This window comes from Agrilus planipennis, unplaced genomic scaffold (assembly GCF_000699045.2).
Source record: "Agrilus planipennis isolate EAB-ADULT unplaced genomic scaffold, Apla_2.0 scaffold315, whole genome shotgun sequence".
In the NCBI taxonomy this organism is placed as follows: domain Eukaryota; kingdom Metazoa; phylum Arthropoda; class Insecta; order Coleoptera; family Buprestidae; genus Agrilus; species Agrilus planipennis.
The window spans coordinates 9,596-63,246 of NW_020440074.1; the positions used below are offsets into that span (position 1 = coordinate 9,596).

The 53,651-nt window shown below is 36.3% G+C and overlaps 1 protein-coding gene and 1 long non-coding RNA gene across 3 annotated transcripts; both read left to right on the forward strand.

Annotated features, from left to right (window-relative positions):
• The first annotated feature begins 23,485 nt into the window (after nucleotides 1–23,485).
• On the forward strand, nucleotides 23,486–35,579 carry LOC108741949 (succinate dehydrogenase [ubiquinone] flavoprotein subunit, mitochondrial-like). 2 transcript variants are annotated; one of them, XM_018476926.1, is made up of 9 exons: nucleotides 23,486–23,601; nucleotides 25,167–25,425; nucleotides 26,372–26,533; nucleotides 27,780–28,042; nucleotides 30,302–30,605; nucleotides 32,263–32,462; nucleotides 34,301–34,498; nucleotides 34,731–35,040; nucleotides 35,343–35,579. In XM_018476926.1, the coding sequence occupies exons 1-9, from the start codon at nucleotides 23,554–23,556 to the stop codon at nucleotides 35,567–35,569; spliced, it is 1,971 nt and encodes a 656-aa protein (XP_018332428.1). In that variant the 5' UTR covers nucleotides 23,486–23,553; the 3' UTR covers nucleotides 35,570–35,579. The 2 variants fall into 2 exon arrangements, with proteins under 2 accessions (XP_018332428.1, XP_018332430.1); XM_018476928.1 differs by lacking the exon at nucleotides 25,167–25,425 and having other exon boundaries at nucleotides 23,513–23,601.
• Nucleotides 35,580–48,806: 13,227 nt separating this feature from the next.
• On the forward strand, nucleotides 48,807–49,981 carry LOC108741956. Its single transcript, XR_001938597.1, has 3 exons — nucleotides 48,807–48,967; nucleotides 49,025–49,165; nucleotides 49,327–49,981. It is a non-coding gene; the product is annotated as an uncharacterized LOC108741956 (long non-coding RNA).
• Nucleotides 49,982–53,651: the final 3,670 nt, after the last annotated feature.

Genomic DNA, 53,651 nt, shown 5'->3' on the forward strand with positions numbered 1-53,651 from the left:
CTATTGGTAAAAGGCATCGATCGTAGCGACACGCCGTGACAATAATTCGAATCAATCCTATCGGGTCAAATACGCCACGTTTCCATACGAAAACATGTGTTACAAGTTAATTTTGAAGCAATGTTTTTATCTTTGAGTGAAATTTTGGAGTTCTTGAACTCATCAATAAAAAGCCGTAATTTCGTTGAAGGAGAGAAAGTTGTGAATGCTGGTCATTTAATATATTGTGGCATATTAAATAATATAAATAATCGATATGAGTTACGCTGAGAGAGTTTATATCATTATTTTCTGCCATTGGAAGGTCAGAACTTGTTAAAATATTTTCTTCATCGTTTAGGTTACCACAATTTCCATTTTGTTGGTTTATATTAGCTTCAGTACGATTTTTTTCTCTATTTAATCTTAATCTTAATCATACTTCTACTAATTCGTTTCTGGTCATCTGAAGGCTCTTTTATATTACATGAAGGCAAATTACAGGAAGGTATGGCATCTTTCTTCAAGAATTTGAAACCTTTAAAAATAGAGTCAACATGTCTCATTGTCCACAAAATTCAAAATATTGATTAATGTAATTAATATTTGAATTAATTTTAAATAATTAGTTATAGCTTAAAGTAATTATGCAAAAAAATGAATATTTACCAGGTGGAACATAGTCACTTCTTTTAAAATGTAACTAACAAACTTGCATGTGCTGAATTACTGTTTCCCCAATTTTTAAAACTTCTTGCCATTTTTTATGGCAATCGACTTTACCGAATTACCGAAATAATTTTGTATTTTTACATAGTAACTATTTGGTTTTGGAAAATAGTGGAAACGAACGCCCGGATTGTTAAACGCTTTACTTTTGCAACCATAGACACAACAAAACATTTTACTCGTAGTTTTTTTGGAGAAAATCTTGCTCCATTTGTTTCAGATTGATTTTCCATACTTTAAAATAATTTTATTTATTTTCTTCTATTATAATAAAAATAAAAAGAATTACGTATGTATCTTTTTCTACTCGCTGTGTAACAGCTAACCCGATAGGATTGGTTCGAATTATTGTCACTACACGTCGCTACGATCGATGCCTTTTACCAATATCATCTGCAAATCTAAGCATACTAATCTTTTGCCCTTGCACGTCTATCCCTACAGTTGTACTGTCTTTAATGATGTTGATCGCGTCTTCGATGTATATATTAAAAAGCAACGGTGACAGTGTGCATCCCTATCTGACTGCCTTCCTAATATTTACTTTTCTACATTATATCCCTAGCTCGATAACTGCCTGTTGCTCTTTATACAAACTCGGTATCACTCTTCCATCTTTGTAACTCATCCCTACTTTTTTATGTATATTTAACATCTTGCCCCATGCCCCGTTTAACATTGTCAAAAGCTTTTTCTCTGTCTACAAATCCCATGTACGCCCTCTTTTTGTTCCTGAGTATATTTTTTCATCAGTTTATTCGACACTTTTGTTATTCATAGATTAATACATAATGATAGTTAATTTATTCTCAATAATCACTACATAGTATAAAACAAAGTCGCTTTCCCGCTGTCTGTCCTTATGTATGCTTAAATCTTTAAAACTACTCAACGGATTTTGATGCGTTTTTTTTTTAAAAATAGTGTGATTCAAGAGGGAGGTTTATATGTATAATACATGCATAATATAGTAGGTAAACACTGATAATTTTAGAGGTTTCTAATGTGATGTCGTAAATAAACACATTTTTTGCACTTACATTGCAAACGCTGGCTGAACCATACTAGACAGATCAAAATAATGTACTACAGTATTGTACATCTTAAAAGGGTCTACAAAAAAGTCAGCGGTGGTATATGTCTATCTCTTAGGGATAACCCACAATAACCATTTTTATTCTTTACTTTTTATGAGAAATAAAGACTTATTTACGAAGCGATTGTAGGCAATACAGCATTAATTCTTATCCAATTAAGTACCTTAAATACATTGTGCATTTAATATAGATCAATATGGCCGTTACAGCATGTAATTTAAATGAATATTTTCGAAGATATTACAGATTTAAAATGACTTAGCGGTTGCTGCGGTACCGGCCGGGAGGCCGGTTTGTATTGTCTAATGACAAAAACACTGTGAATGTTGTATATAAAGACATTCTGTAGTATATTTAGTATGTTCAGGGGGTATCTCTTGAAGATTTCCCCTTTTCGATAATAATCTAAACAAAACAAAAATATATTTAGTATCAGCATTGTACCCGTGCGAAGCTGGGGCGAGTCACTAGTGTTATATATAATCCATAAATTCCTACTTATCGCCAGGACACTACTCCAGTGTTAATGCCTCACAATGCATCTATTTGTGTATATAATTGATAGCTAACGCCTACTACTGACATTGCAAACCATTTAGCGATTGTTTAAACATTTATCGTCGATTAAATTTCGAATCCTGATTGAAGAACCACAAGAAGCGAGTAAGTCGGGGTGATGTGGCAGTTCAACGTCTTCACTCACTCCGTAATGCTTTCTTGCCATTCCTTACATTTCCCCAATTAATAAATAATTCATTAGGTAGGATAACATCGTTATTATATTATTAAATTATGTGTCACAAAATTATCTTTTAAGCTGATGTAAATACATTTACTTGTGTTCATTAACATCAAATTATTAGATAAATTATGATTGAATTGTTAAATCAAATATATTCTAAGAAAAAGTACAAAACGTTATTTGCGTGACATGGTGGAGTCGCCGGGGCACTCTCATGATCCTTCAATCTAAATACCAAATCTAAATCCCTATTATTACCGATATCGCTAGAGAAACGACCTCTAAATGTTCTACTAACCACAGTAGTAGAAGTTCGCTTGTAATTACAAACACGTAATTTAGACGTACTAACATTGTAGTACCTAGTGACCTAAATGGTAATCTCTGGATACCTGTAACTATAATTGACAACTTTATGACGACTTTGTGAAGCAAACACTAATATCAACATCATTAAAAACAGGGCAACTATAGGGGTAGATGTACAGGGGTAAAAGATTAGTATGCTTAGATTTGCAAATGATTTGCCAGTATTAGCATCTAGCAAGGAGGAGTTAGACATGACTTTAAATAAAATGGAAGCGTTTTTGATAAAACAGTATTATATGAAAATAAATAAAATTAAAACAAAAATACTGATATGCAAAAGAAAAAAAAAGTACGGAAAGAGCGAATATAAAGACAGGAGGTGGAAAACTGAAAGACGTAAGTAATTTTTGGTACTTAGAGAGTCAGACAATTTAGAATGGAAAGATCACTAGAGATGTGAAACAGAGACAAGCGCAGGGTCGAGTCAAAAAGAAGTCACTTCCTTGGTCGCGGAAGATTAATTTAGAAATTCGAAAAAGATTGCTAAAGGTGTATACCAGGAGCTCGATCATGTATGAGTGCGAAATGTAGACGGTGGGCGCGGTGGAAAAAGATTAGAAGCGTTTGAAATGTGGTGTAACCGGCGAATGATGAGGATACCGTGGATAAAGAAGGTTGGAAATGAAGAGGTATTGGAAAGAATAAGAAAACAGAAGACTTTAGAAAAATCAATAAGGAATAGGCGACATAGGTTGATAGGGCTCCTTCTTATATATGAAGGGCTAGTTAGAGACATATTAGAAGCAGAGACAGGAGTTGAGAATGAATGTAAATTAGATTAAATTACTGTTCACTAATGTATAAGGAGTTATTCTAGTTTTTGAGGAATGTGAAGACTAGTTTAGGATAGGAAAACGTGGAGGCGATTGTCCAACCAGTCTTAGGACTGACGACCTTATTATGATGAGGATGATGAATAACCCTACATAAACCACAGTCTAATTAGAAAACTTTAAGATAATGCTTCTGTAACACCAGTTCATGTTATATATGAATAGACTCGTATATAAGTTAGCAAGCAGAACTAAAATCTAAGATATTCACAAATGTATCAAAAATTTATCCACAACATACCATTAAAAATTGTTGAATTAACACGGAAACTGAAATTCACCAAAAAGGTCTGATATAGTCTCATTTGATACTACTAATACATATGTTCTATAATATCCATCACTATCATTAATTAAAAATATCTTAAACGAAAGTAACTGGGACAATATATCTACCTTTAAACTCATGCATTTAATCTGTGTCTGATTAAAAATTACTGTCAGTAGATTTTTATTACCAGAAAACAGAATTGGGTCATGGGTTTACCACAAGGGTGCTAGACCATAATGATGTCATACTTACATATGCTAGCTATAGCTACCTTACGCATGATAATGGTGTCTATTGTGATTTCTTAAGAAGACAACTTTGTTACCGGAAAGTTATTTTTTGAACGGTCAGTGTCATATTTTGACATTGGACTTTAGTATTCTAAAACACTGTCATAGGATGCTATCAATCAATTATTATTGATACGCCCTCGTAAACACTAGATCCGCCTTCTGTACATGGGAATAAGAGTACTACTTTTAGGCTGTACATAGAAAATAAAGCTATGCAATCACCTATCACAAGTTACCAAACAGGTTGTTTCACAGGCAATAAGTGTAATCCTAAGGAACCTAACACGAAACTCAAATCCGTCGGAAGAAAGAAGTTTTGCGAAAACCTGCACCACGGGAAATTTTTTAGTGAAAATTTATTTTAAACTTAATGCTACTTTATACTATTATGAGTGTTTGAAGCATTCATGTAATCAAATTATCTAAATACCGGTACTCAATTTTTTTTTCTATTATTAACTATTATAGAATAGTTTATAGTATGAAGGACCATCAAACAGAGGATTTCATTTATTTGAAATTAGGAGATGAAGTAAATTTAATAATAAAAAAATGAGTATTATTAAAATCCGCACCAAATGACATTTCATTATTAGCAACTACTAATTGATCAGTCTTATGACAACCCTGAATGATGATTTATATTCTAAAGGACTATTCGACAACTGATTATATTTATTTAAAACCGCGGGATATTAAAGAGATTATTGCTATCATTAGAAAGTGAGGTACTTAGTATAAAAGCAGATTTAGTAAACGTAATTTTACCGTCATTGTAGAAGAATTGGTGATATGGATTTTTATTTCATAAATAATTCGTTTCGTAATATGTTTATTACGGGTAACAGATTAAAAGATAACGCTGACGATCACTTAGTTCACTGTTCCCGGCATTCCCGATTGCGATCCACGACTATCGGCAGTTAAACGGCGACTGCTTCCCGGTGGCGAGATGAGCACGTTGTTGAGAGGGTTAGCCAACAGGAGGGTAAAGGAAACTTGACGGGCATGCTCAAAACTTTCCACTACGATTTGTTTGTAGGCAATTTCATGGTTTGTTAGATAGGCAAACGCGTCGCTACGGCTCTTTTAATGAGATGACACGGGAAAATCTATGGTCCATGTTTGACAACCGACTTGTGTATACACAGATACATATTACACAATGCTAGGGGTCCCTACACCCCATTGTTGCCAACCCCCTTACAATGAACTACTTCTGGTTTAGTTTGGTCGCATTCATTCGATAAGAATAACCGCTTGTGACCAAACAAAGGTGTACGCTTTCCTACATTACATACTTGCTGTATGTATATAACTACGAGGGATGTTTCCAAAGTTCTGGGAATTGTGCTATACTTAAATTACGCAGAACTTATAGGTAATGTTATTGGTGCCAGACAAGTCTTGACATTTTAGAAAATACCACAAATGTCGCGGTAAACGCCATCTGTAGTACGATGCCACATTTTAGGATTACGTATGCTCCAACAAGATCCACTTGTGTGGATATCTACTTGCTGAAACGAATCCCGGCGTAGCTAACCTCAACGTGATAGGCACGTTACCATAATCGAATAAAATAATTCGAAGTATTTTAAGTCTTGACATGTTTATGCAACTGTCTAGTGCAATATTGTTCAGTCTGACGTAGGTGTTCGACTGATATAAACGCGTTTTCATATCACTGTTTATAAAACCATGGAAGAAGCAGAAAAATATCAAAGAGGAATAATTTCCTTTTTGTGGAAAGAAGGTGTGAAAACATCAGAAATTATTTAGCGTCTACAAGGAGTATTTGGTAGGTTTTCAGAATCCAAAAGGACTGATTTTATCAGTGGATTGATAGGTTTAAAATCGGTAGAACATCAGTAGAAGACGATCCGCGCAGTTGGAGCCCAAGCACGTCGGTAAATGAAAGAAACATTACTGCTACCGAAGACCTACCGTAAGAGGGCAGGCGAATGAATACTCGTCAAATTAGTGTGCACCTAGGGGTACACGACAATTTCGTGGCATCTTGCATGATTGTTTGGGCGTTAGCAAGTTTTCGGCGCGCTGGGTGCCAAGGCTTGTTAGTACCAGAACAGAAACTCAATAGGTCTGATAATTGTCGTCAACTTCAAGAGCTGTTAGTTCGTTAAGGTGATGAATTTTGGCAACGAATAATAACCACTAACGAAACGTGGATTCCTTATTTCAGTCCTGAGACCAAAAGTCAATCTAATGAATGACGCAAACCTGAAGGAAGGTCTACAGACTGCTCAAGTTGTCCTTCCCAATTTATGATCCAGGATGCTTATAACTCCATAGAACTCTTCACCGCATAAAAGTGTTGGAAACTCATATGCTCTAGAGAACCACCCTAAACAGAAAAACCTAAAGAACTTAATAAAAGTAAGGAATATAGTATCAACTTATTGTTAAAAATACATACAGGTACAAGCTAGAAAGTAATATAATCAAAGATTCCCAATATTACACAGGGATACAAAAGTAATAAGTACCTAAGGTTACGCAACAGACATTATCACAATTAATGAAGTATCTTAATAATTAAAAAGAGCTCACTGGGGATAAGGATTAAGGGAAAACAACTGCAATATTCAGGGACATTAGTTTGTCAACAGGAAACCATTCCAAAATCTAACACACAATCTGTAACAAATATCATTTAATCTTGAATATACTGATAATCTCAAGAATTAAAATTCATCAATAATTAAATAACAGATCTACTATAGTAAAAAAGAAAAAAAACAACTCGATAATACTCTAAACGGTTTCAGTAATGAAATACTGAAACCTTAATGCAAGAATGCTAAAGGAAAAGACAAAACATATCTAGACACGTAAAATAAGCTCCAAAATTAATTAAAAATACCAAAAATACAACTCTCAACAAAAGAAAAGTCTAACAAGAAATTAATTAATTACCAATGACCAAAATTGAGACACATACAAAACTACAAAATACGTCTAGGCAAGAGATCATAACGTATTGTCTCTATGACGGTTAGGCAGCAGAAGAACTCTTCACTTCGAGAGGTCTATGTACGTACATGTCAAAAGAAGATGGATCGATAATTCTGTTGATGCGAAAGCAACCAATTCACGGTCAAGAAGCATGAAATCGGACCATATATGGGCACTCACCAAGCACTACATGATCTACGAAAAAAAATCGGTTGTCTGTAAAGTCGGTTTACTGACGATAGTTGAACGTGACAACGTCATAAGAAAATACTGATGGAATGGTTTCATTTTTCAAAAGAAAATTTTAATTTTATTTGTTTGATAGATATTTTGTATGGATATAGAGAAGGAGGTAAATGGAAATGTATTATTGTATAGCAGCTGTCCACACGGACGCATCGCTCACTCAAGTAGGAGAGAGACAGATGTCGAACGCTGCCGAACGCGGAGGCCGATTGTGCCTCTTTGTCGCTCGTTCCGCGTTCTCGCTTGTACTTCAAGCATTAAATGGAACGCCTCAGAGCGAGGTAACGCCGCATGAGTCATGTTTTTTCGTGCGTGCAGCCGGCTCCATCGAATTATAAGACGTTGTCACGTCAAAAATTAAAACTACTTAAAAATCAGAACAATCAGCGCTTGCTGTGCGAATAGCATTATCCGATTCGAAATTAGAATGGAATAGATATTGGTAATTTTCAATTTCAAAAACGTTTGTACTACAGTCAGAGCCAACATCTTCCAGACATACATCAAAATATAAAAGCTATTTTTTCGTGCGTGCAGCCGGCTCCATCGAATTATAAGACGTTGTCACGTCAAAAAAATATTGGTCAACCGAAAGAAGTGTCATGCTTCTTTTGCTTCTTCTTAAAAACCGCCACTGGGTTTTTGTATATTATACCAGCATTCAGTCAAAGAACAGCATTAGATGAAACCAATGCTTTGATGTCTCTCCCTTTAATTAGCGAAATATCAGAAACGTAATTAAAGAAATGCCTACTGGCTTTCTAAAACCATTAGCATGCATTGCATTGTACATACTTTTACCATTGTTAGTAGAGATGAAAGATAATATTATTAGACAAACCTAAATGAAGTTAGAAAATCATATAAGCAGCGGGATGTTTTAGAGAATCAGATTTAATTAGAGAACGCGTTTGCCGAATACCTGTTAAATAAATAACATCACTAGTTTATTTAATCCATTTCATTAAAGTAGGAATTTACTTTGGCATACTCACTTTTTGAAGTCTAAATTTAATCTTATGGTCAATATCTAGGTAACGAAAATATGAGAGCCTGCTAAAAAGTTTTGGAAATTGATTGAAGAGAATCAAATTAATATTACGGCGTGTACGTAGTATAAGCCTTAGAATTTACATCCATTAATTTACTTCCTAACTGGGAGTTGCACCATGGGTTTCGAAACGCTCTTTAGAGTTTTTGGTATGTGTTTTACGTATACTGTAAACTCTGATGTAATAAAAAAATGAGAAAAACAACCTTTATGTGGCTCCATTTTTTGAAGTATATAAACTAAAAGAAGCTGAGACATTTTTTAGGATATAAAAATAAACCATAGCAGTGCCATGCACCACAATTGTCATCGAAAGGTCTCTCTCTACAGTGCGACACGTTAAAACGTCGGTAAGGTCCAGTATAACTGAAGACGAATTGAATCTCCGCAAGTATAGTGTGTGAGTACTTCCAAACAAATAGATTCGATATAAGTATATTAATGATTGGGTAGATTTGCGAAAGATTTAAGATGCCTGAAACTATTTACCCGAACTTTATTTTGTTTATATTAACTTCTTATTTTTGTTGAATCATCTCATCATCATCGTAAGTTCTAAGACTGGTTGGCCACACACCTCCACTCCTTCCAATCCTGAGCTAATCTTCACAGTTTCCTAAAACTAGAACATCCCACATCTTTAACTATTTGGAAACAGTAATCTAATCTAGATCTACTTCTACTCCTCTTTAACTGTGTTTTAAAGTTTTCCTGTAGATTTCTCGGAATGCTGGAGTAGTAAATATAACCCATAGATAAAATCATTCATTTCTCACCTGTTTTCATCTCGTCTATCCAATCTGTCTCACTTCAACCTCCACCTAACCATTTCCACAATTCTTAAGAGGAGGCTAAGGAAGGCTTTTCGTCTCACTCTCCCGCCTAGTCCTACCACTATTACTAGCTTTTTTTAGGTGTCGGTCTACTTTTAGTACACCTACAACAAAGGACTTTACGTCCTCGTTTCGCTGTCTGAGGATGCCAACTACAGTAGTTGACTAAGAAAAGGGGAGACAATCCTGGACCGCGGTCATCATTCTCGAATTTCAAGCATTATTCAGATTTAGTATAGTGTGTGAGTACTTCCAAACAAATAGATTCGATATAAGTATATTAATGATTGGGTAGATTTGCGAAAGATTTAAGATGCCTGAAACTATTTACCCGAACTTTATTTTGTTTATATTAACTTCTTATTTTTGTTGAATCATCTCATCATCATCGTAAGTTCTAAGACTGGTTGGCCACACACCTCCACTCCTTCCAATCCTGAGCTAATCTTCACAGTTTCCTAAAACTAGAACATCCCACATCTTTAACTATTTGCGAACAGTAATCTAATCTAGATCTACTTCTACTCCTCTTTAACTGTGGTTTAAAGTTTTCTTGTAGATTTCCCGGATTTTTTAGCAGAATGCTGGGGCAGTAAGTATAACCCATAGATAAAATCATTCATTTCTCACCTGTTTTCATCTCGTCTATCAAATCTGTCTCACTTCAACCTCCACCTACCCATTTCCACAATTCTTAAGAGGAGGCTAAGGAAGGCTTTTCGTCTCACTCTCCCGCATAGTCCTACCACTATTACTAGCTTTTTTAAGGTGTCGGTCTACTTTTAGTACACCTACAACAAAGGACTTTACGTCCTCGTTTCGCTGTCTGAGGATGCTAACGACAGTAGTTGACTCAGAAAAGGGGAGACAATCCTGGACCGCGGTCATCATTCTCGAATTTCAAGCATTATTCAGATTTAGTATAGTGTGTGAGTACTTCCAAACATATAGATTCGATATAGGTATATTAATGATTGGGTAGATTTGCGAAAGATTTAAGATGCCTGAAACTATTTACCCGAACTTTATTTTGTTTATTTAACTTCTTATTTTTGTTGAATCATTTCATCATCATCGTAAGTTCTAAGACTGGTTGGACACACACCTCCACTCCTTCCAATCCTGAGCTAATCTTCACAGTTTCCTAAAACTTGAACATCCTTAACTATCTGCGGACAGTAATCTAATCTAGATCTACTTCTACTCCTCTTTAACTGTTGTTTCTGCCTTTAGTATGTTTCTGACTAGACCTTCATACCTGAGGTGTCCAATTAACCTATCTCGCCTATTCTTTATTGACTTCCATGGAGTTCTCAGTTCTCCTATTTTTTCTAATATCTCCTCATGGAGAGTCCTTCTCTGGACTTCCACAAATAATTCAAAACCAAAATTAGCCATGTTGGCCCACCCGTTCTCGAGTTTTAGAGAGACTAACGAACAGCAATTCATTTTTATATATATAGATAAATATATAGAGCGAAATAATTGAAATATTCGTTCAACAATAATACAACAAATGTATAATAATAATAATTTCCCTACCTACTACTGGATTGGGGAGTCGTAGAAAATGGCAGAGAACCATCGCAGGAACAAACCGCCTCACCACCCTGTCTTAGTCTCATCTCGTAATTCTTCTTTATGGATACTATCCTCGATTGCTATTATTAAATTAGAGAACTTTTGGGTGCATGCCATTTTTATTTCGTATGTAACTGCTAAACAAAAGATATCTAAAATCTAGGTAACTTAGGGAAGTTGTCACCATAGAAAGATCACAGAGATTTCTATAAAACTTCTCTAAAAATTACAAAGCATTTGTATTAAAAACAGTGTTAGATCCGTGCCTGTTGTTTTATAAGTGAAATTTTGAAATAGGTACTTATTGCAGAATTAAAAATTGAATATATCCAGATCGTTTCTCACTTCTTTACATGAGCAAATACATATACTAAATCTCTGTAATTAGTACAAACCCTGTATCAGAGCGAATATCAGCAACTATGGACATTTTTGACATACACAGTATCATAACAATGCATACAACTGGAAGGCAAGGTATAATTAAATATTGACTACAAATACTGCACAAAGGTAAATATGCTCATACATTAATTAGTGGATATTTACCGTGGTGTTTGTAATTAGGTTGGCATTATTGAAAACCGCTTTTGTCCTTTCAATACAATGTACACTATGAGTGCATTAATTACACATTAATGGGGGAAATTTATAAACTTCATCTGCTTGTTTCCATTTTCTTTTCTTTAAGATAGAACCCATTATTCGAAGCCACAGTTACAACCATTTAACGAGTAAAATATTGATAAAGGTTTTACATTATTAGGTGTAATAATTGAACAAATTTAAACAAATATAATTTATAATAACGTAGTCAACACTTTATTTAACAATTACATTTTAGACAAAGAATAAAAACCATTTGTTTGCTCCAAGAATAATTTAACGATCATCATCACAAGGTCGTCTGTCCTAAGACTGGTTGAACACGCACCTCCACTCTATCCTATCCTGAGCTAATCTTCGTATTTCCACAAAAATAGAACAACAAACACATTCTTAACTATTTCGAACAGTAATCTAATCTAGGTCTGCCTCTATCCCTCCTAACTCGGGCTTCTACTTCTAATATGTCTTTGACTAGACCTTCATGCCTAAGAAGGTGTCCTACCAACCTATCTCGACTATTTCTTATTGACTTCCATAGAGTATTTTGTTCTCTTATTCCTTTTAATATCTCTTTATTTCTAACCTTCTCTATCCACGGTATCCTCATCTCATCATTCGCCAGTAACACTACATTTCGAATGCTTCTAACTTCATCTTTTCCGCCGCGCCCAGTATGTCCATGTTTCGCATCCGTACAGCGTCGGGCTCCAAACCTTTAACAACCTTTTTCGAATTTCTAAATCAGAAGTGACTCCTTTTTGTTGAAGGCGACTGGACCCTGCGCTATCCTCTGCTTTCTATTCCTACTGCTCCTTCCGTCCTGACTTATCTGACTTCCTAGATACCTAAAATCTGCCACTTCTTCTAATTTTTCGTTTCCTATCATTATATTCGCTCTTTCCCCACTTTTTCTTCTGTTGTAAACCAGTATTTTTGTTTTGATTTTATTTATTTTCATACAGTACTGTTTTGTCAGTACCACTTCCATTTTATTTAAAGCTATCTCTAATTCCTCCTTGCTAGATGCTAATACTGCTATACAATTTAACTATACTTAATAAATAATTTAATAATACAGTAAAAGACACCCCAATTATTATTAATTTCGCTATTTAAATGGTAGGTAAGTGGGTGTTAGTTTGCAGTTTCAAATGACTAATTTCGATGTACCAACTTTGTACTAACGACCTAAACAACAATTGATGGATAAGTAGTATAGCAAGAGTTACGAATTGAAGTTTGATGGCAGAACAAGCCATACAAGAAGAATAGGTTCTCTGCGTACTTTGTGAACAATAATATCTTGGCTAACTCGGGGAGTTATTACTTTAGACTATATTGAGAGGCCATAGAGATACTGAACCATTCCAACAGCTTCAATGAAAACGAGAAGTCTCTAATGGTGAACAAAACTTGGCTATTGGTCTTAACGGTGCCACTATTATGTTTCGCCTATGAACACCGTCATCATCACACTAAGTATTGATAGCCGAGCTGCAACGTCTAGAGCAGCGGTTCCCAAAAGGTGTTCCGCGGAACCCTGATGTTCTGTGGAAGGGCTAGGAAGGGGTTTCGCGTGATGCTATTATAAGTAAAAGTGTTCATGTTAAAAACGTGTGAAAAACATCTTGAATTCAAAATTCAAGTTGAAGATTTCAACAAGTACACAATAAGGTTTCAGAGATCTTAAATACCTTTAAAGTTATTGTCGGTTTACTTTTTTGTTGCGAAAAAGGGGTGGGTCTGAAGGGGTTCCTTTGCAAAAATAAAAAAGACGGAACCGCTGACCTAAGACGATCAGATCATTGCTTATCATTGAGTACCAGTTCTAATTGGGTGTGCTTACCGTGGTTTAAAGTTTTCTTGTAGATTTCTCGGATCATTTAGCAGAATGCTGGGGCAGTAAATATAATAACCCATAGATAAAATCATTTATTTCTCACCTGTTTTCATCTCGTCTATCCAATTTGTCTCACTTCAACCTCCACCAACCCATTTCCTCAATTCCTAAGAGAAGGCTAAGGAAGGCTTTTCGTCTCACTCTCCCGCCTAGTCCTACCACTATTACTAGCTTTTTTTAGGTGTCGGTCTACTTTTAGTACACCTACAAAAAAAGACTTTACGTCCTCGTTTCGCTGTCTGAGGATGCTAACGACAGTAGTTGACTCAGAAAAGGGGAGACAATCCTGGACCGCGGTCATCATTCCCGAATCTCAAGCATTATTCAGATGTTTATAACATAGCCTGTGCTCCTTCTGTATGTTGATTTGAATGCTATAAATTGATGCAATTTGCGCAAAAGGACCATTTATATCAAGTTGTAAAAAGCCACTAGATTTAAGAACAAAGGCTTTCACGGCCGGAATCCATAGTAGAATGAAGATTCGGGCTATAGGGCCGTGGTGTAAGTGAACTATTCTGTCCAGACGTTTCGTTAGCTACTGCGTTGACAACGTGAACGTAGATTCTTCATTCTACTATAACCACTAGATTGTTTCATAAATCCTTTTGAAACCTATTACTCTTTGCAATAGTTTATTCTAGATTCCTCACATAAAAATATCTGTTGGGAAAGAGGAATTTGTTTGTTACTGACAAATTCAACAATTAGGCAATTATCCTCAGCTCGAAGAGCTCATTCTATTTTTGTAAGATATCTGACATGGAGTGTTGGGTCGTTTAGTTGCAATATTTATATTTGTCACTAATACGCGAGCCACCAAAATCATAAGCACTGAAGTTGTTGGATCTACCATGGTTTTATTCGATCATACATCATCATCATAAAGAGCCTTTCACTTATCTTAAGCTTTAACCTCACTTGAAACACCTCTTCTCCTACCGCACCGTAGGCCAAGAGAATCAGGACATATCTGGTAAGCGAGAGGCTCAATTTCAATCTATCTTTCGTTGCCGATCGTCAATATTCCGCATTGGTCTACTGTTTAGCGTAGTCTACAGTTTAGCATTTTCTAATAGTTCACTCATATGTATTGATAAGCAACTTTTCTGTATGAATTAACACTCCAGCGGTCATCACGGCATTCCGGACCCTGTCTTTAAGGTTTTCTTGTGATTCCAATAGATAATTTAGACTTATTCTGGGACAGTAGTATTCCACAGATAATCTTTTAAGCTTCTTCTGTTATCTTTTCATCAGTCTCAACTACTTCTCCTAAATCACAACCCATCAATGTCCGCGATTCCTAAGGGAGAGTAAAGAGAGCTAGATAATCAAAGTCAACTAATGGGAATGAATTTATGAATCAATGACTTCGGGACATCGTGTATAATACCACACGTTATGGTTGTAGGTACACTACGACATAGAGAAAAATAGCGACAGAGAATCGATGAATAAAATAAGCTGTTCATTGCTTTTCAATTCAAAATATCCTGTTTGTATTAAATACTTATCGAAACCGATTGGGATAGTTTCCTAAAATAGAATTACCTGTTTTATAGTTTCGAAATTCAATGCCGTCCTCAAGTTTACCTACATAAACAAATACATGTATATGAAATATTGACTTTGTATCCGAATATTCCTCCACGTGCATACACACATTTCGTATACATATATGGAGGTTTAGAGCTTTGAAGATAAAATCTAAAACCATAAATTTGACCGGTTCCAAAAGCGTATATAGTAACTTGAAGCGGTTCGCAGGAAAAATGCAATAAAACTTGGACTGCGACCAATTTTCCCCCAACTAATGTATGTATTTATGGCTGGCAACTATAAAAACTGCCCATTCGTAAACTGTATCTAATCGGTTTACGGGCGAAATACACTGGAATAGCTGCTTTCAAAGCGGATATTTGTTTCCCAATATTTAACATGTATTAAATAACGACGGAATGGATTTTTTTGATTAAACAAAAAGCCTTTGTCATTATTGAATTAACGAATGAAAGACACTAAAAGGAAAGAACGAACAAACAAATCGTTATCTGTTTCGTTTGGTTTTCAAATCTACCATGAAATTATTGTACGCTGAATAATATCGTACTTACCTATCATATTCGTTGATACGTTTGCAGCAAGACAATAGTAAAATTGTTGTTATTATTATTAAATGTATGGGATTTATTTGAAGGAAGGAAGGGAGGAAGGAGGAAGGGAGGAAGGAAGGAAGGAAGGAAGGAAGGAAGGAAGGAAGGAAGGAAGGAAGGAAGGAAGGAAGGAAGGAAGGAAGGAAGAAAATAATTGTACCACCAATTTTTTTTTTTAATTTTTAGCTTTTTTAGTTACATTTACTTTCTTCTTTGAAGTATAAATATATTTGAGGAGTAAAGAAGTGGTTGAATATGTATCGAAGGTTTTAGAAGATAAGAAGCGCTATGCACCTTCCTAGAGGATGTCTTAAACTACGATTCAAATAAGACACATTGATCATGCTCCAGGGAGAAATTCTTCGAAAATTATTGACAACACCTGATGAAATGAACATAAATCTTCCTTATCTCGCCACTGCAGGCTTTTGCGCTAAGCTTTGAATCTATATACGGGGTTGACAGATGTATCAGAAAAACGATTGAACTACGACAGTGTTTCAAAATAAAAAACTGTTAAAAAACTGATACGAGGGTGGATTGATAAGTTTCCGGCCTGACCAAGAAAAACAAGGTTTTTAAAAATTTTTTTTTTTATTTCTCAACATAATCTCCTCCAAGGCTGATACATTTCTCATAGCGGTGTTCCAGTCTATTAATGCCATCTCTATAGACTGATTCGTCAAGCTCCTCAAAATAACCATTTACAGCTTCGATTACTTCTTCATTGTCCGCAAATCTCTTACCGCCAAGCCATTTTTTGAGATTAGGGAACAGAAAATAGTCACTCGGGGCTAGGTCTGGAGAGTAAGGAGGGTGCGGCATCAATTCAAACTTTAGATCGTTGATTTTAGCCGTCGCAACGATTGACGTGTGCGCTGGTGCGTTATCGTGATGAAACAAGATTTTTTTCTTCGCCAGATGAGGTCGTTTAATTTTCACCTCGTGGCTCAAACGTTGCAATAAGTCTGCGTAGTATTGACCAGTGATAGTATTACCCTTTGCAAGGTAATCAATGTATATAATACCTCTTGCATCCCAAAAAACAGTAGCCATAACCTTGTTCGCCGAAAAAATTGTTTTTGCCTTCTTTGGAGTTGGTTCCCCTGGTCCAATCCACTGTTTAGACTGTTCTTTGGTTTCAGGAGTGTAGTGGTGGACCCACGTTTCGTCAACGGTTACGAATCGACGCAAAAATTCGCTTGGATTACGCTTATACAATGACAAATTTGCGGTAGAAATGTTTTTTCGAATCAATTTTTGGTCGACTGTTAGCAAACGCGGCACCCATCTTGCACAGAGCTTTTCCATATGCAAATGTTGGTGCAAAATATGTTGCACACGTTCATATGACATCTTACAGGTCTCAGCTATCTCACGCACTTTCAATCTGCGGTCTCCCAGCACTATTTGATGAATTTTTTCGATCATATCTGGAGTTGTGACCTCAACGGGGCGTCCTGAGCGAGGCCCATCAGAGGTGCTCACACGACCCTTTTTAAACTCGGAAACCCACTGCTTAACGGTTGAATATGACGGGGAGGATGTCCCCAGTGTTGAGTCCATCTCTTTTTTAATTTCCTTCGGCGTTAACCCCTTCAAATAAAAGTATTTGATGACAGCACGATTTTCCTGCTTTTCCATTTTTACGAAAACCACAGAGGCGTCTTGTTCAGCGTGCTGTCAAACCTACACTAGCAAGGAGATCGGGCTGAAACTATAGCTACAAGCTATCCAAGGATGGTACTATAGAATGTCACCTCAAGGTAGGCCTAGTGGCGTCATCTCTTGGTTAGGCCGGAAACTTATCAATCCACCCTCGTACATACGAGTAATTGAGAAATAGTTTGTTTGAACAAAACAGCAATTTAATTGGTTCAGCATTTTTAAAATCAATATTCCCATTATGACGTTTCTTAAAAAAATAAAAACAAAACAAAATCTATAAATACACCAACAACAGTTAAGCATCAAAGAGAAAATATAGAGGAAACTTTGCATGCAGCTATTAATCTATTAGTGAAAAAATGTCTAAAATTCTATACAAATATTTATTCTTAAAATATTAAAAACTTGCATTTTATTTTAGGTAGGCAACTTGTATTTTGAGTAGGACAAGCTTCTAGTTTTTTTTTATGTGTTGGGGCATATATAATATCGATGCTGCTGGTTACCAGCGGATTGAATACGACGTTGCATTGTCGCATTTTTCTTCAGGACCGGAATCAGGTTTGCCTATATTTTCAACCACATTTTTCTCAAAAACCGTGAACTTTCGGAAGTGCAAACGTTTGTTTAACTTTCTTATTTTGTAATGTTCTATCACCTCCTGCAGTGTTGCTACTACTAATTTCAGAAACACCGTGTATATGTAATTAAAGGCAAAAGCATAGGTAGTAGTAGTAGAAAGAAGGGCAGTTGAAGATCTAAATTAGATTAGTGAAGATGTAGATAGTAGTGGGGTGTTGTAGCTTTTGGGACATACAAATCTTGGCTTAGGATAAAAAGGAGTGGTGATTCATGTCCGATTCGTTTTGAGGTCTTCCGATGATGTTGAATAATTAATAATTTTATTCTAGGGTCTATTTACTTGCCATAGTTACAACCTTTAATCAGTCCTTTGCAATACGTGAATGGACGTTTATATTTCGGGCCGCTTTTTCCGGTATTTGTATTACGAAATACTTCTGTGCTTATCTCCAACATCATCTTCAATGGCCACAGTCATGTAGTGAGTGTACTTGGATTTAGAATTATAACTGCTATAAATGTATTCAGACTAATTATAATTTAATGAGTGAACAACCATGTTTTCCTTTTTTATTTCATTTCCTTTCCCGGATGAGCGGAAAATTTACAGCGTTTAGTCCAGCGGAAATTGCAGGTCATGATTTGTAAAGCAATAAGTAAGCGTGGCGAAAAGTTCAAGTTTGTAAAAGCCACAGAATTTAACTCGATTTTTAGCAAAGATAAATTTCTTTTGCATGGTAATAGAATATAATTGCCTTAAATGTATTTCAACTAACTTTAATTTTAAAAGGGGACTTCTGGCATGCTCTTCAATGTGCATGCAACGACTTTGCCTCATTACCAATTTAAAATTTTATTCTATGGTAAATCCTATCTAAGTTGAAATCATTACTAATGTGGTTGGTATATGGTTTGAATGAAAACGCCCAATTATCTTCAGTTTCATTAAGACCTTGAAACTATTCTAAAAAAATGTTTCGTAGAAGAGTAATCTATAAGAAAATTTTGATTTTGCGAATTAACATAATGTTTACTAAACAATGGTTTGCATGGCGTGGTATAAAGGCTGATTTGCCTAACGTTTCGTCAGCGGCTGCCGTTGACACCATCAGAGGTGTAGAAGCTGGGGTCGGCGAAGTAGTTTTCTATCACGTAGTTCTCTTATCGGCTGGTTGCAGTAGAATGCTGTGAACATTACGAAGAAACCTACAAACATGGAAGAAAATTACTATTATTTATACAATGTAGAAATCTTCCCGAAGTGAGTTAGTTTTAATATGAAATATTCTCAATTTTTACCCACTACACACTACCTAAAATTAATGAGGAAAAATTGTTGCTGTTGTCACACCCCCGCCGGGAATCGAACCCGGGCTCTTTAGCTTTACGTGCCAATGCTCTGACCACTAACTTACGAGAGAGCTCATTAATTTGAAGTAGTGTGTAGTGGGTAAAAATTGAGAATATTTCATATTAAAATTAACTCACTTCGGGAAGATTTCTACATTGTATGTATATTTATATTCAGTATATAGTTACATTATTTCGACGGATCTGTGACCTAATAAGTACGGTTTGTCGTTGTTGCTGTTGTCATCTCTCGTAGCTTAGTGGTCAGAGCGTTGGCGCGTAAAGCCAAAGAGCCCGGGTTCGATTCCCGGCGGGGGTGTGACAACAGCAACAATTTTTCCTCATTAATTTGAGGTAGTGTGTAGTGGGTAAAAATTGATACTATTATTTAGTACACAACATCGGGCATGAAAGCATACATACGAGCTCTGTTCAAAAGGTATCGCTAATGTTCTGTTTCAGTTAATTTTTGACAGATGCTTTGCTTGCACCTGTTTTGGCTCGTCTTCGATTTTTGCCTATTCAAAAAAATTGATCAAAGAATTTGTATCAAATTTTGTGTGAAAAACAAAATTGAGTGTGCGAACACATTCCGAATTTTGACTGTGACATATAGTGAAGCTACCATGGACCAAAGCAACATTTATCAGTGGTACAAAATATTCTCAAAGGACCAAGAGGATGTAAACGATAAGAGTGTGGCGTACACTCTAGCACGTTAACAACAGATGAAAACATTGATGAAGTTAAGAAAATAGTATTGGCCAATCGTAGAATCACTGTTAGGGAAATTGCTGTGGACCTAAGCAAATCGATTGGCTCTCGCCAAAAACAGCAATGCATTAACATTGCTAAGAAGCTGTTGGACTCTGCCTTCGACAACCCAAATTTGCTCCAGAGGGTTATAATTGGTGACGAATTATGGGTTTATGGTTATAACGTGGAAAGCAAAGCTCAATCATCCCAGTGGAAGCTGCCGTACGAGCTAAGGCCGAAAAAAGCGGGCCAAGTTGGATCGAATGTAAAGGTTTTGCTTACAGTTTACTTCGATTGCAGGGACGTGGTGCATCGTGAGTTCTTGCCACAGGATAGATCGGTCAATAAGGAATATTACCTGCAAGTTATGCGCAATTTGTGCGAAGTCAGAAACGCCTGAATTGGTGATATAACAAAAATCGGCCTTTGCAATTGAATTTTTGGCAACACACTTATAATGCCGCAGCTACCATATTGTCCCAGATCTGGCTCGCTGTGACTTTTTGACAACTGAAAAAGCCCATGAAAGGACGACGCTACGCTACAATTGAGAAGATAAAGAAGCCATCGAAGGAGGAACGGAACAAGATCACAAAAAATGATTTTTTAAAGTGCTTCGAGGATTGAAAGAACATTGGCACAAGTGAATAATATCTGGTGGAGATTACATTGAAGGAGACAAAATAGATATTCATGCATAATGAAATAATTTTTGATAAAATAGAATTCGCCATACTTTTCGGACTCACCTCGTAGTTTCAAAAAATGCTCGTTTTTGTTCTTTAAACCAAGAGATAACACTTTAAAGGTACGGGATTGATTTGGAAGATTTTTCCACTATGGAAGAAAAAGATAGCCAGAAAGTGTGTAATTCCAATAAATCAAGGACGTATCAGACATGTCTAGGATAGTGCTCCGTAACTGCTCGTCAATATTGCCTTAACTACTCAAAAATCGATATAGTGGTGTAGTGAAGCGAGCTCTACTTGGAAGTGCTCGTCAGAAGTCATCCCCTAGAAATTCTTTTCTTATTCGAAATTGACAAGGACAGACATTTTATAAAAAAGGTATATATTTAAATTACGTACATATATAGTTATTGACTGTTTTAATGTCTATATGGAATATACTAGCTAATAGCTTCGTTTAAAGTTTTATTCAGAAATTTGCGACGACAATTTTGAAATTACAGAGAGATACTTGAATAGTACTTTTGAATGAAATTTTCCCGCAACTGAAGAACAAAAGTTTAAAGACTAAAAAAAATTTTGGAGATGAACCACTCATTGAAGTAAATAGACATGAGTACACTATATCTAAAAATTTATTCTCCTTCCTTTCTTCATCTTTTATGTATAAACCATTTGCGATAGCGGCTACTTGTTTAGAATTCAGTTTGTGACTATTAGAGTCATATTTCGTCAATTTGTCAATTAACCTTAAAACATAGATATATGTCGTTACCGGCTTTTTTATAGTTTTTTTTAGCTGAATAAATTTTCTATAGAAAGCATTCATGTATCTTTTACCGTCAAAGCGGAATAAATACTTTTGCTGGACCCATTCTTTTCCTGGATTCGTTGCAAAAATGATCTCGCTTTTATTTTGACGAAATAATATACAGCCTACATCTACTCTAAAGGCCAATTCTAAATACCGGCAATAGAATTGCACCTCCCTATATTATAGAAACAGAAAGGTGGACGGTTAGTTCGATACAATAAGGGTTTCTAGTTGGTTGCGGACTCAGTGATTCAGTTGGACAAATCCATACTTAAAAGAAAAACTTTTGCGTGTTCATTCCCACTAGCCACCAATGCTGGTGGGCGGCCACTTACTCCGAATTACGCCGGAAGGTAGGGCGGGAGGCCCTCTTCAGCCTTGTTTCAAAAATCGGGGGAATGGGTGGGTGGTGGTTCGGGTGAGAATGATGAGACGGACGAAATGAAGACAGAAGAGAATGAAAGATTATTTGTGCAATATTACTGCTCCAGCATTTGCCTGTGTGATCCAAGGAAACCACTGGGAAACTTGGACCAAGGCAGATGGACTCGGAATCGAACCGGCGTCCTCCCGAATGCTAAGCAATGATCTAAACCTCTAGGCCATAAAATCTATTATCTTATCTAGCACTTGAAATATTTCAGTTGGCACCAAATATTAGTAGAAGGCGATACAGTACCGCTAATATATATTATGTAAACATACTTATATGGACCATTCATCTTCAGTTCGACTGATTATTTATGAAGACTAACCGAGGCGTGTCAAAGAGATTAAATAAGATTGAAATCTCGATCTACGCCTGACAGCTTCGCTAAGTTACTAACCGATGACATAACCCGTTCTTATTAATAAGAAAGAACCTATGAATACTCTTAATTGCTAAAAAGAAAATGCAAATGCTGTTGAAAATAGGAATTACATCGAATAATATATAGTTGTGAGCGAATGCCGCAGGCAATCGATATAGACACCACCTTTGATGTGTCTGATAACTGGCCATGACTATCGCGAATCGTAAGTCATAACACCTTCAAAATAGCACAACAAAAAGGACAAACTTTATACACATACATTACGACCGCATAAGTAAGTGAACGGCATCCCATGAGAGAGAGTCAATACAAAGGAGTTCATACTGATGGTGTGATGATAGTTCTTTTGTTATGTTTAGTAACATAAATCTACATACAAGGATTATTAACCAATTGTCAGATAGATAACCGTATACCTAATTTAATATAATGTTAATTTTATTACGTAATTTATTGTGTTTCTGTATTAAATAAGATAACTTAGTTATATATGCACGAGACCTGTTTAAAGTGAGTTATAACATCAATGACTCCAAGATGCAAAATCAATAGTTACGGTAGCATGAGATAGCTCGTAAAAAGAATTACAGGTTTCCTCCATTTTACAACAGAACGTAAAAAGTGTAACATTGGTTTGCAGATAACAGGCAATAACAGTGGAATAAAAACATGTACCTGTATGTAAAAAACTGTCTTTGCTGAAATTCTTGTGATCCACGCATGTCGTTAAATAATTTGTCCACAATGAACAGTGAAGGTAAAAAATAAATAAATGCAAAAAGAAAAGGAACAGGGAGAGTCTGCTCTAGTAACAAAATTTCATACCAGAGAAATACATTATTAAAATTCTCCGAATAAAATTTTATGTTAAAATTCTTGTCCTTACATCTATTAGGTAGAAAAGCAAGGAAATATAAATATATATGTAGTAAAAATGAACGTAACAATAATTACTTCCTCATTACTTTATTCGGATTATTTTTACGAATTATTAAATGTGCTTGACCGAAAGAATTCTCATAACAACAGAAAACGCTTCGCAAAATATTTCATAACCGAAAGAATTCCAGTGTTTGCGTTCTTTGGAATTTGAGCTTTTAGGATCTATGGAAATAAATCCTTATTCGAAGTTCGATTGTCATTTCTTTTATTTATAAGTGACGTGTATCTTTTTACTGTTAGTTTTATTAAAAATATTGACTGAATATAGAATCATGATTCATATTTTAAAACCACTTCGACTGCGAAGTATTGCACATAAGGTAACTCACATATTGATTAATTATGCTTTTACAACTTTTAGTAAATTTTTGGTATTCTTTTATAAAACGTTATACTTTGACAGAATTGACAACACAATAGGTCTTTGGAACGTAAATGTAAGACGTATACGTAGTTGTATATTACGTAAATATTATTGTTATGTATACCTCATAAATATAGAGAATCCTTTTCATGTGAACGCTCGATAAGTAGTACAGTCTATTTCAATATGTTAGAATTGTGACCTTGAAGAAATCTGCGCGAAGATAGAAAGAATACACATTAGGCGTGAGCGAGACAGAAATAGTTGGAACAAGCTTTAACGAGCAGAGCTCTCGATGGGCGGTCTTAGGAGATCGGCTAGAACTGTACAGTACTAGACGAAATTGTTTAGCAATTTCTTAAAACAAAAGTGTATATAAATTGACAATAGAAAACAAGGCAAAAGTTTTATAGGTGTACAGAACGTTAAGTTAATTCACTTGTTATTATTTTTGGCTAAATATGCTTTTAAATAAAGCATATTCTTAAATTTTAACGAGGCAGTTTAAATAATTTTGCAAATGGTACTGTACACTTTTGTCTAGCTCTCGCTCTCGGTGATCGGTGGAGAAATGAGATCCACAGACAAATATGATTGAATTTGGAATTATGCTACGGCGCATCCTAATAAAGGGAGGGGGCATATCTCTAACTTCTTGAAACGAACAGTAATATGATTGAACTTCAGTGTCACCTACAAGAAGCTCAATTGTTAAAAACTATTTTTAATTCATTCTTGTATGGTTGCTACCGGTTTCTCTTAATCTCTGTACCGTAACTAAGTTGGTTTGTTGCTAAGGATGTCTTCGTTAATATTGTTCGCCTTTCATGACTTTCTTTATATATACATAGGTATCTTTTATGTCCACTTCTTCAAAATTATAGTTTTATGAGGTCACTTTTTGACTCATATTCAACGGGAGTGATCCCGATAAGAACCGCACATATTTCTCCTCACCCATAATTCATGTCACAACCATTTCTGCAATTGCAGGGCTAGAATTGTGTAGGGGACTAACTAACAACATGCTGAATCCAAATCGTTTCCCCGTTAAGTTTGAACCAACTGATATACTCTGACTGGGTATTGTTGGGTGACTGATCCTGAGATAGGAATTGATGACAATTGTTCAGGCTTATTTAGTCTAGTGCATTTCACAAAACTAAGCTGTATATCATTATAAATCGAAGTCTCTTCTTTCCTCACAATAGTAATTATTTTTCGCTGATTGTTGATGAATATGAAAATATTGACGCGGAAGTAGAAAAGAGCCGTAGTCAGAGAAGATGAACAATAATCAACTAAACATTATTTGTAACTCATAGATTAGGGCTACATGGGAAACCATGTAAAAGAAGCGCTATCTTGCATGATACGGAAACAAATGCAGTGCAATACCCCAGTTTTCTCAGCCCGATATCTCGATGCCTATTGGCTCCACATAAATATTGCATGCGACCTTTTTTATTCCGTAACCATTCAGAGGTTTCGTTCCATCTAAAAAAATTTCAATATTTCTAGCTTAGATCTATTCAACCACCGCTACGTAACCTACAAATTGGAGTAGATAAACAGAGTTGTCAGGTGACTGGTACAATATCGTCGGTCTATCCGTTGGTCGAACACTGTTTTGATGTGGTCATTGTGGGCGCTGGAGGTGGAGGCCTTCGAGCAGCAACGACCCTCGTAGAGGCCGGTTTTAGTACAGCAGTAATTTCCAAACTATTCCCTACCAGGTCGCATACCATTGCCGCCCAGGGTGGAGTCAATGCTGCAATAGGTATTGCATTGAGAATAAACTTTTTTAAGTTTTATTTGACAACAATCCAAAAATCACACGTTTATTTAAGGTACTGTAAGGAGTATATTTATAGATATTGTAGGATTCGTGGAATTACTGTCAGTAATTCTTTTTGTCAAAATTTTATGTTGCCGCAAACGATAACAATTCGTTCTTGACATAAGTCTTCCTTCGCACAGATTTCATGTCATTCGTCCTTCCTTACGTCAGGATATCACGACGCTAGCGACATCAAATAATATGTTTGCCTTCAAGTAGCTTCCATTTCAGAAATAACATCTCCAGAAGAAGAACAAATAGAATTTGGGTTACTTATACCCGTAGGAAAAATTTCCATTAAAGTTCAATGAGAATCAATAGACAATTTGTAAATTCTATTCAAAACCATTTGGCATAAATGGAAAAATAATTGTTTCCATTTAAAATAATTATAGTTATTAACATAAATTTATTCTGAATGTGTAGCTAAAAAAGCTTTCTCATCTCATGCCGAACAATTGAAATTGCAATAATTAGAATCGAAATTAGTGATGAGCAAAGAAAAACCGAGACCAAGACTGTTCGGGTCTTGACATTGGTGTTAATCGAAGAATATATTAATGTTGCTTCAATTAGTAAAACTCTTAAACCCCCCGGAAGTTATAATTTTTCGTTTAGTCTTACGCATTCGGTCTTTATCTAGCCTATTTGGAGTTGATTTTAGTCTTGGTTTTGTTCGTTCGGGCTTGGTATTGGTCTTGCTAGTATATAGACAGTCCTAGATTTTTGGAAAGCCAAAACCAAGAATTCAAATCCAAGGCCAATTTTATTCCAAAAAAGCTGAATGAAGTTTATTTCATTAAAAATATGTTGTGATACCGAATTTATGAATAAACTATCACCAAAATAGAAAAATTGTAAAATACTAGTAGCGTAATACTTTTAGCAAGCATGGAAGTAGATAAATGGGAATGGCACTTTTATGACACCGTTAAAGGATCTGACTGGCTTGGAGATCAGAATTCAATTCATTATATGACCCGCGAGGCGCCTGGTTGCATTAAACGACTTGAAAATTACGGAATGCCATTTTCAAGGACAAAAGATGGTAAAATTTGTTCTCACTTTTAAATTTTTGTATAGTATGTAAAGGAATAAGCTGAGAGCTTCGAAACGGTTTAATAAGTATTTACTTACGTATGTGTCTTATATATTACATTTAACGTATTTATTTTGACAATAATATAGGGGAAATCCCCCTAACGCCAGACAGCACGTAGTACCGGACAAAATGCGCCAAACTTGCAATAGGGATCATATTAGCATTTGTGCATACAAAGATGACTTAATGAACAAATCCCAAGAGGCTTGGGAGGCGTCAGTCTCGTCCAGTACGGCTTACAGGTGACACTTTGCGCAGAAATTCATTGCGTCGAGTAATATTCAGAACGTCATATTATTGTATAAAGTCTGTTCAAAAACTATCTCACGTTTTATCTTTTTTCTAAAATTATTTATCATGGTGAAAAAGCCAATTTTTGTTCTTCCATAAATCCGGGCGATTCTGGCGGATTGCTCCGCGCGAATTGCGCATCACTTGCAAGTAGGTAATATTATTTATCGATCGTTCTTCATTGTGGCAAGAACTCATGATGCACCACGCCCCTGCAATCGAAGAAAACTGTAAGCAGACCTTCTTATTCTACCTAACTTGGCGCGCTTTTTCGATCTTCGCTCATGCGGCAGCTTCGATTGGGATGATTGAGCTTCGATTTTCACGTCATAAGTATAAACCCAGGATTCGTCACCAGTTATGACCCTTTGGAGCAAATTTGTGTAGTCGCGGACAGAGTCCAACAGCTCCTTAGCAATGTTAATGCGATGCTGGTTTTGGTCGAAATTGAGTAATTATGGTACGAATTTTGCGGCAACCCGTCTCATGTCCAAATCATTGGTAAAAATCGAATGGCAGGAGCCAAACGATTTGTTTGGGTCCTCAGCAACTTCTCTAACGGTGCTTCGACGATTGGCCAATACTATTTTTTTCACTTCATCAATGTTTTCGTCTGTTGTTGACGTGCTCATCTTCTCGGCCAAATTTTAATGAAACCAAAAACTAACCTAATGATTGATTCGTTTTTAGTAGGTAAAACATGTATAGTATTTATCTTTGTTGATTTATTTCAATGTCTAATATGATTGTTTAAATGAAAAAGTTAAGTATTTCAATAAAATATAATTATTCAACTTACTGTTTATTAAAAACCTTAAGCGTCCGGTATTGGAGGGGACTTACTTACGTAGCCCTGTCTAAATACTTTCAAATCATCTATCATTGCATTTAATTTTTGTAGGTAGAATATATCAACGAGCTTTCGGAGGTCAATCTCTCAATGGAGGCAAAGGACCACAAGCTCACAGGACATGCGCAGTTGCTGACCGAACGGGTCACAGCATGCTTCATACCCTTTATGGCGTCGCTGTTAAATATAAATGTAAATTCTTCATTGAATATTTCGCGTTGGATTTAATAATGGGCAGTAATAGAGAATGTAACGGTGTCATGGCTTACTGCATGGAAGACGGCACTATTCACAGATTCAGAGCAAGAAATACGGTATTATACGAATTTCATTTATGTATCTTTAAAATTGAAATTACCGAATATATGCGGTCCAGTGGTCTAAGTCAATGATTCTGAAAAGGGAAGGGGGGTCGACACTGAATATATTTGATCTGAGTCATTAGTAGTATTTTGTTCAAAGATACACCAAGGATAAGTTAATTTTTACTCATTATCATAAAATCTTCAGTCGTAAGACTGTGGTTGGAGAAAAAACTTTTGGGTGTTTCATTCCCACCAGTCGGTAATGCTGGTGGGCGGGCAGTCCCTCCGGACTACGCCGGAAGCTAGGGCGGAAGGCCCTCTTCAGCCTGCTTTCAGGAATCGTGGGAATGGATTGGTGGTGGTTCGGGTGAGAAAGATGAGACGGACGAAATGAAGACAGGAGAGAATGAAAGATTATCTGTGGAATATTATTGCCTCAGCATTTGCCTAGGTGATCCAAGGAAACCACAGAAAAACTTGGACCAAGGCAGACGGACCCTGAATCGAGCCGGCGTCCTCCCGAATGTTAAGCAATGGTCTAAACAATGGTTGGAGACGCACCTCCACTCTTTCCTATCCTGAGTTAATCTACGCATTACTAGAACATTCTGTAGCCACACTGTCGTAGTAATGAGATGTGACTAACAAAAGTTGTGGTTCTGAGAAGAACCGTTTTCCAACGAGGTTGAACACATTGCTGTGTCTATGATGGGCAGCAGCACTGATGCAGCATCCGATGGTTGATACACTTGCGGTATTCAGGGGTTGATACTGTTGTAGTATCCAATAATAGCGAGCCTGGTGTTAGACTAATTTATTTGACTATTTACTCGCTATTTATACAAAACTATTTACATTGGTTTAAATGGCAAAGAACATTTCAGCAATTTACATTTGTGTGTGTAATTGCCTTTGACCTAGTTAGTCGCACTGTGTCGCGACCTAAGTCAACACAAACGAAGACGCTTAATTGATAGACATTAGAATTGTTTCTTGCTATACCGAGTGTTCCCACAGGACCCCCCTTCCAGTGAGGAACGATGTGGATTAAGTTGCTCGCATATAGCTTGGGAAATGTACTCGACAACCGGACCGGATTGCAGTATGTGCTGGTCGATCGTCCATTTCCTTCGTTGTAGGTATAGGTTGAGGATGCTGTTCGTCTCTCACGATATATGCTAGTTTCTTAATAGATAATGCTTTGCTTGTGCCGGGAATTGTTTCTTGCTGTACCAAATGTTCCCACAATCCCACATCCTTAACTATTTGCGAACAGTAATCTAATTTAGGTCTACCTCTGCTAATCTTTCTGCCTCTAATATGTCTCTGACCAGCTCTTTATGCCTGAGAAGGTGTCCTACCAACCTAGCTCGCCCATTTGTTATTGACTTCCATAGAGTCCCCTGTTCTCTTATTCATTCTAATACCTCTTCATTTCTCTATTCAAAAATAAATCTGCTATTAATCAAAATTGTGTTGAAATTGAACAAAAGAACTGAACACTTAAATTTTTACCAACCCCTCTTCGGAATGTCCTTCTCTCTATGCATATTTGTTCTTTTATAGGGGGATTCTTTGAAATTTTTAAGTGTAGAATGGAGTCGAGAACTAAAAGGTTTGAAGAACACTGGTCTACATTATATTATAGGACTCAAGAGGACATACCGATTGGGTTTCCAGTCCGTCTGAACCACTTATTTTTGTAGTATCGATGGATCATTCAGACAAATCTGGGATAGTAGTATTCTACAGACAATCTTCCACTTTTCTTGAGTCTTCACTTCATCCGTCTTATTCTTCTCATTCCTACTGACACCTACCGCTCAGTATCCGCCATTCCCCGATTCCTGAAGGGAGGCTAAAGGAGGCCTTCGGCCCTAGCTTCCGTCACAAATCAGAATTTGAAACGCACCAACGTTCTTCGTTAATGTAAAGTGCCATAAGTTGAAGAAAATCAACAATTGTGATTTCGATAAGCTTTTGTTCAAGACCACAGTCACAGGCCAATAAAATATCAACAAAGGTGACTGGCGGTGACAAATGCCAAGATAGCCGACAACAGCTAACAGCTAAATTGAGGAGGGAGTAAAACCGATTAAAATAAGAAAATATAACGGATTTTGATTCGGTCTTCCCGTAGCTATTCTACTTCCTGCCACCACTAGATACCATTAGTTTCGATCCTTGGTTGCTAGTAAAATAATTTTGTTTTCTTCATGTAATGCGGTGTTAAGCTTCCCCCTTATTTCATACATTTTATTGTTCAAGGTCCTAGCGACCGGAGGATGGGGCAGGGCATACTTTTCATGTACCACGGCTCATACTTCCACTGGCGATGGTAATGCAATGGTTTCACGTGCTGGATTACAAAATCAAGACATGGAATTCGTACAGTTTCATCCAACTGGTATGTATGGTTCTGGGTGCTTAGTGACCGAAGGTGCCAGAGGAGAGGGCGGCTACTTGGTTAATTCCAATGGGGAAAGATTTATGCCTAAGTATGCACCCAATGCATTGGACTTGGCATCAAGAGATGTAGTGTCAAGGGCTATGACCATCGAAATAAGGGAAGGTAAGACAGGAATAACAGATCGATTCCTATAAATTTTTACGAATATTTTGAAGAGAAACCTTAAATTTGTCAGAAATGTAAGACTTAAAATAGGATGCACTTGTAACAAATCGAATATATAAACAAGATACCTGTATTGTAAGTATCTAATCAAAATTTTCTAGTTTATTTATTTAAACGGTAATTTATTTACTAATTAAACACTTAATGTACTACTTATTTATATCACTCTGTATCACTACGTTTTCGCACTTGTATATGTCTCAATTCCGGCTGACACGCAAAGGCCTATGTATATATATGCGTATATATTAAAGCAAGTTTAAGTCATAAAACTTTACATACGTAATTTTTGATCATATCAATTAACAAAAATTCTTTCTAAAACAAGGCTTAAACTCACATAAACTAACACAAACAACTCGGTAATATCTTTTTCTAAACTAAATACATAGCTAAATTTAAATTTACCCTTAACTTTCATTATACCCTCCCCCTAATGCCTCAATATTTTCATTCCCTCTTTACTTGTATTTCTTTAAACCGCCCTCCTCTTCCTAACTATATTCCTTAAAAGGATCAGTCCATTTCCACTTTCATTCATAACACTCTTATATTACTCTAGCTCTTTACTTTCATCACAATCTCCTTCCTTTCACATATCCTGCACATCCTTTCTTTCTCTTCCAGCCAACACTTGCACTCTCTACTTACATTTCCTACTTTGAACTTTACTATTACATCTATATCTTTTCCCTTATTCAAATATTTCAGTTTCCAATCTTCCTACTAATGCTCCTATAACAAGTCTTTGATACATTCAACATATCTGTAGTTTCCAATTCTCCTCAAAACCTCCGCCCATATGATTTCTTACGCTTACCACACCTTCCTATTCTATTCCACTCATTCAGTTGCTCCTGATTTAACTTTAGCACTCTTAACGCTTCTCCCCATTCCCTATCAAAGACCTACGTATATAGTCAACGAATTTCTCCAGAATTCTTCTAGTATTTAGAAATACCAGCCTGCTTTATTAGATAATTGGGGAACGTAAGAATAGCAGAGAACTATTACAGGGTGAGTGAAGACTACAAGCCGTCTTACCACCCTGCATCTTCCTAACCTTGAATTCGACTCGCGACTTCTCACTTCTTGACTCTACTTCTTTATTATCATTATTGTATTCGCGATTTAGACGGCTGCTTACTGGCCCTTTAACACAGTAGATATGTAGCAGTTTTAAATAAACAATTTAGATGTACCAACTTTGTACTAGTGACTTGAATATGAATTTATGGACTAGGATAAAAGTCATTCATACATGTGCAGATGAGATATGAAGAATTAGCATAGGGTGACATAAACATTGAGCCAGAAGTATTAGTTTAAACATATAAATAAATAACCGCCTTCATAATCATCCGTTTAAATAAATAAATAAATTACAAATAAATTCGTTACACTACTTACTTATATTTACTACAAATTACAATATTTTATTTATTTATTTATTATTATTTATTATCAAACAAAGATAGAAATATTGGTATACACTCGTCATCTTGCTCTATTACACTATCCACAGATCAGAATTTGATGATTTATATAAAAGCTATTTTTCTTATACTTTAATGGATACATTTTGGAATTCTAGGAAGAGGTGTGGGAAAAAATAAAGACCACATTTTTTTGCAACTCCACCATCTTCCGGCTGATTTGCTCCATTCGAAACTGCCTGGTATTAGTGAATCGGCAAAAATATTTACTGGAGTTGACTGCACGAAAGAGCCTATTCCTGTTATTCCTACAGTTCATTATAACATGGGAGGTATTCCTGCCAACTGGAAAGGGGAGGTAGGTATTGGAGGTCATTCTAAATGACATGAACCTTCATTGATGTCTATATTTCTACCTCTTAAAAGCATTGATAGTCACTAATTTTAGTCTCTCTTATGATCTCCATTCCAAATTGTACAGCGAGGCACATGGTTAAAATCAATAGAATATACAGCCGAGTTAATGTTTTCTAATAAAATAATTCGAAGAGGTCTGTATTCTGTCGAAACTGTCTCATCAACGCGTCGCAGGCAGCTCCAACAGACCAACTTTTGCCTGCTGTCTTAACAGTGCGTTTTAGAAAATACTACAAATGGCGCAGTAAACGCCATCTGTAGCACGATGCTACATTTTAGGATTACGTATGCTCCAGCAAGGTCCACTTGTGTGGATATCTACTTGCTGAAAACGAATCCCGGCGTAGCCAACCTCAACGTGATAAGCACGTTACCATAATCGAATAAAATAATTCGAAGTGGTCTGGATTCTATCGAAACTGCCAGACGCGGATCACGATTTCGATCTTTTTGGATCTCATCAGCGAGTCGCAGAATACAGACCTCTTCGAATTATTTTATTCGATTAAGCTAACGTGCCTATCACGTTGAGGTTGGCTACGCCGGAATTCGTTTTCAACAAGTAGATATCCACACAAGTGGACCTTGCTGGAGCATACGTAATCCTAAAATGTAGCATCGTGCTACAGTTGGCGTTTACTGCCATTTGTAGTATTTTCTAATGTTTTCTAATATACATTATGAATGCGGTAAGGCCTGTCTCTGGCACATATGAAAGTTCATATTATATATACTATCTAGATTAAACACTAAATCCCCCTTAACCTATTAAAAACCAGAACAACCCACATTCTTAACTATTTGCGAACTAATCTAAGTCTACTTCTACTCCTCGTAACTCCCGTTTCTGCCTCTAATATTTCTCTGGCTAGACTAGACCTTCATGCCTGAAAAGGTGTCCTACCAACCTATCTCGCCTATTTCTGTTTGACTTCCATAGAGTCCTCTGTTCTCCTATTCTTTCTAATACCTCTTCATTTCTAACCTTCTCTATCCACGGTATCCTCCTCATTCTCCTGTAGCACCGCATATCGAACGCTTCTAACATTTTCTTTCCCGCCGTAGACTTTTCGCATAACTAAATGTTCTCTAAAATACCAACGTTTTGACGCGATAATACACTCTTGACGTTTAAGAGAGAATGAGTGCCAATCACGACGATTAAACTAGAAGCTCCTTATATCTGCTGTCTAGGTAAAACAGGGAATGATCTTCGCTTTTTTACTGATTTTGAGTGGCATGGTCAATTATTATAGCGTAAGATTAGGGAAGACGCCGACTCAATTCTATATCTGTCTTGGCTGGTCCAAGATTTTCTGTGCTTTGTGTTGATCATTGAGGCCAATGCTCCGGCGACAGATACTCTTTCACTTCTTTTCTGTCTTTATTTTATCAGTTTGATTCCCCCCAAACCACCACCCACCCATTCCGACAATTTTTAAAAGAAGGCTCCGTCCTGCTTAGCCACTAAGGTGTAATTCAAGAGGACTGCCCGGCCACCAGCGTTAGGGTGTCTTTATTACTTAACAGCTTCTTTAGAGACTGTAGTTGGTTTTTCAAATCATTCATCATTAATCTTCGATGCTTGAAATTTTATTAAAGAAAGCCTCAATTCAAATGGGTTATTGTGACATTAATTCTCCTAGTGTTAGTTGAAGCACGATTTTTCACATCAATTACCAAGTGACTATTTGGACTCTACATTATTCACCATTAAATGTGAACTCGCTCTGAGAATATATGCCCCCCCCCTCACAAGTCTGCCTTTTCCACATATAGGTGCTGCATAATATCGATGGCGAAGTAGAAGCAGTAAGAGGTCTCTACGCTTGTGGAGAATGTTCAGCCTGTGGAGTACATGGAGCAAACCGTTTGGGGGCAAACTCTCTGCTAGAAATTGCAATTTTCGGCGACTCTTGCGCGAAAACGATAGTTGCAAACTACAAACCCGGAGAAGGCATTCCAGATATGAAAGAAGTAAGCATGATTAATCCTTTTCAGGAAGTGAAACTTGCCTCGGCTTTTTCTAGATTTTTCCAAAATGCTCATTAGGTGCACAATGACCATCTAACTTCAAGTTTGTATATACAATTTTTTTAAATAAAAATTCCCGCCATACAGGTGAGGGTTTTGAACTGAAAAACTTAAAATTATAAAAAATCCAAAACCTTTAATTTGGATTTAGTTTTTATTTGGTTACGTTTTCTAGGATGATGGTGCCATGGCCATTGCCAACTTGGATTGGGTGCGTAAATCAAACGGATCCTGTACCGTCGCCAAAATACATTTAGATTTGCAAAAGACGATGCACGAATATGCAGCCGTGTTTAGAACTGGTGATATACTTGCAGAAGGTGTGAAGAAGATGAAGGAAATTTGGAAGAATCAAAAGGAGATGCGAATTGCGGATCGCGGGATGATATTCAATATGAATATGATGGAAGGTCTCGAAGTACTCAACTTATATACTTGTGCTATGCAGTGCATCGTAGGAGCTTTAAATCGAAAGGAATCACGAGGTTAGTTAAGCTTAGGACTAGCTGTAGAGAATTAAGAATAGAACACGCGAGATTCGGTGGCAAAAGATACCTCAGAGATTGTTACTCTCTTGGTTATTTTGTTCTGTTTTTTAAGTAGTAATCTTCTAAAAAAGGTAAAAAATTTCATTCTTGAGTTTTTGGAATTGGGATTTCTTAAACATTTTGATGTATTGAGGTATCTTTAAGCCCAGATTTCGTATCAAAAAATTTGAGAAACACTGATTTGGACGGACCTAACCTAACTTTTATGTTGTTGGTATCATCCTCTCATACGATTACAGGTTCGCATGCTCGAGAAGATTATAAAGACAGGGTGGATGAATTTGACTACTCAAAACCTGTAGAAGGACAAACGAGGAAAACATTCGAACAGCATTTTCGAAAACATACAATGTCATTAATCAATGTTGCTACCGGAGAGGTTACTTTGTCCTATAGACCTGTTATCGACGATACTTTAGACGACAATGAAGTAAAAACAATACCGCCTGTAATAAGAAAATATTGATCATTTTTAATTTACTAGCAACTTTTTTTATTTATTAATTACTTAATTTGATATTTATTTATATATTTGTTTATGTTCTTCTTNCTGCCGAACGCGGAGGCCGATTGTGCCTCTTTGTCGCTCGTTCCGCGCTCTCGCTTGCACTTCAAGCCTTAAATGGAACGCCTCAGAGCGAGGTAACGCCGCATGAGTCATGTTTTTTCGAGCATGCAGCCGGCTCCATCGAATTATAAGACGTTGTTACGTCAAAAATACAAGTTATCGACTTTCTAATTAGATCATACTCTCCTCCTTCTTAACCCGCCCTCCACTTAAAATAGCTGTTTATTTTTATTTAATTTAACTCTAAGTTGTACTTCTGAAGATGGCATAAGAAGGCGAAACAATTATAAAGTTATAGAAAGAAATATTATATTGTGGAAATTAATATCGGTTCATGTTAATTCTCCATGATATATCGGGAACAAAAGATAATATCGATTTCGTTTAGGTATCGATTGGAGCATATTAACAGTCATCATTATAAGGTCGTCAGTCCTAAGATTGGTGAAACACTCACCTACACTCCTGCCTATCCTGAGCTAATTTTTGCATTTCCCTAAAACTAGAACAACCCAAATCCTTAACTATTTGTGAAGAGTAATTTAATCTAGGTCTACCTCTACCCCTCCTAACTCCCGTTTCTGCCTCTAATATGTCTCTGACTAGACCTTCATGTCTGAGGAGGTGTCCTACTAACCTAACTCTCTTATTTCTTATTGACTTCCATAGAGTCCTCTGTTCTCCTATTATTTCTAATACCACCTTCTCTATTCACGGCATCCTCATCATTCGCCTGTAACACATTTCGAAAGTTTCTAACTTTTTCTTCTCCGCCGCGCCCACTGTCCATGTTTCGCACCCGTAAAGCGCCGCTCTCCAAACATACACCTTTAACAATATTAACAGTAATAGGATTTAATAGATGAAAAAGCAAATTAAATTATTTTGTTACTCTGTATCTGTTGAGAAGTTGGTCATGTATACTTTTAGAACTGCACATTGTTATATATAGATTTAACTGAAAGTGTCTATATTTTAGTTCAACGCATTTGTTGTTTTAATATCAATAATTATTTGAATGTTTCAAAGTAAATAAAAAATTAGGAGCGGCAATAATAAAGGTTTTTAATTTCTCCACAATTTTTATTTGAAACTTTTCTTTCCAAAAACCATACCTTGCCTTTTAGGTCTAAAAACCTGATTTTTGCCAACTTTGGACCTCCCCATTTGTTAACGCACATATCTTCGAAGTATAAAAATATACAGGAATGTTTAACTTTAACTCGGCTACAAGCAACAGCTACTGTCCGGTAACAAGTTTATGTCGGGAAAGTTCTCTACCGAACTTATTTGTAGAATAGTTATTGGTACCGGAAACACCAGTAAGCATACAGGAATACGCACATTAAAAGAAATGTTCGAAATTATAGCCGCGTCCTAGAAGACAGACTTGCAGACGTCTATAAAAATTATTTCCCACTCGGGCCTTCACCCTGCTTTCACACAGACGGTTTTCTAACGGCAACCATGCCGTTCCGTGCCGCAATTTCATTTTGTTTGTTTTGATACGTGACCAAAATAGACGAAAAAAAAAAACGGATGTTGTTACTAATGATATGGCATAATCGCTGAAAAACACAAAAAACAAGAAGATTTTGGATTCATCCACTACTTGAAAATAGACGATTGATGGGTGAATTTGTAACATTATTTCATGAGCTACGAGAAGATAGCTCCAAATTTTTTAATTATTTACAAAATGTTTANACAGTAATAGGATTTAATAGATGAAAAAGCAAATTAAATTATTTTGTTACTCTGTATCTGTTGAGAAGTTGGTCATGTATACTTTTAGAACTGCACATTGTTATATATAGATTTAAATCAGTGATAAAAAGTGAATCAATTTTTTCTCGTCTATTTGCTTGGTTTCGGCTTTGAAGCGAGGTCAAGAAAAATCGTTCTGTATTTACTAACGGAAAATAACTAAAAAAAATACCTTTCTAATGGTCCAAAATTCTTTGAAGTATTTTTTTTAATATATAGTTACTTAATAATTATTTTTTCTATTTAAGATTCCACCTAAATAAAGGCTAAATAATAAAATCGTCGTATGTACATAGGTATATGTGCTAAGCGACAAGGGGACCCAGTGTTAGAAGGTACGCAATTCAGCTAATAGCAACACGTTGTGGTTATTACTATTCTGCCGTACCAGGTCGTGTCGTGTTACAACATAAAATCACGCAGGTTGTAATAATAACTTGAATAATTAGTGATTACAATGATTTACGTAGAACGTACCAAGTAGAGTTTATTATACTATTTCTAGTCAGGGAAAGTATTTAACATTATAGAAAGGGGAATTAATAGTTTCGTTTCTTGCTTATTAAATTCGAAAAAATGTTAACGACTATTTGCCTGACTATTCTCACATCCACGATCAACTTTATTTCATGAACTTATTAACCTTGTGGCTCACAGTCGGTTTTGAAGGCTATTTGTTACATACAATGGGGATCAATTCGAATTATTTTACTTCTTACAGAAGTCAAATGGAAATAGGTTGAGGTGTGGATATACAAAATCCAATAAGAAAAACCTGACAGAAATAGAACAAAGAAATTCGAAGTGGTCACTGTTTTTGCTGGATCTCATAAGCGTGTCGCAGAGTTTCGACAGGACACAGACCTACTCTATCTGCTGCCTTAACATAGCGCGTTTTATGAAATACTGCAAGTGGCACGGTAAACGCCATCTGTAGTACAATGCTACATTTAGTGGAATTTATTATGCTAAACTAGGTCCATTTAGATAGATGGATATCTATTTGCTGAACTGAATCCACACGTAGCTCACTACTACGTAATAGACACGTTACCAGAATCAAGGAAATTATAAATGGTCAGTGTGTTCTATCGAAACTGCCAGACGCGGATCGCGATTTCGATTTTGTCGGATATCACCAGCGCGTCGCAGACAGTTTTGACAGTACACAAACTACTCTATCTGCTGCCTTAACACAGCGCGTTTTATGAAATTCTGCCAATGGCGCGTTAAACGCCATCTGTAGTACAATGCTACATTTAGTGCAATTAATTTACCATGGACCTAAATGTAGTGTTGTACTACAGATGGCGTTTACTGCGCCATTTGTAGGATCTCATTGACTGAAATAGCTTGGCATTTGGATGTTTCACGCCCTCCGATGCGCAGTGGATGCAATTGCTTTTGTGGTTGGGAAAGTCAGTTCGGTTCTGATGCTTTCATATAGATATGCTGGTAAAACGTAAACTCGCCTGTTACTGTCAGAAAATAAAAACACCAGAAACTTCAACTACATTAATACTTGCCTGCAATTAAAAAGGCCCCACTTTTACTTTTATTGAGTTTAATAAAACATCTTCCACATTCTTTAAGCAAACGTTTTGATAATTTCTGTATAAGGCAAATTTTTAAAAGAAATTTGATAAATGTAGAAATTTATACCTAATACTGGTTAAGTTTTTAAGAGAAGTTGAAAAAGGTAGGTTATACTTAATATTGTTCAGTTATTTAAATTCTGTATAACTAAGCCATTGTTATTTTTTATCCTTCTTAAAAAACTTTTTTGTTGAATCTCTGGTTTTTCTAATTCTAATTAAATTTTGAACTGACAAGATTCCATTGTTAAAGAACTGTCACGTAATAAAGCACCTTCCTCACTACTAACTAAATTTATTTAATTATTTGCTTTCTAATTAATACCACTATGTTTAATTAATATCTATTTTTCTACTGCGTCACACACTTTGTCACTTCATCGCTCTTTCTGCTTCGTTTTGTATTAATTAACTCTAGCAACCTCGCGGCAGCTATTTATACCTTGTACTAGGAAGATCCAGAATGTGACGTATAGAAAATCTAATCTTCTATATCACTATGCATGTTGGGTTGCATACATGTGACACTGTATGTTGGGTTGCCTACGTACATGTATACGTTAGTTTTAAAAAATCGGTTGTCTGTAAAGTCGGTTTACTGACGATAGTTGAACGTGACAACGTCATAACAAAATACTGATGGAATGGTTTCATTTTTCAAAAGAAAATTTTATTTTTATTTGTTTGATAGATATTTTGTATGGATATAGAGGAGGTAAATGGAAATGTATTATTGTATAGCAGCTGTCCACACGGACGCATCGCTCACTCAAGTAGGAGAGAGACAGATGTCGAACGCTGCCGAACGCGGAGGCCGATTGTGCCTCTTTGTCCCTCGTTCCGCGCTCTCGCTTGCACTTCAAGCCTTAAATGGAACGCCTCAGAGCGAGGTAACGCCGCATGAGTCATGTTTTTTCGTGCATGCAGCCGGCTCCATAGAATTATAAGACGTTGTCACGTCAAAAAACTGTCATTCATAAGCAAGGTTTTTTGGAGAAACAAATGTAATTAATTACCAGAAGAAGTGTACCCGTTTTGCCAATATCAATTAGTATATAACGAAGAAAAGTACCCAAGAACATTTGAACAGGTAATAGGTATACATGTCTATATTACTATTTGACAACTGTTTTGACCTAGTCGGCAATTTTCAAGAGTGTTTACAAACATCTATAAATCACAAAATGGAAATATTCTCTAACGTTCATTTGTGTAATCCACAACGCCCATTAGTTCTTAAAGTCAACTTTTTGGAGAAGAGACGTTCAACGCTTTTATATAAAACATCCTTTTACATGGTCCATGGTTTCTGATCGGCCAGTTCTGAGAGCTTTAGTATACGCACTATACAGTTGCATGTTGAAGGTAACAATTGAGCTAAATTTATCTTTCTTCAGTGTACTGCGCGATGCGCGTTTCTATTGCTAACTTCCGTCCGTTTATTCGAGTATTTCCTCAACTTATGCGCGTCTCCTACAGCTCGTTCCGAGTATACGCCGCTTGTATCACAAAGAGCAGTTTAACCCACTTAAAGCATAACGAGCTATTCATGACAATACCCACAAGGGTGGTAAGGACATATTAGACCAACTGGTTTTATTATTGTTTACCCTTTTGTAGTTTCTATCACCATCGCAGTACTGTACTATAGAATTAAGAAAAAAAAACCTTTGGGTGTTTTATTCTCGTCTTCTACTAATGATAAGACTTACTAAATGAAGACAGAAGAGAGTGAAAGATTGTTTGTGGAATATTACTGATGTCCCAGCATTTATGACCACAAAAAAGCTTAGACTATGGTTCGTCTAGACTAGAAATCTAACCCTGTCCCCCACCAAATTCTAACGAATGATTCAAACCTCTAGGCCTTGCCGGTCGGTGTACTACAGAATGCTATCTCCAGACACCAGAGCAAATAAACCGCTCATCCATCAAAGTAAACCACATTTATCCAACATGCGGAATTTGACTATTATCACTATGAGTCCAACCTTAGAATGTCTGGGTTATCAGAAAGATTTCCCGCGTAGTACTAACCTGGATCACTGTCGGTCGTGCTATTCCAATTCCGTGCGCTGAGTGTAAGAGACGAGGAAACTTTCGTGAGCTCCTCCCATGCATCTTTACTAAGACTCCGGTCGCTTCTCATATTAAATGGGATCGGGTGCGGTCGTGTGTGATCTGCTTGCAGGGGTCGCTTCGGATTTTAGGGTTCGATTCTAAGCATCTTACTTGCATACGTTGTACAGCTAGCGATTTGGCTATCGCGTCAGGTATTCCACCTACCATAACACTTACCCGCACCTTTCTCGGCTCTTTGGCTGCTTAGTGGACAATGCGAACATAGGCCAATATATACGACTAGAAGCTGGAAATCAATCATTTCTCTTCGAAACGAGATTGGCCGCTCTATGTCCTTATGATATTCAATGAACTTTGAAATAAGTATCGGAGTCTTTTTAAGTACCTCAAAAATAGAACCTTAATGACAGAAAAGATTTGGTGATGTGCCTCATTCAGTGAAATTATGCAAAATAGGCTGATTGTAGTTTTAATTGCTTGATATCTAGCTGCTGATTTGATTTGAAATGGTAAATGAATGGTAGAATAATATAACGTTACCATAGTTGTACATGTCTATTACATTCATATAGTGTCACGTGTAGGAAACTTACAATGCATAAAGAAGCGTCAAGCGTGACCTACAGTGAACTGCTGAGATTACGGTGATACACTAAGGAATGCAAGCATTCTCTAAAATCTATATTTTGGAATGGAATCTTTCTAAATCATGTCCAGCCCATATAAACAGTTGCCGCTATGTTGAAAGAAGAAGAAAGAAGTTACGAGGCGATAAAGGACGAAATACAAAGGGTAGAGAAGCGATTCAGTGGGCGATATAGCACTAAGTAAGTGAATAACTATTCATAGATCTTGAGGATTATTTAAAATTAAAATCTGTTAAACAAAACTTTAACACCCGTCAAAGGCTTTCAATCGCAGTTGTTTATTTTAGATCGCAATTAGTATTGGTAACATTTATAGTTTTCACAATTTTTTTGATACGAACTTGCAATTCCTAAGATATCATTATCATCATGAGGTCGTCAGTCCTAAGATTGGTTGGACACGAACCTCCACTCTTTCCTATCCTGAGCTAAACTTCACATTTCGCTAAAACTACTATAGAACAAGCCACATCCTTAAGTACTTGCGAACAGTAATCTAATCTAGGTTGAATCGATGAAGCTTTCAAGTAATGTAACTCCATATTTAAAAATAAATTAAAAATACTTGGAGTTTACAAATAATTTATTATAACCACTATAATTATTTTCTATAATCTTCTGTATCTTCACCACCTGAAGAAGGCACAGTGTGTCGAAATAATTATAGTGGTTATAATAAATTATTTGTAAACTCCAAGTATTTTTAATTTATTTCTAATCTAGGTCTATCTCTACCCCTCCCAATTCCCGTTTCTGCCTCTAATATGTCTCTCTATTGACTTCCATAGAGTCGCCTGTTCTCTTACCTTTTCTAATACCTCTTCATTTCTAACTTTCTCTATCCACGGTATCATCATCATTCGCCTGTAGCACCACATTTCGAACGATTCTAACCTTTTCCGCCGCGTCCACTGTCCATGTTTACATAAAATTTTAACAACCTTTTTCGAATTTTTAAATTAACCGTTCGAGAGCATAGAAGTGACTTCTTTTTATTGAAAGCGACTCGACCCTGTGCTATCCTCTGCTTGATATCCCTTTCCAAGATACCTCAAATCGGCCACTTCTTCCAATTTTTCTTCTCCTATCTTTATATTCGCTCTTTCCCTAATTCTTTTTCCTTTGAATACCTGAACATATATTACTTGTTTTGAGATTTTGGGTAAGTTTTTATGATAGCACCTGATAAAAAACATTTTTGGGGATTCAGCTTTTAACAGTTTACGCTGTTTTTTACAAATCATTTAAAATCCATGGCCGTCATCACAAACCTGTAAACCTAAACATTTTACAAAAATAAACAGGTATTTCCGAGTTCTATTCAATCAAGGGCTAAATTGGGATCAATTTTTTATGAAAAAGAAAAAATGGGTGGGAATTTGCCGAGTATTTCGATTTAAACAAAAATAGAGAAGAGTTCGATGTATCACTAAAAAACTTAAAGAATAATAAGACGCCAGGCATAGATGGGATACAGGCGGAAATTCTAAAACATGCAAGAGGTTGAAGATCGTATGTCTAAGCTGGTTAGTCACATTTACGAGACGGGGAAAGTCCCAGAGGATTATAAACGGACCGTGGTAGTAACCATACCTAAAAAGAGAGACGCGGAAAGGTACGAGACATTTAGAACAATTAGCTGGACTTCCCATGCGTCAAAAATCAACAAGAATTGTACATAGGAAGATGGAAAAGGGGCGGAAGAACTATTAGGGGAGGATCAATTTGGGTTTAGAAGAAATAGAGGAACGCGGGAGGCCATCCTAGCTTTACGGGTAACAATAGAGAAAAGAATAGAAAAAGGAAAGAGTGCGTACATAGGATTTGTAGACATAGAAAAAGCTTTTGACAATGTTAAATTTGACAAGATGTTTAATATTCTTAAAAATGTAGGGATGAGTTACAGAGATAGAAGAGTGGTACTCAGTTTGCATAAAGAGCAACAGGCAGTTATAATAAAACTGAGGCTGCAACATAGAGAAGTACATATTAGGAAGGAAATGAGACAGGAATGTACACTGTCACCGCTACTTTTTAATCTATACATCGAAGACAGGATCAACATCATTAAAGACAGTACAACTGTAGGGATAGATATACAGGGGAAAAAGATTAGTATGCTTAGATTTGCAGATGGTATAGCAATATTAGTATCTAGCAAGGAGCAGAAAAGTAAATAATAGTTCAACAAAATGACTGGTATGCAAAGGAAGAATAAGTAGGGAAAGGGCGAATATAAAGATAGGAGTTGAAAAATTAGAAGAAGTGGCTGACTTTAGGTATCCGGGAAGTCAGATAATTCAGGACGGAAGCAGAGGATAGCCTAGGGTCGAGTCGCCTTCAATAAAACGAAGGCACTTCTTTGCTCGCGAATGGTTAATTGAGAAATTCGAAAGAGGTTGTTAAAGGTGTATGTTTGGAGCGCGGCGCTGTACGAATGCGAAACACGGACATGGGCGCTGCAAAAACGTTAGGAGCGTTCGAAATGTGTGTTTTTTTTTTTTGTTTTCGTGGAAGAGGGGAAATTTTCAAAAGACACCCAGCCGTCCGCACGACTGAGTAGTGTCGGATTCCCGAGGAAGGTGTCCTCGGACCTACCGACTAAAACCCCTCTACCTCAGGCCGTTCTAGGACCTATCGGTTCAGGTCCTCTTCAGCCGTGTGTTTTCTGTTTTAGGTGATTGTCTAAATGTGGTGTTACAGGTGGATAGAGAAGGTTAGAAATGAAGAGGTATTAGAAACAACAAGGAGGTAAGAGAACTCTATGGAAGTCAATAAGAAATAAGCGAGATAGTTTAGTAGGATACCTTCGCAGGCATGAAGGGCTAGTCAGAAACATATTAGAGGCAGAAACGAGAGTTAGGAGGGGTAGAGGTAGACCTTCATTGGATTACTGTTTGCTAATGGTTAAGATTGTGGGTTGTTCTAGTTTTAGGGAAATGCGAAGGTTAGCTCAGGATAGGAAAGAGTGGAGATGCGTCTTAGGACTGACGACCTTATGGCGATGATGATCGAATTTATATAGAAATGCATTTGAACATAACAATTTATTGTATGCAAGCAAAAGCTAGTAGATACCTTATATTTCCTTTGTGTACGTGTCATTTTTTATAATTTGTTAATTTAATACATGGATATGTGTTGTAATTCACCTCGCATTATGCTCACATCAAATTAACTTAATTTTTCTCCTTAGAACAGTATTAATTTTCGGCGGTAACATAATACTCCTTCGGATCTAAGTGGTACCTGACACGCTACATGATCGATAAGATGCCCTGTGCGACATGTGTCGGTTTTTTTGTTATTGGGAAGGTAAAATGAACAATAAATAGACCGGCTGTTATGTTTTTCTTTTTCAACAAGTTATTGATCCTGTTTTGAATAAACGTATGTGTCAATGTGGAATACGGCTGCTTTTTATTCATTTTCCTTTCATTTCATAATAACAAAAGAAAAAGTTTCTTTTGAACGAATGCATAGTGTTGTTTTAATAAAAAGCAACGGCAAGATAAATACCCGGAAAAGTATTGAAAAGGGTACAGTTCAAATAATGCCTGAAGAAGTCTTTGTATCTAAAATTAGTTCTTGTGCGTAAAAGACCTTTAGGCACTATTAGTTAGGAACATATTTGCGAAATACTAGAACATTTACAGTAGGTTTTGAAAGAAGACCAAGCGGCATTTCCTAGAGGTTTAGATCATTATTTTAGCATTTGGGAGTTCGGGTTTTTCTGTGGTTTTCATGGATCACTTAGGTAAACGCTGAGGCAGTAATATTCAAAATGTAATCTTTAGTTCTCTTCTGTCTTCATTTTGCCTGTCTCATCTTTCTCACCCGAACCACCAGCCATCCGTTCCCACTATTCCTAGAAGCCCTACCTTCCGGCGTAGCCCGGAGAGACTTCCCGCCCACCAGCATTAATAGCTGGTGGGAATGAAACACCCAAAAATAATTTTTTCTTTTATTGAATTAAGTTGATATCATTAGACGTTCAAATGGTCAGCTAGTTGTAGAGTATCGTAATTTCAGATGAGATAACTGCACCGAATTACATTACATAACTACCTACACAGGAAGCATAGATACTAGCACATTCTCTATTCTTTAGTAAAAGGTAGTAGATTTATTCTATAGTAAAAAGCTTTTATTTTGTTTTCATACATCTTTGGTTTTAAAAAAACTTTAGTTGAAGTGGGAACCGTACATGAGCGCAAAAGAAAAAGATTTTTGAATTCGGCCTATGTTTCGAGGTATCACTGAAAAAAGATTTGCAAGCGTTCGAGCTAGGGCGTTGAGAGTAAAATTTTAGTAGGAAACGGAAGCTGTGCAGAGCCAATATTGGACAGTCTGTACTACTTCTTGTAAGAAATGCAACATACACAGTAGCAAAGAAGGCCACGCCTTTTAAATGGCACGTTCTTAGTGATGAGCAAAATTGGTCTTGGACTTGCAGTCTTCGTCTTGGTCTTGATCCTGAAGTCTTTGTTTTTGGAAAATGCAAGACCAACACTGTCTTTATACTGGGTAGACCAATACCAACACCAAACGAATAATATCAAGATTAAAACAAAGGCCTAATATGCAAGACCAAAACCAAATGTGCAAGACGAAGACCAAATACGCAAGCCTAGACGAAAAGTTATTACTTCCCGTGGATTTATGATTTAAACTATTTGAAGTAAATTTAAAATATTATTTTCCTGGAACAAAATACCCGCAGGAATGTCCTTGAAGTAAGTGTTCTTTGCTCGTATGTCTGGATAACACATGGTTGAAATATAGAGACAAACTAATCTTTTTTCGATACCTTTACTTCTTTCAAATAACTTTTTTGACGTGACAACGTTTTATAATTCGATGGAGCCGGCTGCACACACGAAAAAACATGACTCATGCAGCGTTACCGCGCTCTGAGGCGTTCCATTTAAGGCTTGAAGTGCAAGGGAGAGCGCGGAACGAGCGACAAAGAGGCAGAATCGGCCTCCGCGTTCGACATCTGTCTCTCTCCTACTTGAGTGAGCGATGCGTCCGCGTGGACAGCTGCTATACAATAATACATTTCCATTTACCTCCTTCTCTATATCCATACAAAATATCTATCAAACAAATAAAATTAAAATTTTCTTTTGAAAAATGAAACCATTCCATCAGTATTTTCTTATGACGTTGTCACGTTCAACTATCGTCAGCAAAACCGACTTTACAGACAACCGATTTTTTATCTGGAGTTAGATGACATCCTAGAAAATTCAGTGGCTTCTTCTAGCTATTTATCTTTAAAGTTTATGTTGTCCTTATCCTTTCGCTTCTCCTGCATATCAAAATTTTGTTTACATTCATTCCGTACTCTTCTGTCAATATTATTTAAGGAAGTCGCCTCCTCCTTGCTATGTAGCGTAGGAAGTGCCTCCGTAGATAGAAGCAGGAGACGAATAAATCTAAAGAAATCATTATCAATATGTCAAAGTACAAACGGTCGTCAACATGAAATTGGAAATCCTAATAGCAGAAATCTCTTTGAATTGATCATTGCTCGGATTAGTATTCAAGTAAGATATTCTTTGATAGGGAATTGGTAGCTCATCTGATACAAAAGCTATTAGTCTAACTAACTAGTCAATCGCAAACCCGGGAATATAATAAGGACACAGGACTAGGACACTATGTTTTGATTAATTTCTTATGACAAAGAAGGAGACAGGATTTATCATTATTGCTTCTGCTTTTATAAATTGATTTTTAAGCTACTCTAATTTTCTGTAGTAATTTTATCTTATTTCATAACAATATATAGGGGAAGTACGGACAAAATGACAGGGTGTTTTGATTTTGAATCATATATCTTTATTTATTGTAATTATAATCAGTCTCATACATTGACAATCATCTTAGGTTCATTGACTACTAATAATACAGTCTCTTAATTGAATAGGAACTATATCAAATTAAATATTAAGAAATAAATGGACGAATCAAAAAACACTAAATATGGGTATAATGATGTACCAAAATTTTAAGAACAAAGTTCGCAAATAAGTCTTTTAGGCTTCTTTGAGAAAACAACTTGACCAGCTTTCTCCTGGCTTAGACCGCGAATAAAGATTATTGCAATAAATGTGGGGACAGACTTCTTCATCCTCATTTTCGGCAGCAAATTCTTCATTATAGGAGCTAGAATCGATAGTTTGAGCAAATTGACGCTGCCTCTTTGGTATCTGTCTTTTTTCTGCAGCTTTAATCTCAGTGCTTTTAGAACTAGGATTTTCCTATTATGTTTGCCATCATCAAAAGGCACTTTTTTTATCTCTCTTCTTTTTGGTGAATCTTTTGGTCTATTTTTTGCTTCTTCTATATTTGGAGTTGAAGTTAAAGGCCTATGTCCTTTGACAGGTTTGAGTTTCCTTATTCCTTGGCCTCGAACGAATTGCTCCTGCGGCACTGGCGAAATTATTGCAACTGTAAGAGATTCCTTCACATCTGGTACTAAATCTGCATTCTCAGAAACACGTCCTATCACATCGGTACGATGTAGTTACTCTACTACGACACACTATGCCGTTTTGTCCAGCGTATAGATATGTCATTTTGCCCAAATGTACACAACAAACATTATAAATCATTTTTAATTAAGATGCCCTGTGCGACATGTGTCGGTTTTTTTAAGTTTATATCATAAGTCTTCAATTTTAGTAAATACAATATACAAATATAACACAAAACTCACCAAAAATCCAAATAAATCCATAAATAAAATAAATTTTTATGGACACGAAACACGTTCCCACTCGTAACTTCAAAGAGACTGACCCAATCGCGTTGGGTTTCTTGCAGGATTGTAAAAATGACCCCCGTCACGTGTTGTTATGTTCGTGACCTCGCTACAGCCCGCCAAATTTTAAATAAACCCTCTATGTCGTTTTGTCCATATATGCCATTTTGTCCGTGTTTCCCCTACTTGTAATCTTAAAATTTGTAAGTACTGATTGAAGTTTTTACATGATCTAGTGATCTTATGTTTAATCAATAATAATATGTCGTGATATTGAGCTTTTTTTACATAAATAATCATTTTATAAATTTTACGTATTTGCCATCATTTCCCACTGAGATTTTTTAACTTGAGCACCATTTCCGTATGTTAGATAAGACAGCTGTTGTAGTTTTCACAGTCTTCATACTTCCTTAGTAAAGGAATTAATGGGGTAAGCAGTACATAATGAATAATTAACAACTTATACTAAAAACGGTTCTTTTCCTAGTATAATTTAAATATTAAAACAGAAAATGTTACCTACATAAAAGACTATGAACAAAGAAGTTCTGTGAACCAGAGCGCAACATATTTTACCTTCAAGGGAATTCTATATAAGGAATCACCTGTGGGAACTTAACGATTTCAGGTAAGTGAGGGGTTTTATTATTTGGTCAAAAGCTGAAGACATACAGGCGACTCTACACTAGATCCACCATTTCAAATGAACATGGAACTTTCGCATTACGTCAATATTTGACACCATTATGAAATTATGTAGACCGATCTCTGAAGTTTATTATTTGTTAGGATCCTAGACCAGTGTCATTATGGAATGAAGTAATGGAGGTAGCAGACTGGGTGAATTTTTGTGTTAGCGGGCAGATCAAGGATCGAAAACGCGTTGGTACGCTGCGCGATGAGCGACCACGCATCTACTTCAGTATTGTCAGTTGTTAAACATAAAATATAAACGAAATCGCCTGGCATATGCATCAAATCGGATGCGCACTGCTTTAGTGCGCAACGTCCGAATGAACAGTACTTGGTAGCTCTCATACGGATCGCGAAACATTTCTTATAATACCTAGTAGATGTCACGGCGACAATTTAAAATCGTTGAATGCGAGTGGCCAGTTTCGGACGTCACATTGTCGATTTTGATTTGTTCTTCTTGGTTCTCCCAAATTTAATGTCAAAGATCTCTGCAAGTAGCAAACGACGATGATTCATTCAACTTGCAACATTCGAGCTATTTGAACCTTGCGATACAATTTTAGTTTAAATGATTTTTTGTTATTTGAATGTTCGGAAATGAAGAGTAGTGTTTTGAAAATGGGAATGGACTAGAATAATAAAAACTGCAAATAGATCATTATAACAAGTACCGGGAAAGTTATAAACAAAGCTTGCACGATGTAAACCAAAAGCACTTAAAAAAAATATAGTCTAACATCAAATCATGAGAATGTGAAGCATTAATAAATATTGAGAAACAATGTAGGCGATGACATTTTCAATTTTTAATAGCGGTTAATGTGAAATATTAATGTGAAAATTAATTTTCTATTTTCCATCCAATGAGGGAAAATTTTTGTTGCTGTTGTCACACTTCCGCCGGGAATCGAATCCGAAATGTCATAGTGTTTCATATATTTAGTATATATAGGGTGTCCCAGTTATAATAATTAATATTTATACCAGAGATTCCTACGGACATTTGGAACATAAAATGTTATAACACTTTTGACTTTTGAAACAAAATAAAAAATTATAAAATTATAACAGTTTTGATGCCGGCCCTGCACAATCACAAATTAATTACCATTGCCAGCTGATCGTAGAAAAATTCACCTTCAGTAGATCGGAATCAGCTGCTTTTTGGGGTAATGTTATTGTTTATGTTTGGTATTAAGTTACGGATCGGCCCAAGAAAATGCACTCGCGTTTAGGTCCATTAAATGACTGAAAACTACGTACCTATCACAATCGAAAATCCCATGATCGTAAACTAAAGTGGACCTAATGTAGCCCATGACGTCGAGTATTATGTTATTTTAAATAGAAAAGAAATTTTAACGACTACGGAATAGTTAGAAGTGGTGTACAAACAACCCTCACCACCCAGCCTTTGATAAAAGTTTATAACATAACGTACTAGTGTACGAAAACAAATGTATGGTTATGGTTGTAAAAATTGAGACAAGATGCAGACCTACTTTGACCATTCACATGTGTTAAACGTTAGTTTTGCCCGACAGGGCTCATTAACCCCACGTGGAGTAATACAAGGATGTGTCCAAAAGGACCAAGTTGGTTATTTTGTTTTCTTTAAATGTAAAAAGCTAAACATTGATATAACCTCGTATAATTACACTGCTGGAAGTGACTGGAATAAATCACACAATGTCGTAGTTTCTAACAGGTTGTTCAGTTTGCTTTGGATTGTTGTGGAATTTACTTGTTTGTTAGTGTTAGTTTATTTATTTAGTGGTCATTTCATAAAAGACTATTACAATAATGACAATTAGCAGTGTGATAGTGCATTCTAGTGAGTTCTTATTCAACCGTCAGCTGGTGGTGAGTTACGTTACCAATGCCTATGTCGTATAATTCGAAATATTCCCGGTATCTGGATCAAAATTCGCAACAACTGGGTATGCCGCTGTCAGTGTTGCATTGAAGCGAATGGCAGACAATTTAAACATTTTTTAAAAAAGATACGCATTTCTTTTTCACTTTTACCTTTTTTTTACAAGGTGTAAGTGCATTCGGCTTCTTTCCGGTAGGTATTTGTTACATCCCCACAAGATCAGCTGAGTGACGTTAGTCGCCTACATCCAGGCCCGTAATGAAACAAATTGTACGTTCAAATTTGCAAAGACGATTTGTGAGCTCAATTGTCACTGGATTGAAAAATTGTATAACGCTTTTTTGTTGTATTTTGTGTCAGGAAACCATGTTTTTTTTTAATTATTATAAATGGGACACCCTGTATAATTACATTAGTAGAAAAAATCGACGGATCTGTAACCTTGTAGGCACGGTTTGTAGTGGCTGTTGTTGTCATCTCTCGTGGCTTAGTGGTCAGAACGTTTGTACGTAAGGCCAAAGGTCCCGGGTTCGATTTCCGGCGGGGATGTGACAAAACAGCAATAAAAATTTTCCCTCATTAACCTCAGGTAGTTCGTAGTGGATAGAAAATTGAAAATGAGTTTTTGCATTAATATTTAATAATATAGCTAACTTCCGACCTAATAATACACTGGGTTCGTACTTGCGTTATTGCGAACTTTAAATCTTCCTTTAGCATCAAGGGTGAAGTCGGTAGATTGTTTTGTTAAAAATGACTTGCAGTACATTATGGTATGAATTTTCTATGTAGTGATGTTGAGAACATTGCAACACTTGAAAACAATTAATGGAGAGCAACGTGAATTGCATTTTGACCGTAAAAATAAATCAATCAATTTTTTGCCTGGGCTAAATTTTAAAATACGTCACTGCTTACAGACGTAATTCGCGTAATTTTAACTAGGTACAACTTTTTGACAACTGCTTCGAAATATATCGTTCTTCAGATCATTTTAAGCAAATAGTTTATGAACATGTAGAGGTATGTAAGGTACTACATAGTATAGGGTTGTTCGGAAAGTCATTTCGTTTTTTTTTGTGGAAATGAAAGGCAGTTTTCGTATAATAAACAAATACTTTATTAAATTATATATTGACCGTTCTGGTCCAACACCTTTTGCCATCTTTCTGGTAGTAGCATAATTCCACGCTCATAAAATTTTTGGTCTTTGCTGGCAAAAAACTGATCGAGGAGGTTTTTGACCTCCTCATTTGAGGTGAAGGTTTTACCGTCTAAAAAATTTTGGAGTGACCGGAACAAATAATAATCCGATGGTGCCAGGTCTGGAGAATATGGTGGGTGTAGCATTGTATCCCATTCAAGCTGTAAAAGCTTTTGGCGAGTGACCAAACTTGTGTGAGGTCTCGCGTTGTCTTGGTGAAACACTACACCTTTCCTGTTGATTAGTTCTGACCTTTTCTGTTGAAGTGCATCATTCAGTTTGTCCAGCTGATGACAGTAGACTTCCGAATTAATCGTTGTGTTATCCGGTAAAAGCTCAAAAAAAACGATTCCTTTAAAATCCCACCAAACAGACAGCATCACCTTTTTTTGGTGAATATCGGCTTTGGAAATGGTTTGAGCCGGTTCATCTTTTTTGCTCCATGACCTCTTGCGTTTGACGTTGTTGTATACAACCCATTTTTCGTCCCCAGTGATGATGCGCTTCAAAAACGGATCATTTTCGTGACGTTTGAGAAGCGAATCGCAGACGTCAATGCGGCGACACAGATTTCTCTCTGTGAGAACATGGGGAACCCATACATCGAGCTTCGAGGATAATCCCAGGCCTTTCAAGTGGTCATAAACTGTTGAATTTGATAAATTTAACCTCAATCCGATCTCACGTGTTGTTATTCGCCGGTTCACATCAACTAATGCCTTTATCGCGTCTTTATCAGCTTCAACCGGCCTTCCCGAACGTGGTGCATCTTCGAAATCAAAATTGCCGGATCGAAATTTAGCGAACCAGTTCTGGCACTGGCGTACTGTCAACACACCTTCTCCATACACATCAATCAATTTCTTTCTGGCTTGAACAGCATTTTTACCCTTTCTGTAGTAAAACAGTAAGATATGTCGAAAATGCTGCTTATCGCTCTCCATATTTAAAAGGGCACTAACCAAAAACTACTGCGTAGAATTAATTGGAATTTTTCACAGACAAGCCTTGCTGTATGGGCTCTCAAAGCATATAAAATTATACGGCTTAAATGTGAAGTTGGATCCAAAAGAATACAATTAGATCCTCTGTCGGGAAAAAACGAAATGACTTTCCGAACAACCCTATAGAAAGGCAATGAAATTGCTTCACGTCAGGTCTATTAACAGGGGTAAGTAATCATTAAACTTGACATTCAATAGGTGAAATTGAGAGTGCACACCCTTTAATAATTGAATTCCGTAATAATTTAGTTTTCTCTAACGAAATTGCATCAAATTTCATCTCGATTTTTGAATCATTAATTTAATTTCACATAATTTGATACGAGAGTCACTA

What these genes read in the sequence shown, in the direction of transcription:
- LOC108741949 (XM_018476926.1), top strand. Translation starts at nt 23,554, where the DNA reads ATGATTCATATTTTAAAACCACTTCGACTGCGAAGTATTGCACATAAG. An exon ending in CTGCCAACTGGAAAGGGGAG is followed by an intron (nt 32,463 to 34,300) that starts GTAGGTATTGGA and finishes TTCCACATATAG; the next exon opens with GTGCTGCATAATATCGATGG. An exon ending in AAATCGAAAGGAATCACGAG is followed by an intron (nt 35,041 to 35,342) that starts GTTAGTTAAGCT and finishes ATACGATTACAG; the next exon opens with GTTCGCATGCTCGAGAAGAT.